Raw genomic sequence first — 72,089 nt, 5'->3', positions numbered from 1 at the left:
CCCTGCAGAGTCACATCAGCAATGCATTGTGGTGGGTGTAGGGTACTGGGCTCTACTCCCATGTTGCTTTCCCCCCCTGCTAACTTTGTCAGAGTGTGCCCTGTTTGTTTCCGGTAGTCCATGAGGTAGTGGCCATTTTTGTAATCCAGTTTTAGATCCCTGTCATGTGTTACCCACGTTAGAGAACATTATTACCTTGAATGTGGCTGAAACAGTGGTGTAGCCACAGGTGGCTTTGATTTATGGCTCACGCCCACCCAACAGTAGCACATGTTTAGTGGTAACTGGTGGGAATCCCAAGCTCCGCCAGCTGAAGATTTCCCCCTGATGGTAACAAAAATGCTACTCTCCATGACAGCAGCACCTGTGCACGCTCAGTTTTCAGTGCATTCCTGCTGCCAAGGTGGAAAGAAGCGTTTTCCCACCAGCTGAGATTTGTTTTTGGGTTTTTTTTGGGGGGGGGGGGGGAGAACACTTGGTGCCCACCCAATTCTTGCCTAGGCCCACCCAAAATCTGTTGTATGGCTACGCCTCTGGGCTGAAAGAGGACATTGTACACCATTCTGCGACCTACTGCTAATCTCAGTACCAGGGAGACTCTTTGCCAGTGGGGCACAACCTCTGATCTGCAGTTAACTGTGAGTAAACATGCTTATTCAAATAAAGGACTTTTTCAAAGAGATTAGTCTTCAGGTGTCAACTGGTGTGCCAAGGTTATACAGCAGCAACAAGTCCTAGAGGTCTGCGTGTATGCAGGTCCCTGGAGCAAATTTAGGGGTAGATGCATCAAGCAAACGTAAAAAAATCAAAATCGTTAAAGGCCCTAACGATCTTTAAAAAACGAAGAATGCACCAAAAAAAAAAGTCACACATGCTCAGATCGGTATAGAAACGTACAATGTATCAAAGAATCACAATACACATCGTTAATCGGCCCCCAAATCATGCGCAGAGCAGCCAAGCGTTATGTTAGCTGCTCTGCGCATGCCACAAACAGTCAAAACACAGTCAAATCACAAGCACATGGCTCCCAAATCAAAACAAAAAGAAAAAAAAAGGGTCGGGAGGGGGCAAGGGTGCTCATCAGGAGCGTCCTGTACGGACGGCCTTGCCCCCCCCCCCCCCCCGCTGCTCCCCACTTTCCGCCGCTCCCCCCACCCCGAAAAAGCAAAATTCGAGCAGCCCCTGCCCCCCGCCCTTCCTCACTACTCTCTCACCTCAGCTCCGCCTCCAGACATCCTCCGTCCTGTGCCCCGCCCCCTTTTGGGGTCGTCGCCACCATTCCCCTCCTCCATCGGGCCCCCCTCCCTCTTACCGGGCCCGTGCAGCGCCTCTCTCCTCTGTCCGAAGGCGCTGCACGGGCAAGAAGAAAGCCTGATGCCTGCCTTCGCCCAGCTTCGATGGCGCGTCTTTCTCCTGCTGGGCCCGCCCCTGTCTGACGTCAGTAACCTACGTAGGTAACCGACGTCAGACAGGGGCGGGCCCAGCAGGAGAAAGACGCGCCATCGAAGCTGGGCGAAGGCAGGCATCAGGCTTTCTTCTTGCCCGTGCAGCGCCTTCGGACAGAGGAGAGAGGCGCTGCACGGGCCCGGTAAGAGGGAGGGGGCCCGATGGAGGAGGGGAATGGCGGCGACGACCCCAAAAGGGGGCGGGGCACAGGACGGAGGATGTCGGGAGGCGGAGCTGAGGTGAGAGAGTAGTGAGGAAGGGCGGGGGGCAGGGGCTGCTCGAATTTTGCTTTTTCGGGGTGGGGGGAGCGGCGGAAAGTGGGGAGCAGCAGGGGGGGGGGCAAGGCCGTCCGTACAGGACGCTCCTGATGAGCGCCCTTGCCCCCTCCCGACCCTTTTTTTTAATTTTTATTTATTATGTTTTTCTGACGTCCTTTGGACCAATCACAGCGCTTTTAGCTCTGCTAATGCGCTGGGATTGGCTCAAAGTTTGTTTATTTTTTCTCTTAATGATTTTTCCTGGCACAGAGCTGTCCTAACGAGTGGTCCAGACCTGTCGTTAGTTTTCCTGCCTTTTTCCTGCGTAAAGGCAATCGGAAAAGGTTAGTGCATGTCGTTTCAATGGGGTTTTCACACTAATTGCTCATCTCCATTCCGTTTTCGTTAGCTGCTGGCTTCCTCGGTAAAAGCCCTTTGATGCATGCAACGGATCAAATTTTCCTCGTTGGAGAGTCATTAAAGGCTCATTTAGCTTTAGTGCATCTGCCCTTAAGTGGGTACCGCAGTGCACTTAAGGCAGGCGGACCCAGGCCCATCCCCCCTACCTGTAACACTTGTGCTGGTAATGGAAGCCCTCCAAAACCCACTGTACCCACATGTAGTTGCCCCCTTCACCCCTAAGAGCTTTGGTAGTGTTGTACATTTGTGGGTAGTGGGTTTTGGGGGGGGGGGGTTAGGGGGCTCAGCACCCAAAGTAAGGGAGCTATGCATGTGGGAGGTTTTTCTGAAGTCCACCGCACTGACCCCTAGGGTGCCCAGCTGGTGTCCTGGCATGTCAGGGGGACCAGTGCGCTACAAATGCTGGCTCCTCCCACGACCAATTGCCTTGGATTTCACCGGGTTGGAGATGGCCGACATTTTTTCCCATTATCGCTGAAAACAAACCCGGCCATCTCAAACCCGGCGAACTCCAAGGCATTTGTCCGGGCTAAACCGTATTATCGAAAAAAAGATGGCCAGCCATCTTTTTCGATAATACGGTTCCGGCCAGCTGTAGCACCACCACCAACATAGATCGCCGGCGATCTATTTGGCCGGCAATGTTCAATTATGCCCCTCCACGTTTCTATGTAACTCCTTCTCCTGGTTTTCAAAATTCTACACGCAGAGGAACCCCCTTACCTCTATCACCATTTAATTCACTATCCTGCTTATAATCGAATGAGAAAAACGCCCAAGTTCCGACCTAAATCGGGAGATGGACGTTTATCTCACAAAAACGAATAAAGCGGTATAATCGAAAGCCGATTTTTGGACGTTTTCAACTGCAATCCGTCGCGGATGCGGACAAAGTTGATGGGGGCGTGTTAGAGGTGTGGCGAAGGCGGAACTGGGGCGTGGTTATCTGCCGAACAGAGATGGGCGCATTTCACCGATAATGGGAAAAAAGTATGCGTTTTTAGCTAGAATTTAGGACACTTTTCCTGGACCCTGTTTTTTCACGAATAAGGCCCCAAAAAGTGCCCTAAATGACCAGATGACCACTGGAGGGAATCGGGGATGTCCTCCCCTGACTCCCCCAGTGGTCACTAACCCCCTCCCAGCACAAAAAATGATGTTTCACAACTTTTTATTTTCACCCTCAAATGTCATACCCAGCTCCCTGACAGCAGTATGCAGGTCACTGGAGGAGTTGTTAGGGGGTGCAGTGGACTTCAGGCAGGTGGACCCAGGCCCATCCCCCCTACCTGTTACAATTGTGCTGCTTAATGCTTATTAGTCGTCCAACCCCCCCAAACCCACTGTACCCACATGTAGGTGCCCCCCTTCACCCCTTAGGGCTATAGTAATGGTGTAGACTTGTGGGCAGTGGGTTTTGAGGGGGATTTGGGGGGCTCAACACACAAGGGAAGGGTGCTATGCACCTGGGAGCTCTTTTACCTTTTTTTTTGTTTTTGTAAAAGTGCCCCCTAGGGTGCCCGGTTGGTGTCCTGGCATGTGAGGGGGACCAGTGCACTACGAATCCTGGCCCCTCCCACGAACAAATGCCTTGGATTTATTCGTTTTTGAGCTGGGCGCTTTCATTTTCCATTATCGCTGAAAAACAAAAACGCCCAGCTCACACATTGATGAATAAAACATGGGCGTCTATTTTTTTCGAAAATACGGTTCGGTCCGCCCCTTCACGGACCCGTTCTTGGAGATAAACGCCCATGGAGATAGGCGTTTTCGTTCAATTATGCCCCTCCACGTCCCCACCCAGGCTCTTACATCCCTCAACCAAAATCACCTGCATATGCTTAGCCATAAAGAAATATTACACGGACACACAAGTAGGGTTACCATATGTTCTCTTTTAAGAGGGCATGTCCTCTTTTTGGACTTCTTCATATATGTCCTCCAGAAGTCTTAATTTTTAAGGAAATGTTCTATTTTTCTTTTATGTGCCTATGACCAATACACATACCCACATAATGAGAGAAACCATCTCTGGCCTATTAGTCAATGAGGGTGCTAAAGAGAGAGAAGGGCATTGCTGATCTCTCTGTTCTCCTGCTGGTTGAATCTGTCAAAGGAATTTTGTTCTTGCAGCACATGCAAAGATTTTCACACATATCTCAGAAGCCAGCCAAAGTTGTTGAGGGATATCCGCTTTTCTGATAAGTATGTTTGGGCTGAGATTCAGTCAAACTCAAATTCGGAAGTTCTTGAAAAGTAGATTGGCTAGTGCTGTACTGTAAGTCAGCCACTGTTTGACGTGTGTTCATTAACTAAAGGCTATCTACTATAATAAAACGCAGCCTCAACGTTCTGAGGACACTGACGTCACTGAAGTCACTCACACACCGGTTCGTGGTTTCATGGTGGTGAAGCCACACAACATCTTCATGCCCCGCCCTCGCGTCACACGTGATGACATTGAGGGCGCAACACGAAAACAAGGCTAATTAACGCACGGGGAGCAGTAGGGAAACACGCTCCGCGTGTTTCCCTACTCCTCCCCTTCCAAAAAATCCCAGCCGCCCAGGACGTCCACATCAACCCGGCCCCTTTCCCCACATAGCCCCGCCCCTTAGAAGTTACCGCCCCGCCCACGGTACCACACTCACCCTCAGCAACGTCCCTCCCCCCCTGTCACCTCCCCTCCCCTTCCCTTCCCTTCCGCCTGTCTCCCTGGTGGTCTAGAGGTACCTGTTCGGTGGGGGCAGGAAAGAAAGAGCCCCCTCTTTCCTGCCCATAGCGGTGGTGGTAGCATCCTTGCTACATCGTGTGGGAGTCCGGCTCTCGGCATTTCAAAATGGCCGCCGAGAGTTCAAGCTGCATCGCGAGACTTCAACTCTCGGCGGCCATTTTGAAATGCCGAGAGCCGGACTCCCACACGATGTAGCAAGGATGCTACCACCACCGCTACGGGCAGGAAAGAGGGGGCTCTTTCTTTCCTGCCCCCACCGAACAGGTACCTCTAGACCACCAGGGAGTCACGCATAAGGGGAGGGGAAGGGAGTCCCCTGCCCGCTAGCGCCCGTTTCATCGCCGCCAGAAACGGGCCATTTTTACTAGTGATTAAATATTTCTTTAGCAAAGGTAGCACCCAATTTTATTTTTTCTGTCCTCTTTTTTGTCTCCGCAAATATGGCAACCCTACACACAAGGGATTCTGTTTTTTCACTACAAGGACTTCTTCTATGGAATTCACTTCCTACTCATCTTTGTCTACAAACTTCAATACAATACAATACAAACCCAATTTAAAATAGAACTGAAGACATTTCTTTTCCAAGATGATAACGCCTAAATCACCCGCCTGACGAGTCCCGGAAGACACCAGAATCATCTTATGTATGACCCTCCCTCACTTTCCTATCTGTTATTGTAGTTCTGCCCCTCCCTCTTCCACTGTGTTTTCTCTTACTCTTTTTCAATTTTAGATTGTAAACCGCCTAGATGGCATGGCCATAGAATGGGGTAGAAAGTGTGAAATAAACTTGTAAACTTGGAAAATTAAATTCATTATAGATGATTTTTTTCATGTATTTTTCCATTATCAAACAGTTAAACATTGGAATTCTCTCCCTGTAGAGATTAGATGTGAGTCTTCTTACTTAAGATTTCATAAATTGTTAAGGATGTATTTTAAAATTTTTTGAAGGTTTGATTTGCGTATTCTGATGTAATTATTTTTATTTAATGCACTCTTCAGAGATTATTAGCCTGTTTTGATTTTTGTAATCCTCACTAGGCCTTCGGGCAAGGTGCAGAATAGAAGTTCCTCATATTTGTGGTTGTATAACTATCCGGGCAAATTAAGACAGGTATTTCTCTGCCCTACTTGCCCAGAAGTTATCCTGGTACCAGCACAGATATTCAGGGAACTCTTGGGTACAGTGCCGTTGAACAGTGCCTCTCCTGCCCAGTTAAATCATTTGACATTTCAAATCCCCTTTGTAAACTACTGGTAAATCCTTTGTGGTTTTCGGTACAGGCTGACTCAGATTTACTTCTGAGGTGAAGGGTGAGATTTTTGTTGATGTTGCACCCATAGCGCGCCTTAGTAAACATAGGCTTAAGTGCTAATGCACAGGGCCGTGCCTAGGGTCTCTGGCGCCCCCCTGCAGACTATCAGTTGGCGCCCCCCCCCCCCCCCCCGTGAAAATGATCACCCCCCCCCCCATGAAAATGATCGCTCACCACTTGCCATACTGAAAGGAATTGTCAGCAATATTCTTAGAAACAAATTGCTATACATTGCAAAATAAGATAGCAGATGTAAATTCTCAAAGTGGACATATTCCAAACACTAAAATGAAAATAAAATGATTTTTTTCTACCTTTGTTGTCTGGTGACTTTCTTTTTCTGATCATGCTGGCCCAGTATCTGATTCTGCTGCTATCTGTCCTCTTAACTCCGTTTTCAGGGCTTCCTTTCCATTTATTTCTTTACTTTTCTCCTTTCTTCTTCATTTCTTGCTCTATATCCATTTCCAGCAATTTCTCCTCTCTCCCTGGGTCCTGTCCTCCCATCCATGTCCATTCTTGTCCCTGTCTGCCCTTCCCTCCTCCATCCATAGCCAGCAATCCTCCTCTCTCCCCTCCCCTCCATTTCCAGCAATTTGTCCTCTCCCTGGGCCCCCATATCCATCCTTGTCCCTCTCTGCCCTTCCCTCCTCCATCCATAGCCAGCAATCCTCTCTCCCCTCCCCTTCCAGCAATTTGTCCTCTCCCTGGGCCCCCATGTCCATCCTTGTCCCTCTCTGCCCTTCCCTCCTCCATCCATAGCCAGCAATCCTCTCTCCCCTCCCCTTCCAGCAATTTGTCCTCTCCCTGGGCCCTGCCCTCCCATCCATGCCTCTTTGCCCTCCCATCCATTCAGGGTCTGCCCTCCCTCTCACTCCCCATTCCATCCAGGATCTATCCCCCCTCTCTCACTGCCCCCTCTTTTCGGCTCCCAGTTCCCACCTGCGGCTGCCCCTAGTTCCAGATCCATTGATTCTCCCATCCACCCCTGCCCCAGGCTTGACCCCATTCTCCCTCCTGCTCACTTTTCAGACCCCAGTTCCAGCTCCATGCCCCTTCTCCCATCTGTCTCCCACCCAGTCCTTTCTGCCCATCCGAGTCCCCCTCACCCCATCTGTCTCCCACCCAGTCCCTTCTGCTATCCAAGTGCCCCCCACCCTCACCCCATCTGTCTCCCACCCAGTTCCTTCTGCCCATCCGAGTCCCCCTCACCCCATCTGTCTCCCACCCAGTCCCTTCTGCTATCCGAGTCCCCCCCCCTTCACGGTCACCCCATCTGTCCCCCACCCTCACCCTGCCTCGTCTTCTCCCTGCCACCCGTCTTTAAAAATAAATTGCCAATGCCGACGCGATAGCGAGCGCAGCACCTCGTGTGCAAGTAAAAGAAGCGGATCCGATCATCTCATTGGGCCTTCCTTCACTGTCCCGCCCTAGAGGAAATAGGAAGTTGCGTCAGAGGAGGGCGGGACAGTGAGGGAAGGCCCAATGAGATGATCGGATCCGCTTCTTTTACTTGCACACGAGGTGCTGCGCTCGCTCGGCAAATAAATTTAAAGGGCTGGTGCGGGAGGGGGGGGGGGTGCCAGGATCATGAAGAGCAGCGGGAGCGGCGGCACCCCCCTCTCTGGTGCCAAAAGATTTAAAGTCCTCGGCGGGGCGAGGGTAAGCACCGCGGCGGCGCCCTCCAAAGGTGGGCGCCCCCCTGCGGCGCTTACCTCGCTTACCGCATCGGCACGGCCCTGCTAATGCACACTTAATATGGGAAAAAAAGGATTACCCAGAATGCCTTAAAGTGCTTTGCAGTAATTTGCCTGTCAGTGTAATGTGGAGGGGCATAATCGAACGTCACCAGCGATCTATTTTGGCGGCGGCGCTACAGCTGGCCAGAACCGTATTATCGAAAAAGATGGCCGGCCATCTTTTTCTTTTGATAATATGGTTTAGGCCGGCCAAATGCCAGAGTTCACCGGTTTTGTTTTTCAGCGATAATGGAAAAAAATGTTGGCGATCTCCAACTCGGCGATATCCCAGGCATTTGGTCGTGGGAGGAGCCAGCATTTGTAGTGCACTGATCCCCCTCACATGCCAGGACACCAACTGAGCACCCTAGGGGTCAGTGCGGTGGACTTCAGAAAAAGTTCCCACATGCATAGCTCCCTTATTTTGGGTGCTGAGCCCCCCAACCCCCCCCCCTCAAAAAAAAAAACACTACCCACAAATGTACACCACTACCGTAGCTCTTAGGGGTGAAGGGGGCAACTAAATGTGGGTACAGTGGGTTGTGGAGGGCTCCCATTTACCAGCACAAGTGTTACAGGTAGGGGGGGATGGGCCTGGGTCTGCCTGCCTTAAGTGCACTGTGGTACCCACTAAACGTGCTCCAGGGACCTGCATACACGCAGGCCTCTAGGACTTGTTGCTGCTGTATAACCTTGGCACACCAGTTGACACCTGAAGACTAATCTCTTTGAAAAAGTCCTTTATTTGAATAAGCATGTTTACTCTCAGTTAACTGCAGATCAGAGGTTGTGCCCCACTGGCAAAGAGTCTCCCTGGTACTGAGATGAGCAGTAGGTCAGAGCTGGCAGAATGGTGTACAATGCCCTCTTTCAGCCACATTCAAGGCAATAACTAAGTTCTCTAATGTGGGTAACACATGAAAGGGATCTAAAACTGGCTTACAAAAATGGCCACTACCTCATGGACTACCGGAAACAAAACTGGACACAATCTGACCCAGTTAGCATGGGGAAAAGCACCATGGGAGTAGAGCCCACTACCCTACACCCACCACAATGCATTGCTGATGTGTCTCTGCAGTGCACCTAACAGAAAAGGTGTCACACTCACCCGAGAGCCACATCACAACCAGGGAAAGGCTGTCAGAGGATAGAACACATTCTGCAGTCATGGAGGTGGGTACGGCATTTGAGGCTGGAATACAGGCTGGCAAAAAAGGTTTTTAGTTTTATTGTTTTAGTGTGGGAGAGGGTTAGTGTCCACTGGGGGAGTATGGGGAGGTCATCCCCGATTCCTTCCGGTGGTCATCTGGTCAGTTGGGGCACCTTTTTGAGGCTTGGTCGTGAAAATAAAAGGACCAAGTAAACCCGGCGAAATACTGATGAACGCCGCTTTTTTTCCCATTAGCCGCAAAAGCCGGCCATCTGGTAGCCATGCCCATGCCCACCCATGTCCCGCCTTCGCCGCTGACACACCCCCTTGAACTTTCGCCGGTGAGGCGATGAGAAAGCGGCGATGCTGTCAAAAAAGTCGCTTTCGATTATACCGATTTGGTCGCTTTTGCGAGATCGCTGGCCATCTCCCGATTTATGTCGGAAGATGGCCGGCGATCACTTTCGAAAATAAGCCCAATAGTAACATAGTAGATGACAGCTGATAAAAACCTGTACAGCCCATCCAGTCTGCCCAACAAGATAAACTCATTACATGTGGCATGTAATACTTCATATGTATATCTGATCTTGATTTGTCCTTGCCATTTTCAGGGCATAGACCGTAGAAGTCTGCCTAGCACTGGCCTTGTTCTCCAGCTTCTAAAGCTGAAGTTGAATCTGTCCAGCCACAATCAGAGCGCAGACCATAGAAATCTGCCCAGTATTGGCTTTGCATATGCTATCGCATGTTATTTATTTTTTTACAGTTCTTTTGGAAATGTGCATGCCATGGATGGGAAGTGGGCACTGAAGCATTATTCATTTAACATGTTCTGATTAGCACCTGCTAACTGGAAAATGTAGACTTAACCCAGAAGCACTTAACGCCTCCTCAATAGAAGGTGGTAAGTGCTCCTGCATTGGGTTTTTTCTTTTTTGCAACTTCCATGTGCTAATGAAATAATTAATGCAGGACCTGCAAAAAAAAAAAAAAAATCTTAATTTACTGCCACATAACAATATTGGTCCAGACCTCAACTTTATGTGAAATTTATGATCATTCTTTCCCCTTCTTGATGAACCAGGACAGACATAGGAATCAGAGCTGTGTCAGGCCATGTGGCGACCTCTCATAATACAGTGCGAGTGAATCAGAGACAAGTCTTACGTGTGCGCACCAGAGTGTTCCAAGTTCCATTCCTTCCTTGCTTGCATTGCTGCGGCTCAAACCCAGAGAGAGACTGAGAGAGCCGACCGGAAATTTTTTTTAATGTACCATTAAATTGTTGCAGGAACAGATTGGGATGGGTTAAATTTTTGCGGGGATGGGTGGAGGTAGGTTAAATTCTTACAGGGTTGGGTGAGGACAGGTGCAATTCCAGCATTATATTTCGGTCATCATGCAATTCTGTGTCCAGAACTTAAGCAGTTATGGGTAACTGCATAAAGATAGGACTGTGATTTATGTGGTCCCATTTAAGCGGTTACCCTGGCTGGTTAAGTGCTGAATATCGGCACTTTACTGGCCAAGTGCTGACTCCGCCTCCAGAACCCTCCCAAAATAGCCAGCTTTCACTTAGGCGCTAACTGCTAATTTTCAGCTGCAGTGACTGGTTAAGTGCCATTGAAAATTAGAGAATAACCCCGAACAAGCGATTTAACTGGTCAGCAGCCATTTCTGGCCTGTTAAATCATTTTAAACATTGACCAGATAGTCCTTACTAATAGAAAGAGAACTTGTATTCTTTATTGATAGTTAAAAACTACAGTAATGATAAACAATGTGCCACAATATGAGTCTGATACACAAATAAGTTCAGTAGACAGAACTCTATATCAAGAAATTAAGACTCAACATATCATGCAAATCCATTGTTATAATATTCACATACTGTTAGGTTCTTAGACATCTTTTTGCTTGCATGCTACAAGATAAATACTGGCGTTATGATCACAGATCTGAAACATTTCTTTATCATAATCGCGGGGAAGCAGCTCCAGATCCTTGATGACAAATCCGGAATCCGTGACCGCTGCCCGTAGGAAGTCTTCATCCAAGGTTAGAAGCGAAAATTGCTTTGACCCAGACGTGAAACAGGTGCTGCCCAGGATCGAACTGATGATTAAGTGGCCCCCTACCTTCAGCAGGGATGAAAGATTTCTCAGAACCTGCCTGTAGGTATCCAGATCTTTACAAGCACATTCCAGGCACCCAACAGTGAGGACGGCATCTGCTTTTGGCAGCACCAAGGGTGCCAAGGGGTTGCGATTAGTGACATCACATTTTACCACTTGTTTGAGTGTTCGTCGCAGTTTTTCTTGCTTTTCAACTACCTTTCCACTAAAAATAAAACACATGCAGGACACTACATCAGAAATGTGGCTGCTGTTTATTCTTTGAGTTAAAGAAGTTTGTTTACACTGGAGATGTGAGGAGCAAGGTTTGTCTAGAAAGTATCCTTGCTCTGTGTGAATTAAAGTTGATGGTCTCTGAGACTGGGTGACCCAATGTACTCCCATATGGGCAGGAGGAGAGAGGGAAGAACAAAGCCTTTCACTTCTATGTGCTTCAATCTGGGAAATTTCACCACAATAAATTCACTTGAAAAAAGCACCAAAAGTTGTGATATTATACTATAATGTTCTGCATTCTGGAAGTATATGGCCTGATATTCAAAATACATGTATATGTTTGGTGCTGCTCCAAGTACATACCCTCTGATATTCAAAAACATTTAACCAGCTATCTGGTGTTATTTAGTGTGTGTGTGTGTATGGGGGGGGGGTAGCCAGTTATCTCCAGCTGAATATCCGTGACCCCGTTTAGCGCCCCGGCTATTCCTGAATATTCAAATCATATCCAGCTATTATAAGCAGCCACATCAGGTACCCACATCAGATAACCGGCTATGCCATTGTACAATTAGCACTCAACAAGCAGCATCGGTCTGCCTAATTGTGGCTCGTGCAAGTGAAAGTGTTCAATCACTTAGCGCAAATGGCATTTACATGTAGGCATTAAGATTATAGGATTAGGGGGAATATGACTAGACCCAAACAGAAAAATGGCCAAAAAGCATCACAAAGCTGCAGATGGACATTTTTCTTGCAAAAACGTCCAAATCGTTATTTTCAAAATCCATTTTTTAGACTTTTTGCTATGCAGTTCATCTGCCGTGCATCCAAATTACAAGGGGGCATGTTGGGGTGTGATTTGGGTGTTCCCACAACTTGGATGCTTTTCTGCCATAAAGGAAAAAAAGAAAAAACGTCCAGGGCTAAAAGTTGAATGTTTTGGGCTAGACCTGTTTCAGTCACAAATAAGTCATAAAATGGTGCCCTAAATGACCAGATGACCACTGGAAGGATTAAGGCATGATCCCCCTAATTCCCCCAGTGGTCACTCACCTTCTCCTATTCCCCAAAGATGTGAAAGAAACACACATATCATCCTCTGTGACAGCTTCAGATTTTATGGCCAGTCCTATTAAAGCAGCAAGCAGGTCTCTGGAGCAGCCTAGTAGTAGGTGCAGTGCACTGTACAGAAGGGGATCCAGGCCCATATTCCACCCTAACTGGTACACTTGTGTTGAAAAGTGTGAGGTGTCCAAAACTCACCAAAAACCTACTGTACCAACGTATAGGTGACCCCCTGCAGGCATAAGGGCTATTGTAGTGGTGTACAGTTGGGTAGTGAAGGGTTTTTTTTGTGGGTTTTTAGAGGGCTCACCATACAGTATAAGGGGGTAACAGTGAGATATGTACCTGGTATCTTTTATGTAAAGTCCACTGTAGCACTCCTTAGGATGCCCTACTGATCTGCTGGGAAGTCTTTGCGACCAGTCTACTATGAATGCTGCCCCCCTCCCATACATCCTAATGGCTTGTTTTGTGTGTTTTTCCAATGGATGTTCTTTCCTGCCCCCGCAGAGGCCACTAGACCACCAGAACCCTTCAAAGTGGGACCGGGGAAGGTCCACTGAGGTTTGGGGGACTGTAGTGTGCAGCGGGGGCAGCAGGGGAGGGAGAGCCTCTGGGCCCTCGAGCACTGCCCAGTTGCTAAATAGTCAGTCCGCCCCCGGTGCTAGTTAACTGGGTAGAAACATCTCCTACCTGGATAACTAGCTTTGGACATTGACTCCATAATGCCTATGTGTATAATCTATATATGTAGCAGAATGCCTTTTCCTGTTAGCTTACTAAATGTATAATGTCACTAATTATATGAATAATTTCAAATGTTAGATTAGATGTTTCAAATGATTCCCAGCATGTCCTGCTGAAAATTGGTCTTGGATTCCCCGGAAATGGAATCACAGTGGTGCCCCAAGAAGTGATCCTAAAATGGTTAGGGTGCTTGCAGGCAGACTGACAATGTGATACCCGCAGTGATACCATTCCATATCTAACTATTAAAAGTAATGTTTCTTATTGGACCACATAACTGCCAGCTCCTCCCTGACTTCTCCCCGTAACACCCCTCTCCTGCCCAGTTTCAGGCACTACCCAGTTAAGTACAGGCAGCTATTGGTGGATGGTCGGTTGAATGCGATTTACGTGGGTAGGTGTGTCTCCTGCCCTCTTAGATCACTTTGAACTTTGGCCCCGCAGTTACTTGGAAGACCATACAGTGGCATTACTAGTAAAACTGTGCGATGGTACCACTGGTGAGTTAATACTATACCTGCTGCCTTCCAAATCACAGACAAACTTCACTGAGGGAGTCCAGTCAAACAATCCTGATTCATTCTTCAGCCATTTGTCCAGATACTGCCGGTTTCGGTCCGTAAAGTCAGCGGCAATGATTTCTTTGAAGACTTCACAGGCTGAAAGCTCCTGATAAATAGCGGGTCCGGGTCCGATGTCAATCAAGAGGTCTCCTTTCACACCACCTGCAGCACACAATTAACATGTTAAATATGATTTCTTACTTTCCTGTGAGTCTATCCTTTACTGAATACTTATGGTGTGCCTTTCTGCCTTATAAGTTTAATTTGTATTTTAATTATACACCACGCTGATGTACTTGGTATTAAGTCTCAAATAAACCATAAACAACTGCAAAAATAACTGGGGTCATTAAAATGGGTACACTGAATGAACCATGCATTAGGTGTCTGTAGCTTTTAATGGTTACACTTGAAAGTTAGACTAAAAACGGCCTGATACTTTGAGTCCAGTAGATTTTAATGGTCTTCACTATTCCACACAGTATAAAGGCAGTGTTTCAAGACAAGAGATATTGAAGAATTGTTTGGATCTTTCCCGTTATTGTCAAAGGATAGATGAATATTTGTTATTTATTTATTTATAACATTTGTATCCCACATTTTCCCACCTATTTGCAGGCTCAATGTGGCTTACATAGCTCCGTAAGTGGTGATTACCAGTTCCGGAGAGAAGAAATACATAGTTGAGGTAGAGGAGACAGGGTGGATTAGGTTACAGGAAGGAAAGTTCATCTTTTGATAAAAACTGAAAGGTATTAGGTTAAACTCCATTTGGGAAAGATTAACTTGAACAATTAGAAATATTAAACATCAGAAATACGTTTTTTTTGCCTGTGATTGCATTGTTTTCAACTTGAGCCAGAAATAACTTAGAACCATTATGGAGTATATCAAATGAAGAGAAATATTTTTCAAATCGTTACCTGGACTGTGTGGAGTAGTGAAGACCATTAGAATCTACTGAACACAGAGTATCAGGCATTTATATTTAAACATCCAAATATTGTAGTTCCTCACTATATAATGAGAAGGGAAAAAGATCGGACATAGATTTGAGTATGAAAGGTTTTTAAATGAATGATAGCACACTGATGTTATAGTGCAAAGTGCATTTTTTGATATACACAACTATTAGATTGTAAGCTCTTTGAGCAGGGACTGTCTCTCTTTGTTAAATTGTACAGCGCTGCGTAACCCTAGTAGCGCTCTAGAAATGTTAAGTAGTAGTAGTAGTAGTAGTATGTAGATTCAATAAAGATTGATATTATTGGTTACAATATTGTAGTGACTTTAAGGATACAATGAATAGACATGAGATAAAATTTGCATTTACTGAGTCTTCAATATATGCAAGTATACCTCATATGTATTTCATTCTGAATATCATGGAGTCACCAAGACACATTTGTACAGCTCTGCCATATAGCCAGTGAAGCTGGATAACCTTCTGGTTCTGTTTTGTCTGAACAAGCAAATCCGGATCTAGTTCTACTCACGGAGGGCGTGAGGATGCACCTCTGATTTCATGACAGAAGTCTTAGCTCAGAAGAAAAATATGCAGAAAACTCCAATAGGCCGATACCATATGTGAGGGGCCAGTATGGTGGCACACACTTCCTGATGAGTTGAATGATATGATTGATATATTGCAGTTTCACAGATAGTTTAAAGCACAGCTTTTAATGGCTGCTTATAGGCTGATGATTGTATTCTGTATAGTAATTATTGTATACCATCTTGCAGCTTCTTAGGAAATATATGAAATAAATACATTACACAATAAACTCTGGGTCTGATATTCAGTTCTACTGGGTCAGAAAAGCTCTTACCCAGTTACACAGGGCTATCCAGGTGATACCCAGATTTTCAGTGGCACGTAACTAGTTAGAATGGGTAGACTACCACAACTCTATTCAGTGAGTGATGAGATAGACCAGGAGCGGAATCTGGGCAGAGTTGGTAGTTTCCCGGGCACTTTCAATATTCAGTGACACTGCCTAGATAACTTTCCACTTAACAGGATAGCAATTCAGGTACCTGTTGACAACCTTGTTCATTCCCAATACCTGGATACCTGAATTGTACCCAGAGAGATATATCTGGAAAAAAATTCAGCCAGTAACACTCACTGCCATTAGCTGGATATTATTCTTCCCCCCCACCCCCCACCCACCTCTAGTATTTTAGTCCTAGCATATGCATAAAGGAGAATCCCATATATGTCACAATGCATTGAATGAAACTTAAAATGCCAGGACCAGATATGGTTGGTCCTGAGTTCATTCACCCTCAGATAGAGTTTGACCATTGGTACAGATTCAAATTAAGACATTATCATTGAAAGACATCCAGAGTAATTCAGTCTACAAAGCCAGGCGCCATCCCATTTCCACTGGGACAGGCAGAAAAAATATTTATTTATTTATTTATTTATTTATTGCACATTTTCTCACCGTATGGCAGGTTCAATGTGGCTTACATATTGCTAAAAAGGCAGTTTTAAATTTAGATTTGTAGAAGTCTAGTACATAATACAGAAGTACAATAAACGCTTAGGTTGATATATTAACATATTGTAAGAGAGGTTAATATGAAGAATGCAAAAAGGGGCAGACCCTTTGCTCACCTTTGGTAAAAGTCTTGTGCAGATTTTTTAGCACAAATTTCAGAAAGCCATCCTTTATGAAAACCCCCGATCCTGCTCCATAGTACGTCTCCAAGTAAGCTCTAGGATCAAAGTCATGTTGATAGATTTCTTTGCCAGTAAAACTGGATTGCATTGTGGAGATTCTTGATGAATTATGGGCCAATGCGAGATTTCTTTCACACTCTCCTCTTTTATAGCATTGGCACTCCTGTCAGCTCTTCCTCAGTGGGCCAACCTTTGGCTCAAAAGTAAACAAGCTGCTATCAATTGATTTTTTTTTAAATTGCTATTAAGTAATCCTCAAACTAAGCCAAGTAGTCAGATGAAAAATGAGAATAGTGTTTGGTGCCAGAGTATCCTAAAGTGATCCCAGTGTGAAAGGTGACTAGTACTATGTGAGGACGACACCACACATTGATTTAACATTAAGAAAAAGCACTTTCCTGAACAAGGACATTGTTGAACCTACAACTGCTCCAAAGCAGTGTATAGTGTGTAAAATCAAATTCAATACAGAGCAGTTAAAATAATCTACAAACAGATATCAATACAATTCACTTGAGAACTAGGCGCCTCTGGAAAAAGTAGGCTTTCAAATGCGTTCGAAACAGCAAATAAGACGGAAGTTGTTTAACAAATACTGAAAGGTTATTCCATATTAGAACAGCTAAAAAGAAAAAAAGAAACATCTTAAACTTTCTAGAATCCACTGCTCAAATGTAACCCTCTCTTTATAGGCATTAATTATAATAGTTACAGTAATTACCATCTGCAGCCTTGTGTCCAGCAAGATTTTGCCCTATGGTTCTGTAGGTCCCTGAGACAACTGCAAATACAACTGCAATTCTGGTCTGTTCCTGGGCTCACAGAAAAAAGCACAACTGAGCCTTCAAGATTGGGACAACAGGAGTCCTTTATTGATATACTAGCCGTTGAGCCCGTGAAAACGGGCTACTTTTGGAATGGGGGGGTTCCGAGCCCCCCTCCCCCCCCCGGAGTCGCTGCCGCTGCCCCTCCACCCGGCCCGAGCAGCACTGTAAACTTACATCAGCACGCAGCAGCAGGCACATCAGCAAAGCTGCCGTCGGGGTGGGCTTCCTTCTCTGCCTGTGTCCCGCCCTCGTGTGACGTAACGTCGGCGAGGGCGGGACAAAGGCAAAGAAGGAAGCCTGATGGCAGCTTTGCTGATGTGCCTGCTGCTGCATGCTGATGTAAGTTTACAGTGCTGCTCGGGGCGGGTGGAGGGGCGGCGGCAACTCCGGGGGAGGGGGAGCGGTTCCGACGTCTGCAGCATGCCAGTAGAGACTTCCCTCTCTGTCCCGCCCCCGTATTGAAGCGGGGGTGGGGCAGAGAGGGAAGTCTCTACTGCGCATTTGCGAGTGAGTACGGTCACTCGCCCTTTATATGTTTGATGACCCGACACGGGCCGTGTTTCGGCGTACACAATGCCTGCCTCAGAGGTCTATTGATAAAACACATACATTGCTATTAACATAGATAACAAAAAATAAAAAAACAGAATAAAAATATTAAAAGAATATAGTATATGTATATAAGCAGCATAATCATGAATGATATTCATTAAAGAGCACATAAATAAACAAATAATTAGATAACCACATTAGTGAGGGCAAATAATATAAAAAATACATGCATATATAAAATAATATAGTTTTATATATATATATGTAAGCAGCATGATCTTTAAATGATCTTCATAGAAGGGCACAAAGCAAGTCTAATAAATTTGGAAAACACATTAGTGAGAACATAAAACATAAAAAGTACATACATCTATAAGATGATACAATTACTTAAAAATTTTTTTTAATATACATTAATACTATTAGACATAGCTTAATGTTGTTTGTTACGTGGAGGGGCATAATCGAACTGAGCCGGCCATCTATATAGCCGGCCATCTTCGGGGCCGGCTCCGCAAAGGGGCAGAGCAAACCATTTTATCGAAAAAGATGGCCGGCCATTTTTTCTTTCGATAATATGGTTGGGGCTGGCTAAATCTCAACATTTAGGTCAAATGTTGAGATGGCCGGGTTTACAGATGGCCGGCTTCGGTTTTCGGCCATAATGCAAACCGGGCCTGGCCATCTCAAACCCAGCGAAATGCAAGGTATTTGGTTGTGGAAGGAGCCAGCATTTGTAGTGCACTGGTCCCCCTCACATGCCAGGACACCAACTGGGCAGCCTAGGGGGCACTTCTAAAAATTAAAAAAATAAAAATTGCTCCCAGGTGCATAGCTCCCTTACCTTGGGTGCTAAGCCCCCAAATTCCCCCCAAAACCCACTCCCCACAACTCTACACCACTACCATAGCCCTAAGGGGTGAAGGGGGGCACCTACATGTGGGTACAGGGGTTTTGGGGGGGTTGGAGGTATCCCATTTACCACCACAAGTGTAACTGGTAGGGGGGGATGGGCCTGGGTCCACCTGCCTGAAGTGCACTGCAACCACAAAAAACTGCTCCAGGTACCTGCATACTGCTGTCAGGGAGCTGGGTATGACATTTCAGGCTGGTGAAGAGGCTGGCAAAAAAATGTTTACAAATTTTTTTTTGGGTGGGAAGGGGTTGGTGACCGCTGTAAGCTCTCTTGAGCAGGGACTGTCCTTCCCCTTGTCTAAACTTGTACAGCGCTGCGTAACCCTGGCAGCGCTATAGAAATGCTAAGTAGTAGTAGTAGTAGAGTAAGGGGAGGTCATCCCCAATTCCCTCCGGTGGTCATCTGGTCAATTGGGGCACTTTTTTGAGGTTTGGTTATAAAAATAAATGGACCAAGTGAAGCCGGCGAAATGCTCGTCAGAGCTGGTCATCTTTTTTCCATTATCGGGCGAAGCTGACCATCTCGTAACCACGCCCCCATCCCGCCCCCGTCCTGCCTTCTGTACCCTGCCGAAACGCCCCCTTGAAGTTTGGCCGGCTCCGTGACGGAAAGCAGTTGGCGCCGGCCAAAATTGGCTTTCGATTATACCGATTTGGCCAGGTTCAGGAGATGGCCGACCATCTCCCGATTTGTGTCGGAAGATGGCTGGTGATCTCTTTCGAAAATAAGCTGGATAGGTACCATATGTATAAAAAGTATATAGAAACTGCATTACTATCATTATCTTATTAAGTTCAGCATACTGTTGTAAATAAATGTCAAGTAAGGCTGTCATTATTTAATTAAGTTCAGCATACTGTTTTAGATGATTGTTGATCATACGAAAAATAATAATAATAATAAAGAAGTAAAATGAAAAAGTGTAAAAGACTTTTTTTTAAAAACGCTGATATAAAACAGAGGAAAAGTCTTACCCAAGTTTAGAATCAAGGTAGGGAGCTCCATAGGAGCAGATATCAGGTTGCTCCACCCTCTGTTGACGTCACCTGCGGCTATTTCATCCAGGCACCCAGGAAAGAGGTTACCATCAACAGCTCGGTGCTGTTCTCTTGCTGCTGCAATTTTTCCTATTGTGTTCCATCTCGCTCTGCTTGATCCGCCCTCTGCCGATGTCACCCGCAGCTATTTCATCCAAACACTCAGGAAAGAGGTTGCCATCGACAGCTCTTGGTGCTGTTCTCTTTCTGCTGCAGTTTTCCCTGCTATATTCCATCTCACTGTGCTGTGTGGGGGTTTGCTCCGCCCTCTGCTGATGTCACCCACAGTTATTTCATCCAAGCGCCGCTGCTTAGTGTGCTTCTTTGCTCAGCGGCTGCACAGTGACTGAGTAAGGAACTGAGTAGTAATTTGTTCGAGATATTGGGTATTGTGTTGCAAAATGTACTGATTTTAGAGCATTATGGAAGTGCTTTCTATTCCAGTGAGAATTGGCAATGGGTGGTATAGGGATTTAAATTCAAGATCTCCTCAACTGAGGCCTATAAGATATTTATTTGAACTAGCCACAGTTAAGTCAAGAAATATTCAAGGCTCTAGGAGTTATACATTTGCTTTATTAAATGCTTGGTCAGTGAGAAACAAGGTTTCTATTATATTTGACTTAATAAGGGATGGGGGGGGGGGTGATATTGTTTGTATCACTGAATCTTGGTTGCTAGCTGAAGATGTTATAATTTTAAATCAGATTTGCCCACCTTATTTTTATATTATCTTTCAGCTCCGCCTTCATAGAAAGGAAGGTGGAGTGCTTGTGATTTTTTAAAAAGATTTTATTAAATTGGTAAAGAATGAAGTTATAGGTATTCCTGGAATTGAGTTATTGGCATTGTTTTCCAAAAATGTATGTATTATGTTTGTTATGTTATTGTGCTCCTGGGGTTTTGAGTTCTGATTATTCTCCTCTAATTGAAGTGGTGAATGGCTTGAACTTTGTTCCACCCAACACAATCATTCTAGGAGATTTTAATGCACATGTTGATACTAGTAGTACTAATTTTTAGCTTTGTTCGACATGTTAGGATGGCAACAGGTTATTTGGAAGACAACTCATATTAAAGGTGATATTTTGGATTTTATTTTTATAGACAAGGGTTCTTCAGATTTTATGTTATCAGATAAATATTTTGTGTATGTTTCTTGGTCTGATCATGTACTGTTAAGCTTTAAAGTTAATATTGGTAAAAAAAAAAAAAAAAAAACCCCAGATGAATACTATCCCTGAAAAGATCATTGAAAAGCGAGATACATTTGAAATGACTACCTTAAAATCTATAATCAGCTCAAAAATGATAGAACTTTATGAAAAATATTTAGATGCCGCTGTTGAAGTTTGGAATAATGTTTTGTCCGATTCTTTAGATGAAGTGGTGCCTAAGAAACAAGTTGTGATAAAACGATCTTATTCTGTACCTTGGTTCAATGATGAATTGAAAGATTTAAAAAGAGAAGTTCGTAGGTCTGAACATGAATGGAGGAAACACCCATCAGGTGTTTCATTAGAAGCTATAATCTGAAGTTAGGTTTATATAGTGCTGCAACTTTGAAAAGTAAAAAAGATTATTTTAACAAGATTATTGTGTCTTTGCCATCTCAATCCAGAGAGCTTTTTATGACTGTAAAGAATTTACTTACTTTGAAAACTGTTAAAGGACAGTTAGATGTACCTATTTCTAGTCAACAATTTGCTAATGCCTTTTCAAACAAGGTTTCCGGTATTATTGCATCATTTGATTCAGCTTCGACTTTGGATTTTAAGGTACCAATAGTTTAGGTTGATGAGATTTGGACAGATTTCACTCCTGTGAGTTAGGCGTATGCAATGTCTAGTTTTGGTAAAGTTATAACAGGCTCCATATTTGATCCTTGTCATATCTCTGTTGTTAAGGCTTTAGTAGAAGTTTCAGTCGACACTGTCTCATGTATAGTTAACAAATCTTTAACTGAGGGACAATTATCTGATTCATTAAAGTTGGCCTCAGTGAGACCTTTACTTAAGAATGAAAAGCTGGATGTCTCTAAGGTGGACAATTTCAGGCCTATTTCTTCCCTCCCATTTTTAGCTAAGGTGATTGAGAAGGCTGTACTATGAGTTTCTGAATGAACCTTAAGTTTTGGACCAATGCCAATTTGGTTTTAGGAGTGAACATGATACAAAATCATTATCGCTCTCTATGATTGATCTCATTCAGGTTGGATTTGAAAAATGAGATTCTTTTTTTAAAGTTTCACTGGATATTTCTGCTGCATTTTATTTCATTAGCCATTTGATTTTGCTGTACTGGTTAAGAGGGATTGTGATTGCAGGAATAGTGAGGAAATGGTTTTCATCATTTTTAGAATGGCATTACAGTGTAGTGCAGGATAAAGATAGATTTGATGTGATTGATTTGACTACCAGTGTTCCTCAAGGATCCGCCTTATCTCAATTATGTTTAATATTTTTCTCCTTCCATTATGTACACTTCTCAAGGGTTTGAGAATTCACTACCATATCTATGCAGATGATATCCAATTTTTCTTTAATACTGAGAGCTCAGTGAAAGAAAGTATCCAGGTTTTATGCTTATACTTGAAGGCAATCAAGCGATGGATGAGAGCGAACCATCTTAGTCTGAATATGGTGAAAACACAGGTCATTGTCTTATCTTGCTCTATACTAGTAGATGTTCCAGATTCTTTTTCTATAAATGGTAGCGAGATTGCCTTTAGAAAGAATATTCGATCTTTAAGCATTTTGATTGATTCATCATTGAATATGAAATCTCAAGTAGCGAAAGTGATCAATACTGTATTCTTCAAATTAAGACTTGTTAGAAGATTGAAGGATTACTTATCCTTTGAGAATTTTCGTTTAGTGGTACAAAGCATAGTAATGCCTCACTTTGACTACTGTAACATTTTGTTTTAGGGTTACCAAAATATGCCTTTCAGTCTTTACAGATTGCATAAAATGCTGCTGCTCATGTACTTTTGGGAATGAGCCATTTTGATCATATTACCCCTGCTCTTGTTTCTTTACATTGGCTGCCCATCGTGTATAGTTTGTGCAATATAAGATCTTATGATTGGTAATCAAAGTGATAACTGATAAAATTTCTCCAGTGATTTCGGCAAGTTTACATTTGCATCAGCCTTCTCTCTCCTTGAGGTCTGGATCTTCTAACATGCTTGATGTTCCTTCTTTCAAGACTGTTTTTTTTGGACAAATACAGGAACTCAATCTTTTACACTTTTAGAATATGGAATTCTTTACCTGCTCAGCTTCGAGCCTTATGAAATATGGATGAATTTAAAAGGGCTTTGAAAACTGTTCTGTTTCAGCAAGCATTTGATATTTTTCCTTAGGTGTTAGTTTTGGGTTATTTGGATACTGCTGGATTCTGATGTTCTAGCAGATATTGTTTTGATATATATCCATGAAATGTGTACTATTATTATGACTGTAAATTGTTCTCTGCTCAGGGTTGTAGATATGCAAGTTATATATTTTTTTAATAAATAATAAATGCTCAGAGGACTTTTTTTTTTTTTTACTTTACTTTGACACACCCCACATATATCTCCAGAGTTCAATGTGGTTTATATACATTATCAAAATTACATAATACAAAACCAGTAATTGCAAAACATCAGAGTAAAGATACTTCCTAACAATTAGATACACATTTCTTAAATAAGAATGTTCTTAACATTTTATGAAAAATGGCAAAATTCCCTTGAGATCTTATTTCTGTTGAGAGAGAGTTCCACCATGTTGTAGCTTGATAAGTAGAGGAAGATGAATAGTCTCTTGCAGTATGAGAAGCATTTTGAGCTGATAAATTAACTAGACTATTCATATATCTGAGCGATAGACCGTAACTTGTAAATAGAACAACCCTCTACCAATAACCAATGTAACCTTTAAAAAATTGGAGTGATATGCTCATATTTAGAAATTCCAAAAATCAAACAGGCCGCAGTATTCTGGGCTGATTGAACTCTTGGCAGCACCTCTGATTTGCAACCAATAAACATAATGTTGCAATAGTCAATTGTGAGATAAAAATCAATGTTTGAGGCACCATTTGAAAGGCCTCATTGGGTCCGACATCAGCATTTTTTGTAAAAAAAAAACTGAGTGCAGCAGTTAAAATAACACCGGATAATGAGAAACAGTATCTGAATATCTTGCTTCAGCACACACTGGCAGTGTTACCTGGTTAGTAGTGGTGTTCAGATCATTATCTGGTTAATGTTAGCACAGCCTTTTTGCTGTCCTAACTTCCATCCAGTTAGTTATCGGGTTAGCAGTCTGACCAGATAACCCCCGGCTCCACCCAAACTCTCCCCACAGCCTACCCCAACACTATCTAAATAGTGTAGAGGTGGTCAGAGAACATATTCAACTTCACTATCTGGTTAGTGTTGCTAAAGATCCCTCTAACCAGAACTTATCTGATTAGTAACACACTTGCTAACCAGATAAATGCCTTTGAATATTGGTCCCATTCTGTAGAAAATCATTGTAGAAATTACAAAAAATTAAATGTGGGTTGGATTTCCAGCGGCAGTGTCAGTGTGTTAATTTAAATGCTTAATAAGTATAATCAGTACCGCTATAAATATAGTCAGAGGCACTGAATATACATTTTTGCCACTGACCACTGCCATGGCTACTGTCCATTTAGGGACCGATATTCAGACCGTGGGAGTTAGCCCTTTCTTTCCCCTGTAAGTCTGGCATTTCTCCCTCCTTGCAAGTCTGGCATTCCTCCCTCCATTGGTCCAGCATCTCACACCTTCTCTTCCTCCCCCCCCCCCCCCCCAGCCTGGTGTCCCTCTCTCCTCCCTCCTCGCCCCACTCCTTGCACGTCTGGCATCACTCCTTCTCCTCTCTCCTTCTCTCCCCACCCCCCGGCCATAGTCCTATGCAAGTTTCCAGCAGCAGCAATCTAAATACAGACTGCCTTCGCCTAGGCCCTGAATTTTACTCTGCTGTGTCCCACCCACAAGAAATTCCATCAAAGGAGGTGGGATGCGGTAGAAGGAAAATGAAGGGCCAGGGTGAAGGCATCCTGTCTTCAGGCTGTTGATGCCAGCAACTTGCACACAGTTTATAGGACCATGAGGAAGAAGGGGGAGAGAGAGGAGATGGAGCAATGCCAGACCTGCGGGGAGGGAGGAGGAAAAAGAGACCAGGCTGAGGGAGTGGGGAATGAAGGGTAGAGACACTGGACTGAAGGAGGGAGGGAGAGATGCCAGAGCTGCAGGGGGGGGAGGGGAAACAATGTGTGTGGGGAGAGCACACAGACGGAAGCTGGCTCAGGGTGCCACAATTCTTTGAGCTGGCCCTGTCAATATCTATAATCCAGTGGGTTGCAAGATCTGAGGCAGCATGTTTTTGCCAGGAGCAGGTCATATCAAAGTAATTGGGTTGATTCATTTGATTAGGTAACCAGAGAATTAGATCAAGGTGATGAACTGGATATGGTTCACTTGGATTTCAACAAAGCCTTTGATATTGTCCCACATAAGAGGTTCATGAATAAAGTGAGCAGCCTGGGGGTTGGTTTCCAGGTGGTGGATTGGATAAAAAGCCAATCGACTGATAGAAGGAAGTGGTAAATGGAAGTCACTCAGAGGAAAGAAAAGTGAGGTGTGAAGTGACCCAGGAATCAGTTCTGGGACCAGTTCTGTCCAAATATCTTTAAGGGCAATACTGAAGAATGGTTAGAGGAAAATGTTTGTACAAATGGAGAGCAAAGTACAGTAATACAATATATAAATAAATAAATAAACAAACAAACAAACATTGAACTGGCTAGGTAAAACTTCTTTAGTAGAAAAAACTTCTCACAAACACAATAATGTATAGAGCTAGCTAGCTAGCTAGATAGATAAATAGATAAAATAGAATCAACATGTTCTCATGTCGTATATTTTGTCAAAAATGTCCATATAAAAATCTATTGCCCAGCATGTTTTAGTATGTGGCCTGCCTCAAGAGAGTTGATTTATGAAAAGCAGATGCCCAACAGGCACAGCCAGAAGAGTATAAAATATAAGCAGTGGGGCCTAAGGGAAGAAAGAAAAACAGCGGAAAGGGAAAAAAAAGGAGGATTGAATATAAAACCAAAGCAGAGGGTAAAATACAAAAGCTGTTGTTTAATTCTTCCTATACACAAGCAGATTTTATTGAAACCACATTACTTGGAGTGGGCTGCCAAATACTTAGTTTATAAAAGCAAAACATACCCTTGAGTACTCTGAATTCTGAAACCCAGGATGGGTTTGGAACCCATCCACCTAAAGAAGGATCACAATCAAGTCTAGACTTCCACAGATTAGTTTGATTTTACGTGAAAATTTATATCTAGTATGCTCCTCTATTTTTACAGTGAGGAAAGTTCTGGAGTTCATGCTCCTAATGTGACATCCTTAAAGCAGGGATCCTCGACCCAGTCCCTGGGACACACCTAGCCAGTCAAGTTTTCAGGATACCAATAATGAATAAGCATGAGATAGATTTGCATACAATAAAGATAGGGCATGCAAATTTATCTCATGCATATTCATTCTGGATATCCTGAAAACCTGACCAGCTGGGTGTGTCACAATGTCAATAGTATTCTTGTTGATCGCTCTTTGCCCTAAAAAAAAAAGGGGTTCAATGTGATTCACAATTCACCCCTGACTTAAAGTGACGGAATGAAATATGGGTTTTGATGCCCATCCCTCTAGTGCCTTGGTCTTTACACCTAGTCTTCAACAGCTGCCAAGTCAGGTTTTCAGGATACCCCTAAGGAGAGAGATTTGCATACAACAGAGGTAGTAGGCATGCAATTCTCTTTCTTACATATGCATTAAGGATATCCTGACCCATTGGTGAACCTTGAGGACAGGGGATGAAGGCTATAGTAGGTAACTATAAAAGTGCCTGGTACTTCCAGGCTAAGCGGCAGATGCTCAAAAGTTGCCGTTAAATAACATGTGTGTTTATAGCCAACGTTGAACTTACCAATTTCTAAACAGCGACCAATGCTGAAAGGAAATTGCATTCAAATGAGATGCATGGAAATTCTGCAAGCAGTTCGGTAGGGAAAGTGCCTAGCACATGCGCAGAACAGTCTCTCAGTAAGCGTGGATGTTTTGCACATGCCCAGGAAAAAAGGCGTGCGTCCAGTGATGTCACATTCAGAGTTTCCCTTTATTATTGTTCCACAACAACTTTTTAACACTACTGTTATGTGCGGGACACATACACACAATAATACATGCACATGGCACACATTTCTCACACACAAATGCAGATATTATTAAAAATGTTCCACGCCAACTTTACACTACTGCTATGTGTGGGGGACACACACACACACACACATGTACATGGCACATTTCACACACACATGCAGATACTGTTAAAAAAATGAAAGCAGACTACTCCACTGAGAAGTCATCCCCATACGATAGCTCCAGACCTGCTGGAAAATTATGCATATTAAAGGTAGGTGCACCTTTCTGTGCAGTACACTGAATGTTCATTTTAATACTAATAAGCTCATTGTAATACATTTGCATAGGATTATTGGTAGCTGCTACGGCAAACAGTGAAAACAACATAGAACCCTGAATAACATGGCGCAAGACTGGCTACAACCAGTCTAAATCAAATGTTGCAAGCCCAGTTTTCTTTGAGCATCGGGGCCTAAGTATTGTAATTTCCGGGTGTATTTATCCCTCCCAATATGGTAGTCCACCCACCAATACCTAGGAATAAATAAATCACCCAAGCCTAGCCCCTTCCTCATTTTGCTGCATGAGGATGTCACAACAGCTCTTGAGTTCTACTGTTATTCTAGAGTTCAAATTAGAGGTACAGGCCTATAAGCTTCTCTGTCATTTTTAGATCCTGAACCAAAGTCAGGCCTTGAACCAAAGCTCATGGCTGTAATGATAATAGACAGTATCTTTTGGGAAGTGTTCAATATTAATGCTGGGCATGGGTTGCATGGAGCCTGAGGGGTTAGAGCTGCTGAGGAGCAGCAAAGGGAACTGTCTCTCTGCATGGCAAGATAGGTCTTGAGAGGAGATGAGGTCCCTTAAGCTGGCTTATTCTAAGACAGAAGATAGCATTGGAAAGGAATGCAAATTAACCTACGAAGGGTCTGCAGCAGTGGCGTAGCCAGACCTGACATTTTGGATGGGCCCAGAGCTAATATGGGTGGGCACTATGTATATAGGTATGAGTCATGTTTCATGGGATAGTCTAAATAATGCCTTAGCATGCACTTGATGACAAAATTATCTGCCCAACAGATGGCCTGCATCAACATAAACCACATACATACTTTTATGGAACACAGAAATTTTTTAAATAAATTAAAGAATGTCAATCCTGCACTATCCCACAATTTTAGGCAGGTTACAACTGTTATATACATAAATTTTCACGAGAAGAAACCTCTCCCAAAAGTGCCAGCCAAAACACACACCACCCAACCAATCGCACACCCAACGCATCACAGTATATGCCACTTTGAGTCTGTAAATGGACAGAAAAGCAACAGGTAAGTGTACGCATACCTGTGTAATTGGTAGCTTTAAATGTGCTATTGGCTAAATAGTGTATGCTCTAGCTGGCACCCCTAGGAGAGGTCTCTTCTCATGTGATTTAAATTTGTCTCTTCTACCCTCTGATTAATAGTGTATAGAACATACATAAAATTTTGCATATTAATTACTAGACAAGCAACACTTAAACTTGACAAGACATAAGTCTACTATAATGGCAAACATCTAAACACACATCACAGTATCCTGTAAAAATAATTACAGCAATGGCACACATCCTTCAAACTTTGCTTTATAAGAAATTAAATTGAATTAAAATGAAACTCTCCTTTCATTGGGGCATATGGAATCACATCTTCACTTCATCTCTTTTGTACAAACGGATTATTCCGTTTTGAACATGTTTCAGGGACAAGTGGTTTTCATAAGTCAAAATAATAAAAATACTTTCTTTCATGCAGATCTCTCATTTGTTTAAACATAACTACATGGGCTATAAGCCCCTAATGCAGTCCATTGGGTTTCTTATATTTTGTCCTTGTGATGACTTATACTGTGCTAAAACTGGAAATACAGTGAGGCAGAATAATAGAGTTGTTCCTCCTTGGTTAATTTGAGGCAAGAAGCTAAGAAATTATTTACTCTGGTCTTACAACAAGGACATCCCATCAAGCTATGCATCATCATTTTGTCATTCAGCTCCAACTGTTTTACTGCTGCTTTCCCTTAGCCATCATTATTCCTGGGACTCATCTATATACAAACACAGATCTGGGAGACAAAGATTAACCCCCCCCCCCCCCCCAAAAAAAAAAAAAAATATATATATATATATGCCTTTCACAACCAAACAGACTTTACAGAACTGGAAAATGTTGGCACACACCCAGACTGATCCTTGACTTCTGTATGATGGTAGCTCTTAAATAGCAGCAATAAACAATATTAAGTGCACCTTTATAATATACCACCGCACCCCACAAAACAAAAGGAGCAAGTTCCCACAAACCATCCCCCTCCCTTGACCCAGACACAGGAAAAAAAAATACTTCAAATGCTCCCATGTATCAACCCAATTCATATCCCTTAGTGCATATCTTGGTTGTTACATACATAAAAATGCCATAAAATAAGTAAATAAATAGATTGATAGAAACTCTGAATGTCAAGCACCTGATTCTCATAATGTCTGCTTTAGTGGCCCTTCACCAGGAGGAAAATATCTCCACACAAATACCTCAAGTGCTAGGGTGTCCCCACAAGCAGCCTTTCCAAATGACACACTGATGATCACAACTCACAATAAATCACAACTCTACCCACGAAAAGTTATCCCGTTATTATACTTTCTCTGTGAACATCCGCATACTGCACAAGCCGGCTTGCTTAAAAACACAAGCGAGATCAAACAAGAACGCCACCAACAATAAAGAAGAACAACGTGGATGCAGCAGCCCACAGGCCCATTTGCCCTGCCCCGAGTGCACGGGGATTATGGCTGTGCGCGAGGGAGGGAAAACAGACCAACCTCTGAGTCCGTGGCCTCAACCCTTTGCCGCCATGCTATCTCCCGCTCTCAATTCAACCCCTTGGGTCCTGGCTGGGGGCTCACTGGAGACGACGAGATGAAACCTGGCCAGAGCGATGCATGCACTGCAGGGCAGACCGCGTAAGTGAGCATATGCTAGAGGAGAGGCAGCAGGCGGCCGTAGGGAACGGAGACAGAGCAGCAGAGAGAAGTAAACCACCATAAGAAGGGTGCGGTGCGGTGCGGTGCGGTGCGGTGCGGAGCGGAGCGGTGCAGAGTGGAGCCTCACCTCTTCCCCCCCCCCCCATCCCTCCCATCCGATGCTTGATTCCCGAATAGCAGGAAACAAAGCAAGGCGGTAGGAGGTGCTTCACTGCTTTCTGCACATTTACTAATGCGATTGGACTACTGCGTGTAGCTGTGCAGGATTGCTGGCAGCTGATTGGTGTTCATTAAGACTGGGTGGGCCTGAGCCAAATATGGGTGGGCCTGTGCCCACCCAGGCCCACCCGTAGCTACGCCCCTGGTCTGCAGTTGGACTGCCAATGGGGAGTGGCTACTGAAAGTAGCCGAGGGTGAAGGTTCTCATGTAAGAATTTCTTAGGGAGTCCACATTCAAGAATGTTTTTGTGTACCTTGGGGGGGGGGGGGAGGGGGTTAGTGGGACCTGGAGGGTGCATCCCTCATAACATCCTGGGAAATCCAGACTCTGGTGGGAAGGAATGAACCCCTGCATTTTCCCAGCACATGGTATAGGGTTCTGAGCATTTTAGATAATTTGTCTTTGTGGAGGTGATGTAGTATCCCTTGTTCATAACCACCCAGAGAAGAGTTATTTTTGTAGAATGATTTTTTTTTTAAATTTATTTTTTAAAATATTTTAAAAGAAGTCCAGGGCAGAAAAGCACAGTGCACTTAACACAAGTACCAGGTAGATTTTGTAATATTTTGGTGGAATTGTGTTTTCAAGAGTGAGAAGAGTGGGTGTTCACCTAGGGGCCCAAAGAAGAGAGAAGCTGAGAGGTTACCAAGAGAGAGAATCTGCCAGTTAACACCAAAGAAAGGAGAAAGGAAATATTACCAGTGGATTTGTAGAGAAACCTGTTACTTCTGATGATTTCTTACCATGTTGTCCTTTTGAACTGGACCAGTTTGATCTTTGCAAAATTTGCCTTCCTACTTTTGGATTTGTAAATACCTTTTTTTAGGGAGACATCTAATGAAGGTGCTTTTAAGAAAACAGGCCCGGGACTGGACCTGAGTTTCTGTAAAGTGTGCAGCAGGATGAAGACTTTCCCAATGTTATCGGCAGTCAGGACCCTGGGGCTGTGGTCTCACCCTGCCTACCAAAACCCCTTTTATTATTTTCCCTAAATGTTTTGGAGTAACCTTTAAGGAGTGGACATCCATCCCCCCCACCCCCACCCAAAGCAGATTATATTATAATAGAAGGTTTATATTTTGCGACTACCTGTCTGGTTTGGCGCAGATAACAATTAAAGGAATATGGGACAAACTCCCAGATACAAATTTCAATTTACAATAGTTAAAATTATTCATAACCTAAAAGAACCCAGAAACAATAGTGTCTTCAATTTCTTTCTAAAACATAAATAATCGGTCTCATATCTGGGTTACATATAGGTTCAAGCTATGTTGCGTGAAAACTAGATAACCATTAATATTTAAGTGGAAGCAGGAATGGGTTGAATGTATCTGAAGCAAATCACAGCTTTTCCCAGTGATTCAGATCTCCTTCCCCACCCCCTTCTTTGATGGGACCAGGATTTAACTGCATCCATAGATGTAGTTTGGGGTGGGCATGGGGCTGAGGATGCTGCCCCCCCAAAAAAAATGTTTTGGGTACTAGTGCTGAATCGGTGTTCCTGCCCCCATTGTCAATATAACTTCTTTACTCTTTTGATTCCCCCTCCCCCCCACCAAAAAAAAGAAAATAAGCAGGCAAATTTCACCAAAGACTGCAATTCCCCTCAGGGGAGAGAGGGACAAAGGTGACCCAGTCCTTCGACCTCTTACATAAACCTCTTGCATATTAATGGTTAAAATAAATAGAAACATTAATGGAAAACTTCACTGTAAATTAACTTCAAGAACACATTTTGTAATATATTAAGCAACATCTAGTGTTTGTTGAAAGATTAGCTTTGTGGCTGCCAGAATGAGCTTTGAGGGGGATAAAAGGTCTCCAGGTCAGGCCCACGAGGTGGTGGCAGAGTACAGGGTACTTTAGTGCTGAGTACCACAAAAAAATTATCAAATTGTAGTTGACTCGTGCAGAGAATCTGGCCCAGTACTTATGTGGAATCTGTTACATTAACTCTACACAGGGTCAGGGACAGGATCACAGCACACTAGGCCCCCTCTAGTGCTGTGAAGGACGAACTGCAGGTAAGAAGAAAAAAAGGTTTCACCTGGTTATCTGGAAAAATTTCCACTGTATGAAAAAAGTTTGTACTAATCAACAATTCTCCCATTCTTTATTATAAGAAGGAAAAAAGGCCTCACAGAGCTCCTGGACAGTATTGATCCATCGGAGCTTAAACGAACCTCATATGGGTTCTCTGTTCATCATTGGACAAAAACTTTCTCAGTTGTACATGTTGTAATATCCTCAATAAAATAACAATAGATATAAATCTTGCATCCAAGTACAACTCTTACACATTGATGTACGGGAATGTGGTGATTAGAATAAGTTTGAGAGAGCACTTATCTTTCAAACTGGCACTAGGGATTTCTTCAGTAATATGCTCCCTCGCTTGGGGCCAGTTTGAAAGATAAATGCTCTCTCAAACTTATTCTAATCACCACATTCCCGTACATCAATGTGTAATAGTTGTTCTTGGATGCAAGATTTATATCTATTGTTATTTTATTGAGGATATTACAACATGTACAACTGAGAAGGTTTTTGGCCAATGATGATCAGAGAACCCATATGAGATTCGTTTAAGCTCCGATGGATGAATACTGTCCAGGAGCTCTGTGAGGCCTTTTTTCCTTCTTATAATAGAGAACGGGAGAATTGTTGATTAGTACAAACCTTTTTTCATACAGTGGAAATTTTTCCAGGTTAGCGATTATCTAGCAATTGTATATTTCCACAGCCTAAAATAATCTGCAATTCTCCTGGTTATCCACAGTAGGACCATTTTGAGCTGATTGGTAAATCAGAAAGTTCTCTACAACATTTTCTATGGGATTAAACTTTGTTTCTGGCATAGTCCCTGCCCTCAGCCTTCACTTTTACCACTTCAGGCCATCCTTTGTCTAGTTCATTTTGTCCCTTTCCTCCCTTCGCATCCTGGTTCATTAATTTTAATAATTCTCAATAGTTGCTTTCTGCTGTTTTTTAGTTAGATTATTTATATTTTAAACTAACCTTTGAACTAAGCTTGGCCTCCTTGTGCTCATTCCTCTTTCTGTCCCCTTTTCATTTTCATTTTTGAGCTATAAACTGCTTAGATACAGCCTGATTGGCAGCATATCAAATGAATATGATCCAAATAAATATCTCCCTGCAGCGAGATTTAGAACTTTTAAGACCATATTTAGAGCAATTCTAATTTTTAGAACAACACTCTTCTGACCACTCAAACACTTTTCAATTTAGAAGACTTTTACCTAATAGAGATGCAACACTTAAACAATGAAGCTATATGTGAATTCTTTGGGTATTTTTTTATCCTCAGTCTTTATATAAATTTCTAAAGGGAACATTTCTCTTTGAAATTGATTAGGAACTAAGGCTGTACCAAAAAATCATACTCAATTCAATTTGGGCCCAAATACATCATTCATATTTGGCCGAACAGTGATTTAAATTTGAATACAAATCGTCTGGGGGCTCTACTTTGCTAAATCCTACTGAAATAAACACTTAGGGGCCCTTTCACTAAGCCATGTAGGTGCCTATGCATGCCCAAAGAATGCCAAATTGGAGTTACCACCCGGTTACCATGTGGCCCTTGCGGTAATTTCAATTTTAGCATGCGTCCGCTATGCGTATCTGAATGATATTTTTTATTTTCTGATGCACGGCAGCTACATGTGCCAAGTGGAATTTGATGTGCAAAGACCATTACCGCCCAGTTACCGCATGAGACCTTACTGCTAGGTTAATGACTTGCGGTAAGGTCTCAGACCCAAAATGGACACGTGGCAATTTTCATTTTGCCGCATGTCCGCTTTTTGTAGTTGCGCTAAAAAATAATTCTGATTGTTCCCAAAACACGCATCTACGCTACCGTAGGCCATTTTTCAGCGCACCTTAGTAAAAGGACCTCATAATCTCTGATTTCACATAATCTCTTATTATTGGTTATGTTAAAGCTCAGTGCCCGTCGTATTCATTATTTATATTCAACCGAATAATATTTTTCATTATTTGTATTCAACCAAATAGTGATTTAAATTCAAATACGAATAATCCGCGGCTCTATTGTGCTAAATCCTAGTGAAATAAACATTTGTCCCTGGATTCTATATAGCGCGCCTAGAGATCCGTGCCGAAATCCAAGCATATTCTGTAAAAATGCGCATAACTTAATTGGCTTAACAAGCTAATCAGCATTGATAACAGCTCTTAACAAGCAGTAAATAAACACTAATTGGCACTAAGTAGAATTTACACGGACAATTCGCTAAGCGCATTCTGTAATGCAGTGCGCCCAACTTCTAGCGTGTATAGGCAAAAAGGGGCGTGGTTATGAGCGGGGAAATGTGCATTTCATGGCCTTTCCAAAATTTACACACGTAGTTATAGAGTATGGCCCAGTGCACCTAAATCTATGCACCAGGATTTACGTCACATTTTCATTGGTGTAAACGGATGCACTAGGCACTAGGATACCAACTAAGAGTATTCTAATCCTCTAATTGCTTCTTGAAATAATGCACTAACCATTATTCTACATAACTAATCAGGATAATACCCTAAAGCAATAGTATCATTGAGCTACTTGATAACCGAACTCTCTAATGCTCTAAACGCTTTACACACATCCTATAACACCCTCATCGTCCCTGTCTCATCTGCCCGCAACCTCGGTGTCATCTTCGACTCCTCCCTCTCCTTCTCTGCGCATATCCAGCAGATAGCCAAGACCTGTCGCTTCTTCCTCTATAACATTAGCAAAATTTGCCCCTTCCTCTCTGAGCACACCACCCGAACTCTCATCCACTCTCTCATTACCAGAAGATTGAAGGGAGTAGTCTAATGCTTACTACAGTGATCCTGGGGAACTGGGACTAACTGGGAAACCACTGTAACTCTTTGTGACCGTGGGCAAGTCCCTTAACCCTCCATTGCCCCAGGTACAAAAAACACCTTAGACTGTGATCTCACTAGTGACAGTGAAATTACCTGCATAAAATGTATACAGTGCTGCATACATGTAGTAGCACTATAGAAATAAGTAATAGTACGGTGGCCAACGGAACACCAGTTTTTTAAAAAAGGGTTCCAGAAGTGACCCAGGAAATTATAGACTAGTGAGTCTGATGTCAGTGCTGAACAAAATAGTAGAGACTATTATGAAAAAAAAAATACTGAGCATATTATATATATATATATATATATATAGGCATGGATTAATGGCACAAAGCCATTATGAACTTAGCCAAGGGAAATCTTGCCTCACCAATCTTCTACATTTCTTTGAAGGGTGAATAAACATGTGGATAAGAATGAACCAGTTGATATGGTGTATCTGGATTTTCCTGAAGGCATTTGACAAAGTACATCATGAACAATTCCTGAGGAAATTAGAAAGTCATGTTTGTCCTATTGTGGATTAAAAACATGTTATCTCTCTTCCTTTTTTCTTTTTCTCCCCTCTATTTCTCTGTTTAACTATTATATGTGTATTTTCTCTGGTTTGGCGTTAGCCTTTCCAGTCTCTTGTAAGCCACTTTGAGCCTGCATTCTGTGGGAAAAGGTGGGGTATAAGTGCTCGAAAGTAAATAAATAAATAAAAACAGAGATTAGGGTTAAATGGTCAATATTCTGAAAAGAGAAGGGTAAATAGTGGGGTTCCCCAGGGGTCTGTGTTGGGACCACTGTTTTTCAACATATTTTTAAATGATCTACAAATGGGACTAATGAGTAAGGTGATTACATTTTCTGATGACACAAAGAGAAGGCATTTTCGATATGATGTCTAAATCCAATATTGCAGAAAACATCCAAAAATCCAGTAGCAAAATGGGCGTTTTCAAACTAGAAAAAGTCTTTTTTTTGTTTTTTCCGAAAATGGCCACTTGCTAGATGTTTTGGTACTTAGTAAGTCTATCTTTTTGGTCCATTTTCAAGAAAAGAAATGTCCAAGGGAAAAACGCACAAAAACAAGCTATTTGGATTGGAGGGGGGACAGCATTTCTAGTAGACTGGCCACACAGACATCCCAGCGGAGCAGTGGGGCACCCTAGGAGACACTGCAGTGAACTTCACATAAAAGGTCCCAGGTACACATCTCACCATTACCCCCTTATATTGCATAGTGAGTACAGTAGGTTTTTGGTGGGTTTTGGAGGGCTCACATTTTCCACCACAAGAGTAACACTTAGAATGGGATATGGACCTGGGTCCCCTTCTCTGCAGTGCGCTGCACCGACCACTAGGCTACTCCAGGGACCTGCTAGCTTCTTTAATAGGATTGGCCATAACATCTGAAGCTATCACAGAGGCTGGTATATACTGTTTCTTTCACATCTTTGGGGGAGTAAAGTCGTGCTTTAATTCCTCCAGTAGTCATTTGGTCATCTGGGGCTCCTTTTTGTGACTTAGTCATGATTGAAACAGGTCTATTTTTATTTTTGTTACATTTGTACCCCGCACTTTCCCACTCATGGCAGGCTCAATGCAGCTTACATATTGTATACAGGTACTTATTTGTACCTGGGGCAATGGAGGGTTAAGTGACTTGCGCAGAGTCACAAGGAGCTGCCTGTGCCTGAACTGGTAATCGAACTCAGTTCCTCAGTTCCCCAGGACCAAAGTCCACCACCCCAACCACTAGGCCACTCCTCCACTCCGTCTAATTCTTAGCCCTGAATATTTTTGTTTTGTTCCATTATGGCAACAAAAAAAAGACCAAGTTTTGGGAATGCCCAAATCCTGCCCCCAACACGCACTGCATATGAACTGCATAGAAAACTATCTTAAAAATGGGTTTCGAAAATAGTGATTTGGATGTTTTGGCAAAGAAAACTTCTATCTTGACAGTTTGTGCAGCTTTTTGGACATTTTTCTATTTTGAAAATGAGCCTTATAGCTATTCTCAGTTGTTAAATCACAAGAGAATTGTGAAAAATTGCAAGAGGACCTTATGAGACTGGACATTCAAATTGAGATGACATTTAGGGCTAGATTCTATATATGGCGGCTGAAAATTCCATGTGGAAAAAAAATACACCTAGGTGTATTCTCTAAATTTGATAGAATAGCCTTAAATTTCCACACAGTTTATAGAATACACTGAGTGCATCCCCATGCAACCAATTTAATCATGGCCATTTACGTTTTAATTTACCTTCCTTTCTGAGCACACTACCAAAATCCTTAGCTATACTCTTATCATCTCTCACTTATATTGCTGCAACTTGCTTCTCACAGGCCTCTCACTAAGCCATCTCTCTCTCCTTCAGTCTGTTCAAAACTCTGCTGCATGACAGTGACACTATGCTCATATTAGCCCTCTCCTCAAGTCACTTCATTGGCTCCCTATCCGTTTCTGCATACAATTCAAACTCCTCTTATTGACTTAAAAGTGCATTCACTCTGCAGTTCCTCGGTACCTCTCCACTCTCATCTCTCCCTACATTCCTCCCGGGGAACGCCATTCATCGGGTAAATTTCTCTTATCTGTACCCTTCTCCTCCAATCCGAACTCAAGACTCCATTCCTTTTCTCTTACTGCATCATATGCCTGGAATAGACTTCCTGAATTAGTACATCAAACTCCAAGCTCTGGCCATCTTCAAATCTAGGCTAAAAGCCCACCTTTTTGAGGCTGCTTTTAACACCTAACTCCTATTCACTTGTTCAGTACCCATATCTGTTTTATAATTCCTACCTTGAGTAATTCCCTTATCCCTTATTTTCCCTGTTTGTCTGTCTTGATTAGATTGTAAGCTTTGCTGAGCAGGGACTGTTTCTTACATGTTCAGTGTACAGCGCTGCATACATCTAGTCATGCTATAGAAATGATAAGTAGTAGTAGTAGTGATGCTATTGGTTACAAACAAGTTTGGAGGATCACAGGTATGGAGAAAGTAAACGATGTTGGGCAATAGGAGTAGGGGAAGGAAAGGGGGAGAGAGCGTGTTGAGGAGGACAGAGGAAGAGATGTCAGGACTGTAAAGAAGGGAAGAAGGAAGAGGGAGAGATGCTGGACCCACAAGGAAGGAGACAGAACAGTAGGGAGGGAACACTTGCTAGACCCCTGGATAGAAGGGAGGGGAAAGAGAGGGAGAGATACTGTCGGGGGGGTGACAGGAGGAAAGAAAGAAAGAGAGATATGCTGACTGCCGGGGGGGATGACAGGAGGAAAGAAAGAAAGGGAGAGATGCTGACTGGGGGCGCAGGGAGGAGGAAGGCAGAAGGGAAGGAAGAGAGACCAAGAGATGCTAACTGAGGGTTGGGGGGGAGGAAGGATGGAAGGAAGAGAGATGGAGAGATGCTGGCCCAGGAGAAAGTGAGGGGCATAGAGGGGTGATGCTGGACATGTGAGGTAGGATAGGTACACAGAAAGATTATGTTAGGGCAAAAATAGGGATACAGAGAGGGGGGATGCTCAACATGATGGGAGGCAGTGGTGTACCAAGGGGGGCGGTGGGGGCGGTCCACCCCGGTGCACGCTGCTGGGGGGGTGCCGTGCGCCGTGAGCTTCGTTCTTTTCCATGCTCCGGGGCAGAGGGAGCATGGAAACCAATGAAGCTGACTGGCGTGCGGCACCCCCCCCCAGCAGCGTGCACCCGGGGGGGTTCTTTCGCCGGGGTGGGGGGGTGTCCTTTCGCTGGGGGGGGGGGCGCTGCACCCAGGGGGGGCGGGGCACATCGGCAATCTGCCCCGGGTGTCAGCCCCACTAGGAACGCCACTGATGGGAGGATAGGGACAAAGACACAGGGGAGATAACTGGACAGGGTAGATAGCAACACAGAGAGAAGATGAATTGTGGAGAGAAAAGAAATAACAAATGGACAAGGAGATCCTGGCAAGAGAGTTAAGAGAAGACAGAGGAAGGCAGAAACCAGAGACTGGGACCAACACAATTAGAAAAATAAAATGACCAAACAACAAAGGTAGAAAAAAGAATTTTATTTTCTGTTTAGTGATTGGAAATATGTCAGTTGTCAGAATGTACATCTTCCAGATATTAGATGTGGCTGTGGCCCGTGAGAGAAACTTCCAGCATTCTCCAGCATAGCGGTGGTAAATCTCCAGCTTTGGGATTGGCGTCTCTGCAAGGGGCAATTTTCACTCAGATGATTTTACTCTATTTTTTTTTTGGGGGGGGGGGGAGTTAGAGCAATGAGCGCAAAGAGACAGAATGAAAAACTTCAGTCACTTCTAAACTAAAATATGACACTGCCTCTTCCTGTGCAAAGCAGCTGCCTCTCCCTCTGACTGCTGCTCTTTCTTCATACCTGAGATTTATTCTCTCCTTTCTGATATCCAATCTTATGACTTAGGAATTGGCTCTGCTTGGCAAGTGACCCCAGGGGCAACAGTCTATTCTGAAAAGTACAAGATGTGCTAAAAGAGAAAACACCCAGAAGGGAAAGTGGAGTTGTGAAGAGTCCCAGTTAAAATTAATGCTCTAAATCACATCCTGTTTGTTTTTAAATTGCATGTGTTGGTTTATCACCACATAAAAGGGTTTGCTCAGAAACATGTTTTAAATTAAATTGAATTAAACTAATGGTTAGTGTTCTCAGATAGGGGACATGTATCAACATTTTCAAATTTTCTCAAAGGCATTTTGGAAGTAAGAATACTCATAAGCAGTGGCGTAGGAAGGGGGGGCGGGGGGGGCGGTCCGCCCCGGGTGCACGCCGCTGGGGGGTGTCGGCTCCGTGCTGGTGCACTGTCCTCTCTGCCCCGGAACAGGTTACTTCCTGTTCCGGGACAGAGAGAGCAGTGAACCAGCGCGGAGCCGACACACCCCAGCAACGTGCAGTCGGGGCGGATCGGCCCTCCCGCCCGTCTCTCGCTGCAGGTATGCGCTCCGGGGGGGTATGTGCTCCGGGGGGGGTGCGCTCCAGCGTGAGGAGGGTGCGCCGTGCTGCACCCGGGGGGGGGGTGCGCAGCGGCGACCAGCCCCGGGTGTCAGCTCCCCTAGCTACGGCTCTGCTCATAAGACCCCACTCTCTGTCCTATAAGTGCACATGGCTAATCTAGAGCAAGTACAGGAAGTTGTCTGACTCTAAGTCAGTTTAATGATTAATAAATTGCATTAAAACGCATATACATTATGTAAATTTCCCTTGGAAATGTAAACATAGAACATGATGGCAAAAAAAGACAAACCTCCAAATTCTATATATGGCACCTTAAGTTGTGCACGCTAATTTGACTGCATTGCCAAATTGCACAGACAACTTAATTGAGTACCAAGCCAATCAGCACTGAGAATTGTCACTTAACACCCAATTAGCAGCATTGATTAGCAATAATTAGAATTTACGAAAATAACTTTCTAGGCAAATTCTTTAAAGTGCTGTGCGTCAATTCTAATGTGTGCAGCAGAAAAGCAGGCATGGCCATAGATGTGGAATGGGCATTTATAAAAAGTATGTGAACTGTTATAGAATACATTATATCCATGCCTAACTTAGGCGCAGGTATTTAAGACTGGTTTTAGGTGGCCTAAATTAGTGCACCTAAATTTTAGGCACAAGAATGGCCACTAAACATAGTCTATAAACTATGTCTAACTTTAGGCATGTTTTATAGAATCGTACTAAGCGCATGGTTTTTCAGCACTGATTTTTGAGGTGCCATTTGGCCCAAAATGACTTATTCAGTCCCTCCTTCCAAACTGACTCTCTTGAGATCCTTTGTGCTTATACTTTGCTTTTATTAAAGTTGTTTTCTTGAATTCAGACACAGTCTGTGTCAGTGGCGTAGCTACGTGGGGCCATGGGGGCCTGGGCCCCCGTAGATTTGGCCCTGGACCCCCCTGACAACGACTCTCTCGACCCCCCCCTCCTGCCGCCAACCCACCATCACCTACCTTTGCTGGGGGGGGGGGACCCCAACCCCCGCCAGCCGAGGTCCTCTTCTTCCGGCGCAAGGCTTCGTTCTGTTTCTGAGTCTGACGTCCTCAGACTTAGAACGAAGCCTTGTGCCGGAAGAGGACCTCGGCTGGCGGGGGTTGGGGCCCCTCACCAGCAAAGGTAGGCGACGGCGGGTTGGCGGCGGGAGGGGGGTCAAGAGGGTCATCAGCAGGGGGGGTCAAAGTTGTTGTTGTTGGTGGTGGTGGCAGTGGCAGCGGGGGGGTCGACAAAGGTGGGGGGGTTGGCAATGGCGGGGGGGGGGGTCGGCGCCGCCGGAGGGGGCTAAAATGTGCCCCCTCACCTCGGGCTCTGGACCCCCCTCCCGCCGAAGTCTGGCTACGCCCCTGGTCTGTGTCTACACCACTTCCATTGGAAGGCTGATCTGTGCATCCATCACCTTCTGTACAGAAACATTCCCTTAGATTATTCCTGAGTTGGTCCCCTCTTTTGTGTTGAGTAAGATTCACTTCCTGTGCATTAAGCAGCCAAAAAATGCCCACGCTACACAGAGGATCTCTAATTAGAAAATGGATGGTATCAAAACAAAACGAAACTTAAACGGCTGTTTTAGATGGCAATTCAAGCTGTGAAGAACTAAGGCCAGTGCTGGGCAGACTTACATGGTTTGTATCCCATATTTCAGAATCTGGGTTTGGATAGCCTAGAAAGGGCTTCAATGGCAAGGTCAGTGTTGGGCAGACTTTTACGGTCTGTGTCCTGCAAATGAGAAGACAAATTTGGATAGGTTAGAGTGGGCTTCGACGGCAACTCCAGTAGTTGGAACATAAGGACAGAGCCGGGCAGACTTCTACAGTCTATGTCCCAGAAATGCCAAATAAAGACCACGACCAAGTATTTTATTTCACATTCATTGTTGGTTTAATCATGAATTGATAGTGAGTGTGTCTGTTGGGCAGACTGGATGGACCATTCAGGTCTTTATCTGCCATCATTTACTCTGCTACTATGATACTGTGATATCCTCTTCCACTCTACAACAGAAAGGGGTCAATTCTATAACAGTGTCTCTAGAATTAAGTGTCTAGAGGGTGCCTATTGTGATGCCTATTTGTAAAGGAAAGTAGGCACCTTCTTTCCATTATAGAATAGCAGCATAAACTAGTCTATATGTAAGTAGAGGTGTAAGTAATTATGCTTAAATACCAGAGACACGAGCTTAACTTACAATATTCTGTAAGTTATACACATGTGAGTTCTGCCCAGACTTTCTGCTCATGTGTACCTCTATCTCTGAAATACACAATATAAATATATGCACATATTTACTACATAGTGCTTAGGTAGATTTTTGACAATTATTGACTTTGGAGCTCATTTTCAAAAGAGAAAAAACATCCAAAAAGTGGCATAAATCTGCATTCTGACGTCCAAATTGGTATTTTCAAAACCAATTTTTAGACTTTTTTCTATGAAGTCCATCAGAAGTGAGTTCAAATCACAAGGGGGCATGTCAGGGGCATGTTAAAGGCGGGATCTGGGCGTTCCTAACACTTGGACGTTTTTCAGCCATAATGGAACAAAATTAAAATGACCAGGACTAAAACTAAGATGTTTTGAGCTAGACCTGCTTGTATAACGAACTAGTAAAAAAGGCCCGTTTCTGAAAGACATGAAACGGGCGCTAGGAAAATGATGTCGATACAGAGTTCAATCCCGTCCCTTACCTGGCTACAAAAAAAGAAAAAAAGGGTTACAACTCTAATTCCCGCTGTTGGAGTCTAGGGAATATCTTTATATTGGACAAAATACACGTATTTTCCTTTCATTAAGTCAATATAAAATGACTACTTCTAAATAGCAATTTGGAGCATATGTAGTAATGAACAAGACAAATCTTCAGGCCCCAATGACATCTGTTGTCGTTCTTGGCAGGGGGCAATAAAGACAAAGGGACAGAATGAAAAACCTCAGTCCCTTCTAAACCAAAATATGGCACTGCCTCGCCCTGTGCAAAGCAGCTGCTTCTCCCTCTGGCTGCGGCTCTCCTTTCATAGCTGAGGTTTATTCTCTCCTCTCTGAGATCTGATCTTGTGACTCAGGCTTTTGGCTCAGCTCAGTGAGTGGCCCCAAGCCTATCTGTAGGAAAGCATGTACATCCTGCAAAATACAGGATATCCTAGAACAGAAACAGTGACGTAGCTAGGACTGAACAGGCCCTGGGTAGAAAAATTAAAATGGACCTTCTACAACACCATCTCTCCCAGGGTAGTGGGATCATGGGTGTGTGTGTGGGGGGGGGGGGGGGGGGGGGGAATGAAGTCCTTCAGAGCTCCTGTAGACAAACCCTGCAAAAAGCAAACATATGCCAAACCTATACAGAAATAGAAACTGAAATGCAAGATATCAGAGATGCATTTTCCAAAGATGATATAATGCAACTAAACCACCTCCTGTTTGATTTTAAATTGTGTATGTTGGTTGGCATCACATAGAATAGCTTACTCAAGAATGTTGGATATATATGGTTTAAATAAAATTAAATCAATTAATTGATGATGTATTTATGAGATAGGAGATGTTGATCAACATTATCAAATTTTCACAAAATGTTTTGGTGAAGACATTTTGAGAGGAAGAAGACCCATATGAACCCACTTCTGTTCTATGAATGCATATCCTTCCCTAGGAAATCCGTCAACCATGTGCCCCTCCCTTCTCCAATGCAGCTGTAGGCCCTATCCATACCAGAATCTCCTCTTCCCTATCTCACCGTGTGTCCAGTATTCATTTCTTCCCAACATCCCTTCCTCCCCCTCCCCCATCCAGCATCTTATCTCCTCACACCCCAGGCTAGCATCTCATCTCTCTTTTCCTATCCCTCAACCCTGTACCCTGCCCATCTTGTATCTCATTTTACTTCCCTCACAGTTCCCTATCCACATTCCTCCGTTTTCCCTTCCCCCTCACATTGCTTCTACCCTACTGCAGTAAAATGAAAGCCTGCCTCTGAGCACTGTTCCCTACACTTAAGCGTTGCTGCGTCCCGCCTCCTCTGAAGTAAACTTCCCATCTGAAGACAAAAGATGCAAGAAGACTTAACATGAGTCTGTGCTGCCTCCTCAAAAATGTTGCCAGTCTAGGCAGATGAATAGTCCATCTAGGGCAGCGGTTCCTAAACTTTGTGTTACGGCACCCCGGTACGCTGCAGCGAACTCTCAGGGGTGCAGTGGTGCATCGCTCCCTACTTTCCCCTCCCGCAGGTCTGGCATCTGCTGCTTCCTGCTTCTTCCCCTGCTGCCGCTGCAGTGCTTGCAGCTTACATTTTCGGGCTGTCCGTGATTCACTCAGGCACTGTGAGGACTTCCCTCTCCAGCGACTGGCCCTGATAACAGGAAGTTGAATCAGAAAGGGCCAGACACGGCAGACTGGGAAGGCCCTGGAGTGCCTGTGTGAATCATGGACGGCCTGAAAATGTAAGCTGCAAGCACTGCAGCGGTGGCAGGGGAAAGAGAAGGAAGCAGCAGCAATCCTGGACCTGCAGGAAGGAAGGTAGCGAGCGATGCTGGATTTGGGGAAGGCAGAGGCTACAGGGAAAGGGAGACCTATGTGGTGGGGGGATGTGAAGACTTATGTGGCCTGGGGGGTGCGGAGACCCTTGTGTCTGGGGAGGGGTGCCACGGAGACCCATGTGGCCAGGGGGTTGCCACGGAGATCTATGCGGCTGGGGGGTGCCGCAAACCCTTGATCTAGGGGAAGGGCAAGTCCTGCATCTGCAGTTAATAGTTTGACAACCTCCTTATCTGTATATTGAGGGGCCCTTTTACAAACGTGTGCCAAAAACTGGCCTGCGGCAGTGTGGGCATGTGTTTTTGGGTACAAGCCGGACCCCTACTGTACCGGCGTGTCTGGAAACAATTGGCATTACCACCCGCTTCCGCATGCCCCAAGCAATAATTCTGAATTTGGCGTGTGCCAAAAACATGCAGTAGAAAATATTTTCTATCTTCTACTACGGGGCACCTACCTGGCGGTAAACAGCAGTTGGCACGCACTGCATGCTTAACCACCTGGTTAGTGTGTGAAAACTTACCGCTAAGTCAATGGATGGTGGTAAGGTCTCAGGCCGAAAATGGACACACGCTGGTTTTCATTTTGCCATACATCCATTTTGCGCCTCATTAAAATAATCTCTTTTTTTCCAGACACGGTACAGTAAGGGTCCAGCTTGTACCCAAAACAAATGCCCTCACTACCGCAGGCCAGTTTTTGGCACTCCTTTGTAAAAGGGCCCTTCAATATACAGATAAGGAGGTTGTCAAACTATTAACTGCAGATGCAGGATTTGCCCTTCCCTCGCCGGGTAGACACCCCGTGGTAGAAGATAGAAAATATTCAGAATTATCGCCCGGGGCACGCAATAGCTGGGTGGTAATACCACTTTGGTGCACGCTGGACACATTTAGGCCCTTATGTGCTCTTGTAAAAGGGCCCCCTGAGTAAATTATTCTATTGAAGTTTAAACTGAGGTGGTTGGACTGGGTATTATTTCCTGGTTTGACAGTGGTCATAATGTCAGTCCCAATGGGGGTGTCGGGTGTTAATTTCTAATATTGTACTGGTTCTCAGTCTCAGCCAAAGATCAAAGAAGATACCATCCTCACTCATGGCTCTGACTGTGCTTTTTGAGTGCTACTTTGGTATTTTTAAGATTTAAGAAATTATTTTTAAAATACATTGAGAGAGAAATTTTTAAAAAATCAAAAAAAGGCAATACACGCAATAATCCATAAGAAAATCCTATCAAAGTCTAGCTTCCATCACAAGGAAAGCAAATGAACAATAATATGTGAAATTTTAAAAAGAAAACAGAGCAATAGCCCTCAAAACCCAATTCAAATTCATAATTTAGCCCCATCCTCTGCCTCCTTCCCCCTCCCCCACTACACAGTAGCTTCCTTGACAGAAAATAAGAGCCACAATACATAGAGAGGCATTTACGATATGGCGTCTAAGTCCAACTTTGGATGTTTTGCTAAAAACGTCCAAACTTCAAGTGGGGAATACAGTCATTTTCAAAACAGAAAAATGTCTATCTTTTTTTAGAAAATGGCTATTTGCTAGATGTTTTTGTGCTCTGTGCATTTATCTTTTTGGTCCATTTTTGAAAAAAAAAAAAAAAACAAAACATCTAAGTGAAAAGGGCACAAAATCAAGCCATTGGGATGTAGGAAGAGCCAGCATTCTTAGTAGACTGGCCACACAGACATCCTAGGAGACCAATGGGGCACCCTAGGGGGCACTGCAGCGGACTTCAAATAAATGCTCCCAGATACACATCTCACCATTGCTCCCTTATATTGACTTGTGAGCCCCCCAAAAAATCACCAAAAACCCACTACCCCCAACTATACACCACTACAAAAGCCCTTATGGGTGAAGGGGGCACCTATATGTGGGTACAGTGGGTTTCTGGTGAGTTTTGGAGGGCTCATAGTTTCCACCATAAGTGTAACAGGTAGGGGGACTAATGGACCTGGGTCACTCAGCACTAGGCTACTCTCGGGACCAGCATGCTGCTCTAATGGACCTGAGTATAACATCTGAGGCTGGCATAGAGGCTGGTAAGTAATGTCTTTAATCACATTTTTTGGAGTGGGAGAGGGTTAGTGACCACCGGGGGAATAAGGGGAGGTCATCCCCCATTCCCTCCAGTGGTCATTTAGGGCACATTTTCATGGCTTATTTGTTAATAAGTCCATAAAAAATTAGATCCAATCTTCAGCAAATATCATGAACAACGTACTAATAATGAGCTGAAAAATGCTTAACTATCTCAGTCTTCATTCAAATGCGATATCCAAATAATTGCACCTTCTGTATTTACTTGCCTTTTACTTGCACACAAGTGGAGTTTACAGACCAATGATAAGAACGGAATCATGCGATTGCTGGCATTGAATGCAAACATTGTATGATTGCCATGCTTTGATTATTGAGGTTTGTTTCTCCACTTTTAATAAATACAGAAAGTGCAATTATTTGGATATCACATTTGAATGAAGACTGAGATAGTTAAGCATTTTTCAGCTCATTATTAGTAAGTTATTTGTTAACAAAACAGGTCTAGACCAACATGTCCAACTTAAAGCCCTGGATCTTTTTATTTTGTTCCGTTATAGCAGAAAAACATCCAAGTGTTAGGAACGCCCAGATCCCACCCTTAACATGTCCCTTGTGATTTGAATGCACTTCTGAGTGACTTCATAGAAAAACATCTAAAAATTGGTTTCAAAAATACCAGTTTGGATGTTCTTGTGAGAACAACGTCCAAATGCAGATTTATGCCACTTTTTGGACATTTTTCTCCTTTGAAAATGAGCCCCATAGCATATTTATTTTATTTATTTATTTATTTATTTATTTATTTATTTATTTATTGCATTTGTATCCCACATTCCCCCACCTATTTGCAGGCTCAATGTGGCTTACATAGATTTGTTGACATTATCGTAACAATATATCAGATACAGTTAGTAATGTGTGACGATCAAGGGCGGGAAGAGGGAGAAGGAAGGTAGTGATAAGGATAGTTGTATAAGGTGACCTTTCATAATTGAGCAGGTTGGTGAGGTGCCTTAGAGTGATTATAGGTGTTCATTGTAGGCCTTGTTGAAGAAGAATGTTTTCAGAGAATGTTTTCATATTATACCATAATGTGTATTGTTATTTGAATATATTTATGGAAGTAACTGTCTTTTGCCGGTCTGGCTTATTCTTGCTATACACCGCAATGGGTGATTTTTTTTCAAAAAGGCAGTAAATAAATTGTAATAAATAATAATAATAAATAAAATCTGTCTCTGACAATGATCTTCTGTTTCAGCTCTTTCCTCCATATGTTTCTGTGCTGCCTCTCTATAAATTCAAATTTTACCCCTTCTACTCACCCTTCAGTCCGGAATCTCCCTCTTTCAACCTTCTACTCACCTGCTAGATTTCCTGTAACCCAGTAGCTACAGGTGGGCTTGGGTGGGCATAGGCCCACCCATTCTTGGCTCAAGCCCACCCAGCGGTGGCACCCCACATCATCTCTCCTCCACGGCGTCCCGGCATCTGCCCACCCGTCACTGAACCCCGTCCCTCCCTGGTGTACCTTACAGGCGTCCCCGGCACCTGCAGTGATTCATTATTACTGTCTGTGCCAGCCCTTCGCTTTCATCATTTTGTGTCTGGCGCGACCCGGCTACTGGAAGCTTGTGGAGCCGGTGCAGGCAGCAATAATTGAATCATTGAAGGCTCTGGGGATGCCTATAAGGTATACCAGGGAGGGACAAGGTTCAGTGACAGGTGGTCAGATGCCGGGACGCCGCGGAGGAGGACAGATGTTGATGTGGGGTAGGTAAAAAAAAATCTATATATTTTTTTATATCTCGGGGGGGGGGGGGGGGGGGTGGACTGTGGAGTGCCATGCCATGGAAGGTCTCATCTAAGTTAGCTCTGGACCCTTCCAAAATATTGGGTCTGGCTATGCCACTGCTTCAGGGGTCTGTTTGAGTGGACGCTATTTGAACTGGTTCAGAAAAGTCTCTGCAGGTACTTTTAAACTCTATGTAAAGAGGGTAAATAAGAGAAAGTTGACACGGTTAATTATGCATGTCAGTTCAGAAACTGTTGAATCAGTTTTGAAAAATTTAAGGCTGTTTTATTATATTAAGTGTCAACATCTCTGAGAACAGAGAAGAATTTAAAAGTTACTGATATTGGAGAACGAAAGCTATAATCTCTAGCATCCTAGCCAGTTAATAGAATTAACTGTGACAGTATGAGAATTTTAAAGCTGTTACTGCAGAGAATGTTGTTACTTTCCCTTGAAATTGGAACATTGAATATTACCTGAAACTCTGGTGACTGCTGTCCAAAATAAATATATATAGTTGGACTCTTAACTAACTTATATATTTGTCATTAACCTCCCTGTTTATTAAGCCGCGTTAGTGGCTGCTATGCGCTAATGCCAACACAGACCATTCACTTTGAGTGGGCTGTGTTGGCATTGCAGTGCAGCTTAGTAAACAGGGTGGTAAAGTAGCTATGTACGTAATTCAAAGGAGAACTTTTGGAAAAAATGATTTGTGTGAGGGTTTTTTTTATTTTAAAGCAGGGATATGGATTATCTGGTTCTTTTTACTAGACAGTTAGGGAAAGTCAGGGATAAGCCTATCGAGATTTACTTTAGATAGCTTAGGTTTTCAAGTTTCATTCACTCTTCTAAATCAGTCACTTAGAAGTGACAACATTTTTTTTATTAATTTAAGGCATAAAACCTTAAAATACACCAGATTAGTCTGAAAATATTTTTTTAATTTACAGAGAATCTCAATTAAATTAGAGAAACTCCTCCTTAAATTTTGTTACCAGAGAAAAACTGTTAAGAGACTCTCTCTCTCTCTCTCTTTCTGGCCTGTATATTGTTTAGTAATCGAGACATAATTTATATATTATTGCCAGTGACAATCTCTTTTGTCACAGATTAAAATTTACCTTTGAAATAGTTATCAGTTTGAGGCTTGAGCTAACCAGGTGAAACTCTCCTCTGAGTTCAATATTTTCCTTAAAGTTTCCTTAGAAAGTACACATTTTCTCTCTTACTTCAGACAGCTTTTATTTTTATTTTCAGACATACAAACTCTTCACTTTTACATAACAAAATGTTTCTCATACAGACAGCACTCATACAGCACTTCTGCTGTCTTCAAAGATGTCCATTGCTCTCCCAACAGCTGCTTCTACATAGGTTCCATTAGTGCAGCCAATCATAGTAACATAGTAACATAGTAGATGACGGCAGAAAAAGACCTGCACGGTCCATCCAGTCTGCCCAACAAGATAACTCATATTTGCTGCTTTTTGTGTATACCCTACTTTGATTTGTACCTGTGCTCTTCAGGGCACAGACCGTATAAGTCTGCCCAGCACTATCCCCGCCTCCCAACCACCCGCCCCTCCTCCCAACCACCGGCTCCGGCACAGACCGCACAAGTCTGCCCAGCACCATCCCCACCTCCCAACCACCAGCCCCGCCTCCCAACCCCGGCTCCGGCACAGACCGTACAAGTCTGTCCAGCACTATCCCCGCCTCCCAACTACCAGTCCCGCTGCCCACCACCGGCCCTGGCACAGACCGTACAAGTCTGTCAAGCACTATCCCCGCCTCCCAACCACCAGCCCCGCCTCCCGATCCTGACTAAGCTCCTGAGGATCCATTCCTTCGGCACAGGATTCCTTTATGCTTATCCCACGCATGTTTGAATTCTGTTACCGTTTTCATTTCCACCACCTCCCGCGGGAGGGCATTCCAAGCATCCACTACTCTCTCCGTGAAAAAATACTTCCTGACATTTTTCTTGAGTCTGCCCCCCTTCAATCTCATTTCATGTCCTCTCGTTCTACCACCTTCCCATCTCCGGAAAAGGTTTGTTTGCGGATTAATACCTTTCAAATATTTGAACGTCTGTATCATATCACCCCTGTTTCTCCTTTCCTCCAGAGTATACATGTTTAGTTCAGCAAGTCTCTCCTCATACGTCTTGTAACGCAAATCCCATACCATTCTCGTAGCTTTTCTTTGCACCGCTTCAATTCTTTTTACATCCTTAACAAGATACGGTCTCCAAAACTGAACACAATACTCCAGGTGGGGCCTCACCAACGACTTATACAGGGGCATCAACACCCCCTTTCTTCTGCTGGTCACACCTCTCTCTATACAGCCTAACAACCTTCTAGCTACGGCCACCGCCTTGTCACACTGTTTCGTCGCCTTCAAATCTTCAGATACTATCACCCCAAGATCCCTTTCTCCGCCCGTACCTATCAGACTCTCCCCGCCTAACACATACGTCTCCCGTGGATTTCTATTCCCTAAGTGCATCACTTTGCATTTCTCCGCATTGAATTTTAATTGCCAAACCTTAGACCATTCTTCTAGCTTCCTCAGATCTTTTTTCATGTTTTCCACTCCCTCCGTGGTGTCCACTCTGTTACAGATCTTAGTATCATCCGCAAATAGGCAAACTTTACCTTCTAACCCTTCGGCAATGTCACTCACAAATATATTGAACAGAATTGGCCCCAGCACCGATCCCTGAGGCACTCCACTACTCACCTTTCCTTCCTCTGAGCGAATTCCATTCACCACCACCCTCTGGCGTCTGTCCGTCAACCAGTTCCTAATCCAGTTCACCACTTCAGGTCCTATCTTCAGCCCCTCCAGTTTATTTAAGAGCCTCCTGTGGGGAACCGTGTCAAAAGCTTTGCTGAAATCTAAGTAGATTACGTCCATAGCTCGTCCCTGATTCAATTTTCCTGTCACCCAATCAAAGAACTCAATGAGATTCGTTTGGCACGATTTCCCTTTGGTAAAGCCATGTTGTCTCGGATCTTGCAACCTATTGGCTTCCAGAAAATTCACTATCCTTTCCTTCAGGATCGCTTCCATTACTTTTCCAATAACTGAAGTGAGGCTTACCGGCCTGTAGTTTCCAGCTTCTTCCCTATCACCACTTTTGTGAAGAGGGACCACCTCCGCCGTTCTCCAATCCCTCGGAACCTTTCCCGTCGGCAAGGATATATTAAACAAATCTTTAAGAGGACCCGCCAAAACCTCTCTGAGCTCCCTCAATATCCTGGGGTGGATCCCGTCCGGTCCCATGGCTTTGTCCACATTTAGCTTTTCAAGTTGTTGATACACACTTTCTTCCGTGAACGGTGCTGTATCCACTTCATTCTCAATTGTATTATTTCCAGTCCATCGCGGTCCTTCTCCAGGATTTTCTTCTGTGAAAACAGAACAAAAGTATCTATTTAGCAAATTTGCTTTTTCTTCATCATTTTCCACATAGCGGTTCGCAGTATCTTTTAGTCTCACAATTCCCTTTTTAGTCATTCTCCTTTCACTAATATACCTGAAGAAATTTTTGTCACCCCTCCTTACATTTCTAGCCATTTGTTCTTCCGCTTGCGCTTTTGCCAGTCGTATCTCTCTCTTGGCTTCTTTCATTTTCATCCAGTAATCCTCCATGTGTTCCTTTTCTTGAGTTTTTCTGTATTTCTGGAACGCCAACTCTTTAGCCTTTATTTTCTCAACCACTTGCTTGGAGAACCATATTGGTTTCCTTTTTCTCTTGCTTTTATTTACTTTCCTTACATAAAGGTTTGTGGCCCTATTTATAGCTTCTTTCAGCCTGGACCACTGTCCTTCCACTTCTCATATTTCCTCCCAGCCCATCATCTCCTTCCTCAGGTATTCCCCCATTTTACTAAAGTCAGCACGCTTGAAATCCAGGACTTCGAGTTTTGAGTGGCCGCTCTCCACTTTAGCTGTCATATCAAACCAAACCGTTTGATGGTCACTGTTGCCCAGGTGGGCACCCACTCGGATATTTGACACGCTATACCCATTTGTGAGCACTAGATCCAGTGTCGCTCCCTCCCTCGTGGGTTCCATCACCATTTGTCTGAGCAAAACACTTTGGAAAGCATCCACGATCCTTCTACTTCTTTCCGATTCCGCAGAGGGAACCTTCCAATCTACATCCGGCAGATTGAAATCTCCCAGCAACAGCACCTCTCTCTTGCTTCCCAACTTTTGAATATCCGCGATCAGGTCTTTATCTAATTCCTCCAATTGTGTTGGAGGTCTGTAGACAACACCCACGTGGACAGAGGTTCTATCATCTCTTTTTAAGGTGATCCATATCACTTCTTCCTTTCCCCAGGTCCCTAACATTTACCATGTAAAAATTTGCATTTATTAATACCTGCAAATACCCAAAATAGAACTTCCTAAAAATGGACTAATTTGCATATACCCAGAGCACAAATGAAAGCACAGCACACATCTATAGGCTTCCCACACCTAAGTACTATCACACAACCCTTGTACACATTTAATTAAAATTAATTTTTAATTATTTTAATATGTAGGTGTCAGTGCAGGTCTCCGGTGACCTCACTAAGAATGCTCAGTTTTTCACGCCATTTTGTGGTTCCTAAGGACGTCTGATGACCCTCCCACACATACACACACACACACACACACACACAAACACTCTTCCCAGCAAGCTCCGAGCATAATTAATTTAAAAGTGCGCCATATGCATGAGCTTTGCACATATGTGATTGTGCAATTTAAATAAGTGCGGCCACCATTTTATTAAGACCCTTTTATGGATCAAACCTAGTGCCCCCACTCAATTTAATTAGATAATTGGTGGTGCAGCGGTCCCCGAGGATCTGGTACATTTCCGGAGCCACTGGGTCCTATTTTCAAATGCGCATGTACGCGTGATGTCAGTAATGATGTCAGCGCACATCATCAGCGCTGCCCATGTCTGCACTGTCATCATTATGACCCCGCATGCCTCAGCAACACCAATGGCCCTCCTGAATATCCCAACCAGCTTCCCTGAACTCACTGGCGGCCCAGAACCCCACGAGTCATGTCAGGAATGTGATCCCCGCTATGGGTCCACCCCCTCACATCACTTACTCCCAGAGCACTACCCCCAAGCTCCCAGGGCAAGGTAAATGTATTTCTATTTTGGTTACACTAAGTTATATGTTAGCCACATTGAACCGACTACTAGTTTGGAAAATATGGGGTACAAACGACAAAATAAATAAATAAATAAATAAAATAATATAGCTAGAAGCAAGACGAAGATTTAACGGTAAACAATTCAAAATTTTTACTGCATAAATGAGAAAAGATTTCTCATAAACTGACCTATACCTTAAACCTTTAATAATAAGAAAAGATAAAAGCAACCAGGCAGAATTTCTGCAAGTAAAAGAGGACCCTAGTAGTAAAAACCAGGGAGCGAAAACCTCAGGAGCCTGGCCAAATAAAGATTTATATACCACACAAAAAATCTTAAACTCAATTGGTGCTGCCACAGGAAGCCAATGAAGCTTCATGAACAGGGGCGTAGCATGATCAAATTTCATCTGAATAAATATCAATTTTGCAGCAATATTCTGAATTAAGCATAGTCTCCTTTGCATTTTAAGTGAGATTCCTAAATATGAGTTGCAATAATCTAAAGAAGACAAAATCACCATCTGCATCAACCTAAAATGGTCTTTACAAAAATAAGAATGAACTGATTTCAACTGTCTAAGTTTAAAGAAATATGATATTGATCCGAGGTTCCAAGCTCAGGAAGGAATCGAGAAGCATCCCTAGAACCCTAGAGGTAGTCTCAACCTTCAATGATATTCTATCTGTGAAGGGCACTGTTTTCAGGATCAAGTTTGGTTAGGGCTAAACCAGAGAAGTTTAGTTTTGTCTTGATGACACTTAGAGACCAATTTCCTATCTTCTCAACAGCATTACTAATAACCGAAAAAGAGAAAAACAAATTAAATTCAATAGGAACTAAAAGAAAATGTCATCAGCATAGGAAAAAATTAATTCTCCACTATTAAAAATTATCATTTCCAAAATATTCATAAAAGATTATAAAGAAGAGGAGAAATTGGAGATCTTTGCAGAACTCCACAAGGTGGACACCAGGCCTGAGAAAAGAACACTATCTTAAGAACCTGGTAGCATCTATTTTTGAAAAACTTTCAAACCAGTTCAAACTTTGACCTGAGATTCCCAATTCAGAAAGTTTGTAACACAATATTTCATAATTTACAGTGTCAAAGGCTGCTGAAACGTCAAATTGCAGCAAAACTGCTTGGAACCCTTTATTTCCTAATAATTTCCCAATAATTTCCTGATTTCCAATGGTAAAGCTATTAGTAAAGTTTCAGTAATATAGAAATATCTGAATCTATGTTAGGAGGAGCTTAAAAGATCAAACTGCAATATATAATTTGATAGTTGAGAACTGACCAAAAATTCTATTAACTTAGGGGCCCTTTTATTAAGCCGCGTAGGCACATATGCGCATCCTTTGCACACCAATTGGAAGTTACTGTCCATCTACCGCGTGGTCTGGGCAGTAATCTTACGCGTATCCGCTAAGGACGCCGGAAAATAATTTTTATTTTCCTGCTCACGGTGAAAACTGGACTGTAATTGTCATTCTATGCATATAGACGGTTCCCGCGTGAGACCTTACCACTAAGTCAATGGGTGGCAGTAAGGTCTCAGACCCAAAATGGACGTGCACCAATTTTTATTTTGCCACACGTCCATTTTTGGCAAAAGTTTTTAAAAGGCCTTTTTTATAGGTGCGCTGAAAAATGGATTTGCTCACGCCCAAAACACACGCCTACACTAGCACAGCCCATTTTTCAGTGCACCTTAGTAAAAGGACCCCTTAGCCAATAAGAATATGCTTGCAATGGGTCTAAAGCTAGCTGGAAAGGAAATATCAAGACCAGTAGCTTTAGGAATAGGAGTTAGCACACAATTTCCCATTGCCACAGAAAAGTAACCCTGATTTAAAACTAAGTTCACCAAATCCACCAACCAGTAAATATTAAAGGCTGGAGGTTCTGAGAAGAGATATGCCAGATGTTTATCTAAAGCGTAATTAGAAACTGCTAACCTAATATAGCAGATACCTCATTCTGAGAAGCCTTGTCCTTTTCCTATTGACCCAGCATCGCTTCCCTCTAGTCAAGATCTTGCAAACCACTTTACTAATAATATTTCTACTTTGCATAGCGCTGTCTCATCAACTTTGACCATTGCTACAACCCATTTTTTCTTGGATTCTCAACTGCCAACTAGTGGGCTGTCTTCATTTCGTTGCCCATCCAATTCTCAATTGAGTCACATAATATGGGGCATGAAATCTACTACAGCTCCCCATGACCCTATTCCCTCCATTTTTGTTAAATGTTCAGCTAAGGCCATCCACCTTACATATGACTGATTCCTCATTTTCCACTGGAATAGTTCCGGATGCATGGAAATATGCTATACTAAGATCTTAAACCTTTCTGACACAGGTAATTATTGCCCTATCGGCAGTCTTCCTTTTCTTATCAAAATTGTAGAAATTATCATTTATACTCAACTTCATGATTTCTTGACCAAAACAAACACGCTGCATCCAAACCAAACAGTATTCCAACCATACCATATAGCACTGAAACAGCTCTACTAGGCATCACCACAACTATTTGCCGACAGTTAGACCAAAACAAATTGATTATTCTACTGTCACTTAACCTATTAGCATTTGATCTGGTTGACCATACTCTGCTTCTAACTAGACTTCATCAAATAGGGATTCAGAATCTGGCCCTTAATTGGTTCAAATCTTATCTTTCACATCATTCATATGCAGTCCAATGCCAAGACAGCGTATGCCATTTTCACTTGATTTAGGAGTCCTACAAGGATCAATCCTCTCTCCTATGTTATTTAACATATTTTTGGCACCACTTTTTACATTCGCTTGTTCCTAAGGTTTACAGCTTATATGCATGCAGATGATATTCAATTACTACATTATGTAGATCCAACAGACATCCAAGTGATTTGTAATCTCAATTGTAATTTGACACAGATCACTAATTGGTTACAGCAAAATAAACTTATTCTCAATCCTGAGAAACTGAGGTAAGTTCTTTTTTTTCTAATTTGTCAAGTGAACCCCTTGCACACCCTATCTTTCTCAACACTACTATCATTTTTCAACCACATCATACAAAAATAAGAGCATCCTAGATGAATTACCCTCTTTTCATTTTCAGATCTCTAATGTGATTAAGAACTGTTTCTATAGACTCAGACAAATCCACTCTATTCATTGGCGGCTGGGGGAGGTAGGCTAAGCTGTGCCCCCCCCCCCCCCCCCACCTCGGGCTCTGGACCCCCTTCCCGTCGAGGTCTGGCTATACCCCTGCCACAGTCACTTCGCTATCTCACTTCACTTTCAACATTTACACAATTTTTGGCGTCCTTTATAGAATTAATGTGTTAGCACCCAACTGGCACTTGTGCGGGAAAGCTAGTATTCTATAATCTTAGCACACAAATGGCTCTTACATTTAAGTGCTAAGATTACAGAATGAGGGTGTTAGTTTTTTTTTATAGGTAAATTGATACTAACTTGTAAACTAGGTTCATTATGTGGATTCCTTATGTCTTTGTCCTTTATTTGGTCTTCCTTCTTTGTTATTTTTATTTTAAACCACTTTGATTGCTTGTGATATGTCAAAGTGACAATTAATACATGTTTATTATTATTTATAGGAAACAAAAGATCAATGTTTAAAAGTGTTGGAACAATTTTCAAAACTGTAGAAGATGTGCCCAGTTCAGGAATTTCCTTCTCGTAACCTGAAAACGGTCCATGAACTGACCAACTTCCGTAAACTACTGAAAACTTATCTCTTCGACAAGATATATCACAAAGTTCAACACGTGTAACTGTACAATCTTTCATATATATAGGAATGTCTTATAATGTCTTTTGCTTTAATACAACCATGTATTTCACCACCATGTAACCCAAAACCCTCTGTAAAACCAAATGTATATTCTCTTCTATTTCCAGTATCCACGACGAATTGTAAGCCACATTGAGCCTGCAAAGAGGTGGGATAATGTGGGATACAAATGCAATAAATAAATAAATAAATAAAATAAAATAAAAGAACTTACCACACCTTAGGTGCTCTAAAGCTGAAATGATACACAGGGATGTACAGGGTTGCAGTCTATTCCTTTCCTCTACCTATGAATTCTGTCGCTAGACCCCAGGTACAGGAGAATGTTTGAAAATTAAAAAAACAAACAAACAAAAAAATCAAAGAGTGCAATAGATGGAAACTTGCAGATATTCAGCGCTGCCGGGATGCTGCAAATTTCCAGGACATCTGTCTGTGTGTCTACCAATTAGAAACACGTGGAGGGTAATTTTATAAAGGTTTTTCCATGTGTAAAGGCTTATTATAATATTCTTCCACAGTGTGTGCGTGGATAAGTTCACATGCTAACAAAGAGATGTGTCTTTATTAAAGGACCCTTTAATAAAGATACATCTCTTCATCAACCCAATCCTGAAGGCCCTCCGTGCTTTTTGCATTTGCTGGCTTGTTTTGTCTTGCTCTATATTCCCTGTCTTCTCGTTGTTGCCATAGGAGCTGACTCTGTGGGTGCTGTGGGTGCTTGAGCACCCCCAGTATTGAGAAAATTCCTTGTATTTGTACAGGGAGGAGTTATTTCCATTGGGCTTAGCACCCCCAATAATTATGAAAAGTTGGCTCCTATGGTTGTTGCATACTTACTTGCAGCATTATAGATGCTGATGTTCCTGTGGGCATAATTTGGGTAGAACAGGGGTGGATTTGTAATGTGCATGTGGATTTTATAAAATACGTGACTGAACATATACGTTGTGCTTGTGCATTTGCACACTTTTAGTGTGGGATCCTATTTCCTATGGGCTCATAGATGCTTCTGTTGTGTTTATAAAACTGGCTTAAAAGGGAGTCTTTCTGAACTTCTTACATAGACGTTCTGTTATAAAATCAGGACCAGAATGTCTGTGAGAGGGGTAAATGGAAGGTTTTATGAGATCTTCAGTAATTTATTTATTTGTTTATTTATTGCATTTGTATCCTACATTTTCCCACCTATTTGCAGGCTCAATGTGGCTTATAATGTGTCGTTAAGGCAATTGCCTTACCAGATTATATAAAAGTAGTATTACATAGAGAACATGTCTTGCATAGTAAGATGAAATAAGCAAATATGAGAGGGTCACAATTCCAAGTTATAGATAAGTAAGGAGTGTTACATTTACAGTTATTGATCATTGTGTTATGCCTTGTTGAAGCCAACACAAGCATCTGTTTTATCACTGCTTTCAGTCAACAGACCACAAATAAAGTCAGATATCTGCAATCCATGCTTGTATTGGCATGTGTCTTGTGAAATCTGAATGTCCTGAATGTAATTAAACTATAACTGAAGGGCTGAATGGTATTTAAATTTTCCCATTATAAAGAGAGGCAGACTGCAGAGCAGAGAGATGAAGAGTTTCACCAGACTCTGAAAGGACAGAATGGAATCAGAAGTCACCAGCCATGAAACTTACCAGAAGCATTTTGACCCCAAGGTCTATCTGGAGACCTACTTTGCTGGTGAATCAGGGCTCTTATCTTCCGATGGCTATATGAAGTTTATGCTGGAGAATATGTTTAAAATATTCACCTCAGGTGAGTGGTGCATCCCTTACCTTTGCAGGATTAGAAGTGTCAATTTAGTTACAGATTCTGGGCTGCACTGAAGCTTTACCTAGAGAAATGCTTTACTAATGAAAACATCCTCTGCCAACTCCTGACAAGGGTGGAAGAACTCAGGGAGATTTTTAGAAACACCCAGGTAGAGATGTCACCTAGGTGCCCTTTTACTAAGCCGCATAAGCACCTATGCATGCCCAACGCGTGCCAATTCTGAGTTACCACCCGGCTACCACATGGCCCGGGCAGTAATTTCATTTTTGGCGTGCGTCCACTACGCCAGTGGCGTAGCCACAGGTGGGCTTGGGTGGGCCGGGGCCCACCCACTCAGGGCTCAGGCCCATCCAACAGTAGCACAAAGTAATGAAAATGCTGCTCTCCACAATAATGGCACCTTCGCATGCTCAGTTTTCAGCGCATGCCTGCTTCAGACTACCAAGGTGGAGACTGGAGAGAAGCATTTCCCCACCATCTGAGATATTATTTTGGTGTGGGGGTGGGGGAGAGAACATTTAGTGCCCATCCACTTCTTGCCTAGGCCCACCCAAAATCTGCTGTCTGGCTACGCCCCTGCACTACGCATGCCAGAATATAATTTTTATGTTCTGGTGCGTGGCACTACTGGGTGGTAAAGGCATTTGACACGCGTAGACCATTACCGCTCGGTTAATGCTAAGTCATGGTAAGATCTCAGACCCTAAATGGACACACGTCAATTTTCATTTTGCCGCACTTCCATTTTCGGTCAAAATTTTAAAAAGGCATTTTTACAGGTGCACTGAAAAATGGATCTGCACGCATCCAAAACGCGCTTACACTACCGCAGGCCATTTTTCAGCGCACCTTAGTAAAAAGGCCCCCTAATTCTAGATTCACCCCACTAGGTTGTTCAGACCTTGCTTTATACTGCTATATACAAGAACTTCTACTCTTCCTCAGGAGTATGTCAAGGCAGGCTGCTGTATGATGCAAGGGATGAGATAACACCCCCCCCCCCCCCCAAGGCATCCAATAGGGAGGGTTCCCTCAGAATCTTGTTCAGAGGGCAGGGCATATATTTCTCCTCCCTGAGAACACTGGTCAGGCAGTTAGCCCAAGATAAAAAGAAAATGATTTATATTCCCATAATATATACTAGAAAAAATGAAAACTATGCAATCGCTGGCTATACTTAGCAAAAACGATTGCAGTTAAATTTCCAGGCTACGTAAGTCAATATAAATGTTTATGTTTATGTTCATTAAAACTTGATATACCGCCTAATACCAAAGAAGGAGCTAAGCAGTTTACAATAAAATAAAATGAAAATTAGGGAACTCCATTTTTGATAGGACAGAAAACAACCAATCAAACAAGACCATTTGTAAAAAAAAAAACATTATACACTTCAAACTTAAAAACTGCATTAAAAGGATCATAGTGTCAACTGAAAATTGAAAAGAAGTTAATCAAAAGCTTGTTGAAAATAATGCTTTTAAAAGAACTTTAAACCTTTGAAAAAATACAGACCCCCTGACTTGACTCATTGGACCATCACAGTGGTAAATGCAAACATATATTTTGCATCCACAGAAATCTTCCTTATGTAATAATGAATGCAGAGCAGAATCTGATGCTGGTTTTTTCTCAGTATCAACATAAGTAATTTCTAATACTAAGCATATTGTGAAGTAATACAAAACCCTATAAAAGTTACTCAGGACCTAAAGAACAAATCAACCATTCCATAGCAACATCAACAAGGACCTACACTGTAAATATGTCAGCAAGCCCTAGGACATCAAAGCACCTACTGGGAAAATTGAACAAGCTTGATTATATAATATCCAAACACAGCTATTCACTGCTAATAGAATTCCTGGCCTTAATCACAAATGCAAAACCTAGGTGACTACAAACTAAAAGTAAAAATTTGTGGAAAAAAGATGAATGAAACCCCAAGAATACAGATTCTGTATGCAGTGCAACACTAGAAAAACAGAGAGAGAGACACACATTTCCTCCCCTATGTGCAAAATATAAAGATTGCAGATATAAAATCCCAATTGCCAAACTGAAAATAAAAATATTGGGGACAATATTCAGTGTTAGGTAACTAGTTAGGAGCCTACCCAGCCTACCCATTGCTGATTAGGTCCCAACAAGTTATTCAGTGACACATAACCAGATAGTGCTGAGCTATATTCTTCTGATTTTTACAACATTATCTGGTTATTGCTGAGGTGGTCTGGGGCAGAATCAAAACAGGACCAGGAGTTACCTAGACACCGCAATATTCAACAATGGTCCTTAGATAAGAACATAACCTAAGAATATAAGAATAGCTATACTGGATCAGACCAATGATACATCTAGGCCAGTATCCTGCTTACAGCAGTAGCCAATTCAGGTCACAAGTACCTGGTAGAATCCCAAAGAGTAGCAAGATTCAGGAATCCCAAAGAGTAGCAAGATTCCATGCTACCGATCCAAGGAATAAGTAGTAACTTTCCTCAGATTATGGACTTTTCATTCAGGAACTTGTCTAAACCTTTTTTAACCCCCGGATACGTTAACTGCTGTTACCACATCCTTCCACAATGAGTTCCAGAGATTTTCATTGAATGAAAATTTTTTTTTCACCTATTCATTTTTAAAATATTACTATATAACTTCACAGAGTGTCCCCTAATCTTTGTACTTTTTGAAACAATAAACACTATTCACATTTATCTGTTCTGCTCCACTTAGGGTTTTGTAGACTTCTATCATATCCCCCTTCAACCATCTCTTTTCCAAGCTAAAGAACCCTAATCTCTTCCTTTCCTCATATGAGTGCAGTTTCATCCCCTTAATCATTCTGGTTGCTCTACTTTGAACCTTTTCTACTTCCACTAAATCTTATTTTGAGATACAGTGACCAGAATTGCAGACAATACTCAAGGTGAGGTCGAACCATGAAGCTATACAGAGACATTATAATATTATTTATCTTATTTTCTATCCCTTTCCTAATAATTCCTAGTATGCTCTTTGGTTTTTATGACTGCCGTCACACACTGAGCAGATGAATTCTACGTATTGTCCACAATCCAGCTTATTTTCGAAAGGAGAAGGGCGCCCATGTTCGGGAGATGGGCATCCTTCTCCCGAGGGCGCCAAATCGGTATAATCGAAAGCCAATTTTGAGCGCTTTCAACTGCATTCCGTCGCGGAGACGAACAAAGCTCACGGGGGCGTGTCGGCACAGTACCGAAGGTGGGACAGGGGTAGGCATGGGAGTGGTTAACAGATAGGCGGTTTAAGCCCATAATAGAAAAAAGAAGGGTGCCCATAGCGAGAATTTATGTCATTTTTTCTAGACCATTTGTTTTAGGTCCAAGTCCCAAAAAAGTGCCCCAACTGCCCAGATGACCACTGGAGGGAATCGGGGATGACCTCTCCTGACTCCCCCAGTGGTCACTAATCTCCCCTCACCAAAAAAAAGAACTTTAAAAACTTTTTTTCCCAGCCTTTAAGCGAGCCTCACATGTCATACCCAGCTCCATGACAGCAGTATGCAGGTCCCTGGAGCAGTTTTTAGTGGGTGCAGTGCACTTCAGGCAGGTGGACCCAGGCCCATCCCCCCCTACCTGTTACACTTGTGGTGGTAAATGGGAGCCCTCCAACCCCCCCCCCCCCAAAACCCACTGTACCCACATGTAGGTGCCCCCATCACCCATAAGTGCTATGGTAATGGTGTAGAGTTGTGAGGAGTGGGTTTGGGGGGGATTTGGGGGGCTCAACACCCAAGGGAAGGGAGCTATGGACTTGGGAGGTATTTTAATTTTTTTTTTTTTTAATTTTTAAAAGTGCCCCCTAGAGTGCCCGGTTGGTGTCCTGGCATGTGAGGGGGACCAGTGCACTACGAATCCTGGCCCCTCCCACGACCAAATGCCTTGGAGTTGTTCGTTTTTGAGCTGGGCGGCTTCGGTTTCCATTATCGCTGAAAACCGATACCGCCCATCTCAAATCTGCCCAAATCCGATGCATTTGCCCAGCACAAACCGTATTATCGAAACAAAATATGGACGCCCATCTTTTTCGATAATACGGTTCGCCCCGTCCCTTCGCCATAACGTCCTCGGAGATGGACGCCCTTAGAGATGGACTCCTGCGTTCGATTATGCCCCTTAATGACACCTAGATCTTTTTCTTGTGTAGTGACTTCTAAAGTAAACCTTAGCATCAAGTAACTATTATTTGGATTATTCTTCCCAATCTGTATCACTTTGTATTTGCCCACATTAAATTTCATCTGCTATTTGAGTTCTCAGCCTTCCAGTTTCATAAGGCCCTCCTGCAATTTCTCACAGTTCACATTATGGTGTTCCTTTCTTTTAATTGTTGATTTAATTTGATTTTGTTAACTGCTTTGGCCTTGTCTGAAGTAAAGGTGGTATATCAAGTCTTAGAAAAACAAACTTAAACCCCCTGATATTTATCCAGTGGCGGTCAGCGTTTTTTAAAAAGCTGATCAGCACCAGCTAAATTATCCCTCAATATTTAGTGCCAGGCCATGTTATGCAGCCAAAGCTGAATATCGGGACAGGACCCGCATAATCTTTTTTGTTTTTCTTTAAATAAATTTTTAAAAAAGCCCCCAAGCCCCGTCTTGCCCCCCCTTGCCAATGTCCCCTCTTTTCCTCCTTCCCTGCCCCCAGCCCGCATCAAGACCCCCACCCTGCAAGATGCCCAGTCCCCAACTGTGAAGGTAAGCCCCCCCCCCCCCCCCGGGCCTTCCTACATCCCTGGTAGTCCAGCAGGGTTGTTTGGGGCAGGAGCACAACCTCTTCACTCCTGCCCCTTGCAGTGCCTCTGTGAAATGGCTACTGTGACCTCTCGTGGCAGCTTGCGGTACTACACAAAGTACCATGAGCTGCCATGAGAGGTCGCAGCAGCCATTTTACAGAGGCATCCCAAGGGGCAGGAGCGAGGGAGCAGCACTCCTGCCCTCAATGTCCCCGCTGGACCACCAGAGATGTAGGTTCAATTCCTGATGCTGCCTGACGGTCGGCAGTGGGTTGAGATCCTGGGGAACCAGGTTCAGTTCTCTCTGCAGCTCCATGTGACCCTGGGAAAGTCACTTAGCCCTCCATTGCCCCAGGTACAATATATAACTTAGATTATGAGCCCATTAGGGACAGTGCAAAGTACCTGTAATAGAAATTGTAAACCGCGTGGTCACCTCAGGGATCAATTGCAGTATATTAAGTGCTGAAAATAAATAAACAAATACATATTTGCTTTCTCCACACTGTAGTATAAAATTTTTGAAAAAAAAAAATTTAATAGTTACTAGACTCTGCATGCAAAGAAGTAAATCCAGGTCTGCATCAACCCTGTCAGGTGAATCTGGAGCAAGTTGGCCAGCAGAGAATGCTGAATCCATTTGGCTGCTTTTTTGTTTTCTGTTTTCAAAGTAAAGAAGATCCAGTTTAAGAAGAGAGAGAATTCAAATCACATTCTTTCCCTCTAGGCAAATAACTTGAAGCGATCAGAACTTAAAGGGTTTTAAGAAACGTGCTCAGAGCTCTGTTCCAGAACTTTGTATTTGTATTTTACTAAACCAGGTGAAGTACAGGGGGACATCCTGATAAACATTGGCTTTGCTCCCACCATCTACCAGCTCCTCTCAGCCTGTGAGTCCTTCACAGAAATCATCATCACAGATTTCATGGACCAGAACCTTCAGGAGATTGAGTCATGGCTGAAGGAGGAGCCAGGGGCATTTGACTGGAGTGCAGTAGTGAAGCATGCATGTGAGCTGGAAGGTGACAGGTATGGGAACATATAGATGTGCAACGCAATTTTAAAAGCTCTTTTTGCACAACACAGTGTTTTATATTGGAAATAGGCACAAACAAATTTGTATCCCCAATATGTACATAAAGTTAAATGTGTACTGCTTGTTCAGGTACATCTTTACCCAGATTGAGCAGAAGCATTTCAGATGATGGGCCTGGGACAGGGATTACACTTATTTGCATACTTTTGAAAATACGTATCTACACACATAAATCAACTCAGAATATTTATGCATACCAAACAGCAAGTATATATGTGTGCACATCAGTTCCCTGGAATAATTTTCAAAACAGAAGTATGGGTGTATGTTTGTTTTGAAAATTTGGACTACCACCCGGCTACCACATGGCCCGGGTGGTAATTTCATTTTGTATGCGCATCCACCAGGTGCGCCGGAAAATATATTTTCTTTTCAGACGCACGGTGCTAACCAGGCGGTAATCGGCATTGTACGTGCACAGAACATTACTGCCCGGTTAACACATGAGACCTTACCACTAGGTCAATGGGTGGCAGTAAGGTTTCAGGCCCAAAATCGACATGCGCCAATTCTTATTTTTGGCCTTTTTTGCAGGTGCGCTGAAAAATGGACCTGCACGTGTCCAATACAGATGTCTACACCAGCGCAGGCCACTTTTCGGTGCACCTTGGTAAAAGGACCCTTTGGTTTCTTGTTTCAATTCAGAACATTTTATGCACCTAAACAACAATCACTAAACCACCCTAACAAGATTGTAGCATTAGTACTGGTTTTGGACACTGTAAACTGATGAGCGTGGCTGAGTGAGCCCTGAGAATGCTGCTCAAGAAATCATACTTCTGTAGTACACAAATATCAAGACTCATTAGTGCTCATTATTGCTTGTTAAGTGCTGTTATCAACACTGATTAGCTTGTTAAGCCAATTAAGTTACACGTACTGTTATAGAATCCGCTTGGATTTCAGCATGGAGCACTAGACATGCTATATAGAATCCGGGGGTTAAGGGCTGACTATCAGCACTTAAGCAGCCCAGTGCTGAATCTGCCCCCAGATCGCCCCCAACATTGCTGGCTTTGTGTTTGGCGCTAACTCTAATATTCAGCAGCATTTAGCTGGTTAATTGCCACTAAATATTAATGGCTAGCCCCAACCAAGTGATTTAACAGGTTAGTGGCTGGCTAAATCACTTTGAACATCGGGCCCCATATGTTTACTTATCATAGCAGCTTTGAGGGGGAGGGGTTACTGGAGGGCACCAAAAAGTAGCTGCAGTTAAAGTTGAACAATAGAACCTAAGAGCAGAACATACACAAAGAACCATCACCACCATGTACCTTTGGCTACAGGCTGTTTTTACTTAGACCATTTATCCAGATAAATGGCTGTTGGAAATTGCCCTCAAAAAAATTAATTTTATTATGGGTCGCCTAGATTGGGATCTGCTTGTCTTGAGCCTTTTCATAAAGACACATAAGCACCTATGGCACTCATTTTCAAAAGAGAAAAATGTTTCAAAAGTTGCAAAAAGCAGCAGATGGACGCGTTTCTTGCCAAAACATCTAAATCGCTCCCTACTTTCCCCACCCGCAGGTCCGGCATCTGCCGTTTCCTGCTTCTTGCCCTGCCGCCACTGCAGTGCTTGCAGCTTACATTTTTGGACTGTCCGTGATTCACACAGGCAGATCGAAGACTTCCCTCTGCCACTTCTGGCCCTCACAACAGGAAGTTGCATCAGAGAGGGCCGCCAGACGCAGCAGACTGGGAAGGCTCTGGAGTGCCTGTGTCAATCGCGGACGGCCCGAAAATGTAAGCTGAAAGCACTACAACGGCAGCAGAGGGAGGAGAAGGAAGCGGCAGTGATCCTGGACCTGCAGGAAGGAAGGTAGCGAGCAATAATGGATTTAGGGAAGGCATAGGTGTGCTGGTGTGAGAGGAGGGGGATGCAGGGAGGCAGAGGTGTGCTGGTGTGGAAGGAGGGGGCTGCAGGGAAAGGGAGATCCATGTGGCTGGGGGGGGGGGGGGTGCAGACACCCATGTGACTGGGAGGGTGCGGAGACCCATATGGCTGGGTGGGTGGTGCCGCGAACTGAAAACGTTTGGATACCTCTGCTCTAGGACTTTTTTTTTTGTAATGGTTCTTAAATAAATACATACTAGGCACAAGCACATCTGGAAAATAATTTTCAAAACAAAAAAAAATAGATGTTTATGTTTATTTATGCTTACTATACCTCCTTACCTATCTGGCAGATCCAGATGGTTCACAGGCTAAAACATGGAAAAATGAAAAGAACTACAGTATTGAAAAGAAATATACAAACTAGATTGCAACTGCTAAAGGAGCAAAGGGGTAGAGGGAAGAGAGGGAGAGTAAAACCTAAAAGGATTATTGTACAGTGACTAACTCCTTTAAGACCTTTTTCTTTGAACTTACTACTTCAATAGCTCTTTAATACATCACAACCCATTTGAAGCCTTCTCTTTATCATACTAACCCTGTGAATCACTTTTCTATTACATTAACCCAGTAGTTCTCAACAGTAGCGTACCAAGGCCAGGACAGTGGGGGCAGTCTGCCCCGGGTGCATGCAGCAAGGGGGTGCATGGAGCAGTCATGCAGTTGTTGTCTCCGCTAGTTCCCTGCCCCTTCTGATATTCCTTCCCGTTCCGGGTAGGGTTACCATATGTCCGGATTTACCCGGACATGTCCTCTTTTTGAGGTCACGTCCGGGCAACCGGGCAGGTTTTGCCAATCTGCCCGTTTGTCCAGAAATCCCCTTACTTACTACTGCCCTGGTGGTCTAGTGACCTCTTCCGCCTTTGGGGCAGGAAAGAGCCCCCTCTTTCCTGCCCGGAGCGCTGCCCTGCATGCATCCTTCCTGTTGCTGATCGCGAAGCCAATTCAAAATGGCCACCGAGAGTTGACGTGGCCTCTCGAGACTTCAACTCTCGGTGGCCATTTTGAATTGGATCCGCGATCAGCAACAGGAAGGATGCGTGCAGGGCAGCGCTCCGAGCAGGAAAGAGGAGGCTCTTTCCTACCCCAAAGAGGTCACTAGACCACCAGGGCAGTAGTAAGGTAAGGGGAGGGGGGGTGACAGGGTGTGTGAAGGGGGTGGGGAAAATGTGACAGGGGCGGAGTGAGGGCGTGACAGGGATGGGTGGGTGTGGCAGGGGCGGGGCATGTGTCCTCCTTTTGGGGGGACAAAATATGGTAACCCTAGTTCAGGGGCAGGGGACCGACAGAGCCGACAGCCGCACAACTGCTTCATGAACCCCCATGTGGCAGAGGCGTAGCTACGTGGGGCCATGGGGGGCCTGGGCCCCCTAATTTCCTCTGGGCCCCTGGTTTTGCTGGTGGGGGTCCCCAACAGCTCTATTCATGCACCACCTGAACTACACACCTGAACACACCTACAAATGATTTCTCACCACACATAATTTTACACACATATAGGGCTACATTCTATAAATGGTACCTGCAAAATCAGTGCCCAAAACCACTTACACAGTATTCTATAAGCCATGCCTAAGTTCGTCACAGTTTATAGAATAAAGCATAAGGGGACGGGTCGCACGTAAATTTAGGTGCCATCATTTGCATTTGCCTGCAATTTGTTTTATCAGCTATTTCCTACAGTGAAATGAAGATGATTTGGATAAAGATTCTTTTCCTTCATAGGGAGAAGTGGAGTGAGAAGGAAGCGAAAGTGAGAGGAACAGTCAAGCGTGTTCTCAAGTGTGATGTCACTCAGAGCAACCCGCTGGAACCGCTGGTGCTGCCCCCTGCAGACTGCCTGCTTACGTTTCTGAGTTTGGAAGCTGCTTGCAAGGACAGGGACACTTTCTGTTGTGCTCTGAAAAATATCTCATCATTGCTGAAACCAGGAGGGGATTTAGTAATGGGGGGATTACTAGATGCCACTAACTACATGGTTGGCGAGAGGAAATTTTACAGTTTGCTCCTGGACGAAGAGTTTCTGAAGAAAGCAATACCTGAAGCAGGCTATGAGCTCTTGCAGTTATTTACCCAGTCTCACAATAATCCTACATCTTTGTCAGATTATTCTGCATATTTTTTCATTCATGCACGCAAACAGACCAACACCAGTTAGAGAGGGCTGTCAGTTCCATGAGAAAGACCACATCCTGGTCAGACCCCATTTCCTGTCTCCTCAAACATGGGGAAACAGTGCAAATCTCATCCAGCTGGCAAAATTTATTTCCAGAGGATCTTACTGTTTACCTGAATGTGTAACTTGCCTTAAACTCTTACTATATGCACTGTAGGAGCCCCCATTTCAAAGAGATTGGTGGTGCTAAATACAGTTCAAATTACCCCTCTCTGGACAGTGGACACAATGAAGGAGCTTGCTCAATATTACAGATGCTCAGCAACTGGTGGCACCCATGGAGCTGGCTCCTTTGAACTTGGATTTGGAAAGATGACTAATTAAATCTGAAATCCAAATCCAAATTTGCTGGCACCATTCAACATCACCATAAAAATATGCTAAAAAACAAACAAAAATAGCAACAATAGACACAGATAAGTGATCTATAAACCAGTGGCGTAGCTACGTGGGGCCTGAGGGGGCCGGGGCCCCCGCAGATTCACCCCAGGACCCCCCTCCCGGCGAACCCGCCCCCGCCGCCGCCTACCTTTACTTTTGCTGGCGGGGGATCCCACTCCCCGCCAGCTGACGTCTTCTCAGTCCTTCCTGCTCTTCAATTTGTTTGCTGACGTCCTGCACGTAATTGTACGTGCAGGACGTCAGACTCAGAGAACAGTTCTGTTCTCTGAGTCTGACGTCCTGCACGTACAACGTGCAGGACGTCAGCAAACAAATTGAAGAGCAGGAAGCGACTGAGAAGAAGACGTCGGCTGGCGGGGAGTGGGATCCCCCGCCAGCAAAAGTAAAGGTAGGCTGCGGCGGGTTCACGGGGGGAGGGGGGGGCGGCAATGTCGGCGGTGGGGGAGGGCTAAAATGTGCCCCCTCCCCCCGGGCTCTGGCCCCTCCCCCACGGAAGGCTGGCTACGCCCCTGCTATAAACAAATTCTTATCACAATTATGTACTAGGTTCACTCTCAATTAATAGTTGTAATCAGTATAATATACAAATTCTTCAACAACCGTTACACTATAAATTTTCAATCTTTATTAAGTACTTTTATATATTATTAATTTCTTCCATTCGCATTGTTGTTTATAATTCTCAAACTCTCACTGTTATCATACACACTCTCTCAAACAACTCACAAACATACTATATGAAAAATTAAAATAACAGCAACATCTTCCAAATTTATACAAGTACCAGTACTTCCCCCACAACATTATTATAATTAATACAGCATTTCAGTTCACTCCCGGGAAGTGAAAAACGGCAAATGTTTTCATCTGTATATTTCAGTCTTTCATTCCACTTTCCCAGGTGAAATAATTCTGAATCTTGTGTTCTTAAACTCAGACTGTATTCACTGTTAATTATTCAGCATTCTCTGATGATCCCCTTGTTTAAAGAACTGCAAAACCATTGTTCACACAAATGTGTAGTCTCTTGTTTTTCATATACCATAGCTGTTCACTTCTTAATACATGATGCACATGTGTGGGTGTCCTTTTGGACGTTGCCACCGGCACATCATCTGGGGTCGAGTGCCCAACGGCGTAGAGTAGCCGAACACAAGACCTCTGAAGACGCTTTCATAGCGAAACACGTTCGTGTAGGGTCCGATTGTGGTCACTTGATTAAGAAGTGAAAAGCTACTTTATACAAAGACCAGAGACTATACCCTCTTGGGTTCGATTGTGGTTACTGTATTAAGAAGTGAACAGCTATGGTCAATATACTGATTAATAAAGTTTGGTTCATCTTCACTCTGGAACTCCTGGTTTTTTGTTGTATTGTGACTCTCCGTGGGACTTCGTTGAGTTCTCCACGTTTGTGGATTCTCTACTATATTATATTTACATTCATTTGAATCATATCTCTATATGACACGGTCAATTTAAATAATAAATAATTAGATGAGGCTCTATCTTGACTCGCTGATGAAATTTGATGAAATTGATGCCAGTTTGCCATTAGCAAAGTAGAAAGTTAGAGCTCTAGTTTTGGCATCCAGAGGTGGCTAGTTCAAATCCCACCACTATGACTTGTAATCTTGGGTAAGTCACTTAGCCCTCTATTTCCTTTGGTACAAAATTAGATTGTGAGCCTTCCAGCAACACAGAAAAAACCAATATACCTGCATATACAGTAACTCATTTTGAGCTACTACTGAAAAGGTGTGAGCAAAAATCCACAATAAATAAACTTTCAATTTTCTACTGTTCATGGTTTGGGCATAAGGTGGAATGTGACTATCATCTGCTGTCTTTCTGAATAGATGGGGCTTTTGTTAAACAGCAGTTTTCTTGTTCTTCACAGTTGTCGGGGCACTACCACCAATGTTCCTCTAGCTTGCAAATACGCTGAATAACTGAAAAGCTGTGTAGCCGGCTAATGTATTTGCAAGATAGAGGATAACCCAGGATTCTTACAACCAGGCACTTGCTTTAGGATTCTCCTGTTGTTAAGCAATACATAACAACATCAGAGATCCATCAAAACCCTGAGGCAGGCCTTCGGGCCGAAACACGGCCGTGTCGGATCGTATTTTTAGACTACCCCAATAAAGACTTTATTGTTATCCTCCCTAGATCCACCTCACTGGTTTCTTTGTATTGCTATTCTAATCATTTACACATAAAATTCAGTGTGTAAATGTTACATAGCATAGTAACATATTAGGTGACGGCAGAAAAAGACCTGTACGGTCCATACAGTCTACCCAAGAAGATAAACTCATATGCGCTACTTTA

The 72,089-nt window shown here is 43.4% G+C and overlaps 2 protein-coding genes across 2 annotated transcripts; one reads left to right on the top strand and one right to left on the bottom strand.

Annotated features, from left to right (window-relative positions):
- Positions 1-10,798: 10,798 nt before the first annotated feature.
- On the bottom strand, positions 10,799-16,635 carry LOC115481769 (indolethylamine N-methyltransferase-like). The gene is made up of 3 exons (XM_030221150.1): positions 16,433-16,635; positions 13,761-13,968; positions 10,799-11,417 (listed from the first exon to the last, which is right to left on the bottom strand). Exons 1-3 carry the CDS (start codon positions 16,584-16,586, stop codon positions 10,979-10,981), a joined length of 801 nt encoding a protein of 266 aa, XP_030077010.1. The 5' UTR covers positions 16,587-16,635; the 3' UTR covers positions 10,799-10,978.
- A 15,601-nt stretch (positions 16,636-32,236) lies between these two features.
- On the top strand, positions 32,237-69,533 carry LOC115481771 (nicotinamide N-methyltransferase-like). Its single transcript, XM_030221152.1, has 4 exons — positions 32,237-32,342; positions 59,177-59,387; positions 65,003-65,210; positions 68,903-69,533. Exons 2-4 carry the CDS (start codon positions 59,234-59,236, stop codon positions 69,333-69,335), a joined length of 795 nt encoding a protein of 264 aa, XP_030077012.1. The 5' UTR covers positions 32,237-32,342; positions 59,177-59,233; the 3' UTR covers positions 69,336-69,533.
- Positions 69,534-72,089: the final 2,556 nt, after the last annotated feature.

Source organism: Microcaecilia unicolor, chromosome 12, assembly GCF_901765095.1.
Source record: "Microcaecilia unicolor chromosome 12, aMicUni1.1, whole genome shotgun sequence".
NCBI classification, from domain to species: Eukaryota; Metazoa; Chordata; class Amphibia; order Gymnophiona; family Siphonopidae; genus Microcaecilia; species Microcaecilia unicolor.
The sequence above is the reverse complement of the archived record's forward strand: the minus strand, read 5'-3'. Positions and strand labels throughout refer to the sequence as shown.

What these genes read in the sequence shown, in the direction of transcription:
- LOC115481769 (XM_030221150.1), bottom strand. Translation starts at nt 16,586, where the DNA reads ATGCAATCCAGTTTTACTGGCAAAGAAATCTATCAACATGACTTTGAT. An exon ending in GCACAAGACTTTTACCAAAG is followed by an intron (nt 13,969 to 16,432) that starts GTGAGCAAAGGG and finishes TGTGTGCTGCAG; the next exon opens with GTGGTGTGAAAGGAGACCTC. An exon ending in TGTGATTTGGAAGGCAGCAG is followed by an intron (nt 11,418 to 13,760) that starts GTATAGTATTAA and finishes TTTTATTTTTAG; the next exon opens with TGGAAAGGTAGTTGAAAAGC.
- LOC115481771 (XM_030221152.1), top strand. Translation starts at nt 59,234, where the DNA reads ATGGAATCAGAAGTCACCAGCCATGAAACTTACCAGAAGCATTTTGAC. An exon ending in GTTTAAAATATTCACCTCAG is followed by an intron (nt 59,388 to 65,002) that starts GTGAGTGGTGCA and finishes TTACTAAACCAG; the next exon opens with GTGAAGTACAGGGGGACATC. An exon ending in TGTGAGCTGGAAGGTGACAG is followed by an intron (nt 65,211 to 68,902) that starts GTATGGGAACAT and finishes TTTCCTTCATAG; the next exon opens with GGAGAAGTGGAGTGAGAAGG.